The following is a 51,111-nucleotide window of genomic DNA, read 5'->3' on the forward strand; positions in this document are numbered from 1 at the left end:
TTGCAGATTTTACGAAAACGAAACGAAACGCATTTGTATTCGCCACAGAGCGACAGAGAGATATACGCCAGATATTAGCCAAGCGATTTCCTTTGTATGTGGCTCTGACTGTGAATCTGACTCTGCGTCTTGGGGTTTCATGTCTGCCAGGAGCCATAATTGAGATGCCTTTGAAGCGATAATAAATTATGAAGCGAATAAAATGAAACGAAAACGAAAACCGAAAACCGAAACCAAAAACGCGCACAAGAAAGTCAAATATAAGCGAAAAGTGGCTCCGGCGGGAGGTGACTGACTCTTTTTTATTTTATGTTTTTTATACGGTTTGCTATCGGACCATGGCACATGCAGCAGCCGCGGACGATTAGGCCAGGGATTAGGCAAAGTTTACCCAGTCATAAATTATAAGTTTTGGCCAACAAAAACCTAACGGGAATGCACACAAGCTACGGTTAGAGCTGACAACACCAGCAACAACCACACAAGCAAAAAAAAAGGGAAACTAAAATCTTTTGTTGGGTGCACTGAACCCTTTGCAGGATGTTGGCTTTAGCAAGAATCGAAAGGAATGCTAATATAAAATCCACACATTTTCAACACAGATCTAACAATGTTGTGAAGAGATTTATATGAATGCGCTCTCTTATAATAAAGCTCTTAAAAGCTTTTAGTTTGAAATTCCTTTTTTGAGCATGTCCGTTAACGTTTGTGTTGCCAGGAAATTTGAATGAGATTCATATATAGGTATTTAAAAAAAAAGGGAGCTTTTACTCCATTAAAGCTCTCAAAAGCTTTTAGTTTTTAATTACTCCTAGATTCGAGTTCAATAAAATGCCGCTAGCTTTTACTACAGTAAAGCTCTCAAAACGCTTTCAGATCCGAATTACGCTTTGTATCAAATTCTTAAACGTTTCATGATATTATTTCAGCAGAAATACAATCAAAAGTGTAGCCGAGCTACTTAAAGAGAGTTGCGCTCTGCTTGACTCCGTTGAAGCCTGCGAAAGCTTTCAGTTTCTATTTGCTCTTTGCACCACATCCGTAAAGAAATCAGTGAAACAATTTACTAGCTTAGCTTATAGTTAAACAAAATAAAAAGATTCCACTTTATCACTCCCATAAAGCTTCTAAAAGCTTTCATTTTGAAATTCCACTTCTAACCATATTCGTAAACGTTACAGTAAAACAATTCAAGTGCTTTTGACTTGAGATTATAATATTGTTCATAGTATACATTCTAATTGAAATATAGAAAGAGACTCACCTGCAGACAGAAATATAGCGCTCAATCTTTGTAAGCTTTCCTGACAGCTTTTAGTTATCAATTGCTTTTAATGTTACATTCGTAAACATTTCACTTTTAAACACACTGAAAGTATACAATAAAGCGTGCATTTGTTTGAGTTTTGATTGAGATAAATACGAATAAGATATGCTCTATGTGTAACAGTCCAGACCTAACAGCTAACTAGATGAATTTACATAGCCCAAAAGCTCCGCTAACATTTTTGCGTAGTCTCTTCAAAATGCCAAATAAATATTTTCATATTTCTCACACAATTTCGCAATGGGACAACGTATTTTGTATGAATACAAAATGCCGAAAAAAGTAATTGAGAACTGTCATGCAATCAGATATGATGCGAATAATTCAAATTGCCAACTGAAATGTTACCTTTTTCTGCCGGCCACTGTCTGCAGTTAGCCACTCAGCGGCAGTTGCATTTCAGCTGTGCATTTGTTGTAGGCCAGCGCACAAATTAGCAGCGCATTGCGTGTCCACAAGCTGTGGAGCCCAAGCAAACACACACACACACACACACAGATACACACAGAGAGAGGGACACCGTGTCTTTGCTCGTGATCTTCTGCCCTTATGGCAGTGCTATGCCTAATGGCCGACTGGGCGACCAGGGTCAGACGGCAGTTGTCTATGGATTTGAGCACATGTTTTCAGTGCTGCGGCAACTTACAATTTCCTGGTTCGTCTCGCGCTATGTCAAACTATCGATTTTAGCCAGCGGCGCTGCACGGACGCATGCCTCATAAAAACTAGCAAAAAAATAAAACACACAAAAAGCAGACACAACAAAAAAAAAATACAAAAAAATAACAGAAAAAACAGAACATCGATTTGTAGCAGCGCCTGCGCAAAGCGTGAAATTTATGCGACCCACACGCAGCGCCACTCACACGACCACGACCCAGCAGCCAGCCTGAGACAGAGACAGAGACAGAGCCGCAGTCGCAGTCGCAGCCAAGTGAAGATGCTTCTTCACCTTCACCCAGCCAAGTTGTAGTCGGAGTCGCAAGTCGCAGTCGAAGTCGAAGTTGGAGTTGGAGTTGAAGTCGTAGCCAGCAAATTTCATTTCTCGCAATAAATCCATGACTGATTTATGTACTGCACAATCGTTACAAATCACAAACGTTTACTGAATGAGCGTACGTCTCTCTGCTCCTGAGTGGGAAGGTAGGGCGGGGGGAGGGGGAAGCAAAAAAGTGACAGTGGCTGCTGTCTGTTTGTCCGCACTTTACAGTCGGCGCTCACGTGCTGGCTTTCAGCTTCAATCAGCGCGTCTTCACTCGCCGCAGCGCGGCAGCAGCTGAATTGCATTTGAATTAATTAAAATGCTGATGTTACTCATAGGATGACGTTGCTCCAACTGCTCACGAATCATATATGCATAGATATATGTATATATATATATATAGATAAATTGCTTTTTTTTTGCGCACCAAAAAATTTGTCAAATAAAGATTTGCACAATGGAAATAAAAGAAGAAACTCCTATAAGCGGCAAGCCGCAGCTTAAATACCCTTGCGGACATTTGGCTTGCAAATGCTTTTAGATGATTCTTTTAGTTCGAACAGATGGTTTATATAGCAGCCATATAATATAGTAGTCGCATTAGATATGTTAGGAGTATAGAGAATTGACGAGTTTGATGTGGATATACTGAAAAACTTCAAAGTTTTTGGTACAAAAACTTATTTCTTGAACAATTCCTTCCATAGATCTATAGGATATAGCTCTCCGATGTTAATAGGATTTTGCTTATATGTAAGCAGTATGGTTAAATTCGTAAAAGTTAAGTTTGGTTAGGAAAGAGCTGAAAGAGCACAGAAGTTGTTCATACAAGAACTTGATTTTTACCAATGGCAACTATATCATATAGTAGCTCGATCCGACCAACACACAAACTGCCTGCCTAAGAAGAAAGAGCTCAGCTTTAAAGCTGAGGGATACGTTTGCAAAGATATCTATAGACGGACCTGGCTTATCTCGGGTGGCTATGACTCGGCTGTTGGTATTGATCAAAAATATATATATCAAGACTGTTAGCCGAGCTTAAACCCAACTGGCTCGAAGCCGTTCCGTTCCGTTCTTTTTTGATTCTATGAACCTCGAACCAAACCATTTTCACAAATAATAACCGCACCTTAAACGTAACTAATCCATATTTTTGAAAACATGGTTTCGGATTAAGAAACATTAATATTTGAAAATTACGTTTCTGTTCTTCTCTTATCTGTATATTTATTTTCATATATACATATATACATACAAACATCAATACATTCGTACATACATACATACATACATACATAAATGCATGCATACATACATATATACATTCATACATGCATACATACATACAATGATTCATACATACATATATACATACATACATACATACATACATACATACACACATACATACATGCATATATATATTATACATATATACATACATACATACTTGTATATATATTCACAAAGCGAACCTTAAGAAGAAACGTTGGTAAAAACCTCGTTCCGAAGCACCAACAATTTATTTTGTTTTTGCAGCATTGCTATATAAAATTAATGGAGTCGAAGATGTCATCTTCAATGCGTTACACATTTTATGACATAATTATAATACCCTCTAAAAACGTAGCCCCAATGTCTCCATTATGTGCGCGCACACACGCACGCACATGCGCACACACATACACTAGATGTAAATCTTTTGCACACATGTACACACATGTTGATCCTTTTGTTGTGTCAAACAATTGAATGCATTGACAAAAGCAGCAGCCGCAGCCCAACCAGCTGACATGGACGAATATCGATCAACCCATAAGACAACTGCTGCAGCAATCCCAACAAGAATCGCAAACCGAGCATAAGATTTACATACTCTCGACACTCTCGAGTGGCCGCAACGAGGCGACTTTGTCCACGCCGGGCCACTTAAGTTGACGTCGTCAGCGATGCCCGACGCTCTGCGCCCAGGGCGCATGCCTGGAACGACAACAATAACAACAGCAACAGCAACAACAACAAGAACAACATCAAAAACAACGTTGACTGCGAAGCCTGTTGCCCGGGTGTTGCCAACTTGGGACAAAAAGGATGACTAAATGCATGCAAGTTATTTAAATGAGACATTTTAAGAGTCAGTTCATGGCAAGGCTGCAGAATGTGGACAGCTCTTGGTTCCGGCTCTTGCGTAGCCTTTGAAAACTGTAGAGTAGTTGGGTGTATTTACTTAGGTGCTTTGTCTGGCAGCCACAAGTTTGCACTTAAATTACACAACAAAAATTCACTAGCTTTCAAAAGAGATTATATATATGTTATTTTATCTGTCTGTTATCTGACTAGCGTCAAGTTATAGCGAGTTATTGCTAATAAATTGATTTAAATTAATCGATAAACAATATTTATTTATTTATTATTGACGATAAATGTCTACCTAAATCGATACATATCGATATTTATCAATATCTTTACTATAAATGATGAGGTATATCGAGCGAAAGGCAAAATATATACATAAATCGATATTGATCGATTTACTTGCCAGAAATATTTTAGTAACAAGTCGTTATTTATTTATCTTTTTAAGATAACTAGATACTTGAATCGAGTCACATCGATATTTATCAATAAATATACGATTCATTATTTATATCGAGTTATAGACAAAATATATACTTTAATCGATAAATATCGATATTTATCAAATAGTGAGGATCAAATAGCGATAAGCATTTGCGATAGATAAATAAGCAATAAATCGATATTTATCAAAATATGTACTATTAGCAACAAGCTTTATTGAGATATAAGCAAAACTCATAAGGGAAAATACTTTTATAAACCTTTGGAGAAATGGAGCTGCAAATTCATGGTTTGATCCAACGTCTCATCTGAAGGTTTGTTTTGAGATCAAGATTTTTCATTTCCTAGAACGTCGCCTTGGTTTTAAGCCGACTTCATCCCGCCTTAAGTTTATCAGACTATGCAAGGGCTCTTGAATCACTTAAAGCGTTTGTTTAGATTGGACTAACAGTGCACATCACTTGAAGCTATAAGAGTATATTTCCAATATTTTGTGATATATTTCCGAATGATTAGATACGATTTCCTTCTATATAAATGCTGTAAAATTGTTCTACAAAGAGTATCGCTGCATCGGCTTGCCATAGATCAACCGAATGTTTACGTTTATGTTTATCTTTCAGCTGTTGGACCGTTGCAATGCAGACTATTTATGTACATACATTTTGGTCGGATCGGCCTGCCTGGTGGTGGCTGTCAATTTTGGGTGGCGGCTTTGGTCAGTTGGCGTCTCGGCTAATTGTGTCGCAGCTGCCAGATTTATGTGGCGACCGATCGCATTCGTTAATGTATGCAGATGCGTTAGGGCATCAAATTATAATTCAATTTCTCGAATAGAAACGATCGATCGACCACCGGGAGCGGTGAAAATACATGGCCTATCGCCTAGCCGCTGCTATCTCGGCTCTGGCTGGCTCGTTGTCACTCGCAAGATTGGCTCATAAATTGTCCAAATTAATTCATTGTGGCACCAATGGCGACACCTACTCGTTGGCCGTGGATGGGAATGTCTCTCAACCACTTGATTCGTAAGTCATAAATTTATAGTCTTTATTGAAACATCAATTTGGACACCATAGCAGCGCGACAGCAGCAACACCTATGGACGCCCAGTTCAAAGTTACCCGATCCAATTGTATTTAGGCTCGAGGAGAAGCGAACAGCGAGCAGCGAGAGGCGAGGGGCGAGAGGCGTACGGCAGTCAAGGTGGTCTCCAATGATGCGACCAACAGCAGCGTTGCTTGTTGTTTATTTTTTTCTACTGTTTAGAACTGGTTTCTGGTTACCAACACCCGATGTATATTATCTGAGCATATTTTTGTTAATTTTTTTTTTCTTGTTTCGTATATCATTTCGTTTTTGGCGGATTCAGATTCAGCCAATCGCCGGCGATTGTAAATGTTTGAACACTTTTACAGCTAGTTATGCAAATGGCCGTTGTTTCTTTTTTTTCTTCTCTTTTTTTTGGGAAAGTCCGCCTAGCCCGAGGCGGTCTTTGGAGGCGACAATGGAGTCTAATTTATCGCGCGATGATCTCATGCGCGTTCACAAAGAGGCGTGACACATGTAAATTATATAGACAACAATTTTTATAATAACTTAATTTAATGGCCAGTTATTAATCATACGCCTTGTTGTGGCAATTAAATTGAAATGATTTTCTTTAAAGAAAATTGTTAGCAGTGTCCTCGCCATAGCAATCAGCTTTGTGCCGCTTGTGCGAGCATAGCAAGCAGCTTTGCCACAGCTTGGACAGCAGTGCAACGAGCAGTTGCAGGCAGTGCAGCAAGCAGTGCACGCTGTTAAAATAATGCAGCCGTTACTTTTAAATGCCGTTAGGGTTTTAATCAAAGAAACTAGATTAAATATCGAAAATACGCTAATCATTTAATTTATAAATAATATATGTTTTAAAAGCTAATCGAAAATGTTAATAAAACCGTCTTTTTAAGGCTCACAAGCCTTCTGTGCACAGCAGTGACACTTAACAGCTGACTGTTAGCCTAACATTGTGGGTGGTCCTTGGGGTGCTTTTTGTAGCTCCCCCTCAGGGATATGGCTAGAGCCTTACTATAAACGGACGAAACTCAACAGGTTTAAGTTCAGTTGCTGGCGGGCGCTTCTATTGGAGATAACACACGCGCATTCCTTACGAAAGGCCGCGAATAGAACGCGATAATAACGGTATTTCATTGCCTTTTGGCCCCAAAAACAAAATATAATTGAATTTTTGTTATGGGCAATAAAAAAAATAATAATAATATTTATTGCTCATGTGTGGGCGCAATTGATATGGAAAAACGATGTCTTCATGTCGCGTTTGCGTTTTAAATTGATAAATTTACGACTTGAATACATGAATATAAAAAGTGTTTTCCTTTTTTTAAGTGCATCTAAAGTTATGCCCGTTCAGTTTTTTAATCATATCTTTTTTTTTTTAATGTTTATTTGATATATGATAATGTGTCTATTTACGCCCACTTTGATGACAATTTGTCAGCGCAATTAAAACTTTAATCAATAAATGCGCTTGATGTGTGTGAAAAGTAAACATCCAGAGCAACAGGCAGTAATAAGGATGTGTGTGTGTGCGGTGTGTGTGGGGTGTGTGTGGTGCGGATGTGTGCTGAAGAACGTTGTGGAAATTGTTTGCCCAACGCTACACTGGGGAAAAAACAGTTGTGATATACTTTGCGCTAATAATCCTTTATTTGCGCGCCGCTCATTGCGTTTTTTTTTTCGTTGTATTCTTTTTCGCGCGCCAAGGCAGCAGCTATCAAATGTGACTTCAATTAAACTGAAAGTGCGACAGGACACAAAACAATCCTTGACCATACCCACACACACAGCCAGGCCCAGACTCTGCCTGCTCATCCATCAAATTCGTTGTGCCTGACATGACGCTGACTGGCTGAGCGGGGCGTGGGGCACCCCCACCCATATGTGTTTACTTATCATTCTTCTTTCTTCCATTTTTTTTTGCAATTATTTGACGCGCCCCCAACTCATTAGTGCTGCGGCCGAAACTCTACAAGTGTGTCTGATAGAAACGGATATAGAATCGAACCGGGCCAAGCAACAATTATGTATTGCTTTTTATGCAGCCATAAACGTTTGTGTTTATGAACCGTTCCCGATGTGCTCGCATGGGCAATGAACAATATGCTAAATGGTGAAGCAGCTTGCAAATTGAATAGAGGACAACAACAACAACAACAGCGACAACAACAACCACAACAAGAAGCACAACAACGACGACGACAACCACAATACGTTATGCAGAGAACAACAGAGAAAACGGCTGCGGATGCAACAGCCACGGCCTCGGCTTCGGCCTCAGCCGCAGCATCCACGTGCATTAAGATTAACATTAGCAACTGCAAATCGAATCATCCCGCAGCTCGAAGCGGCGGCGGTGGAGGCGGCGGAGGAGGTGGTGCTGGCGGCGGCGGTTTGCTGATGTTACCCACACAGACACATCACAATCTGCAGCTAGATAAAATTTCCGTGCGCTCGATTAGTTCCGAGGATATATCCAATGGCGGCAGCGGCAGATGCTGCAGTGCCGCAGCACGAAATCCGGCCATAAAAACGGGACGACGCCTGCAGCTGATGCAGGTGAGTGGGAAGGGGGGGGGCCCAGAGGGGCGGGCGGGCAGCGAGCGAGGCTAGCCAGCATTAATTAGCAGAGCGTATGCATCTTAATTAGCCCACAAGCTGCGCGAACAGCGGGATGCGGGGCACCAGAGGCATTGGGGCGGTCACGTGCGTTGACCAAATGAAGTGTCGCGATTAGCGACGGTGCACGATAAAGACTAATCACACTTCAAAACACACACACACACACACACACACACACACACACAGACACACACACTTACGCACACACAAATGAGAATAGATAGTCCTGACTGGAAGCAACTCTTCGGGTTTCAAGTGAAACTGTGTACAGTAAAAGCTCTCTAAGGCGGACACAGCGCCAGAGTCTTCTTTTTTCTTTGAGCTGAAAGAGCTTCAGAAAAAATGCAACAAATATTGTGTTTTTATAATTTGCTTAAATTAATGATTCATTTGCATTTATAGCAGCGCAAATCCAACAAAAATTAAGCCTGATTCGGTAGACGGTTCGAACCAATGCCTCAGGTTCGATTCCATGATCTTAGTTTTGCACAGAAAACTAATATACGCATGCATTTTGTTTAACTTATAGTTAATAATTCTCAATTTGGTTTTATTATAGTACAAATACAACATAAATTAAACCTGATTCGGTTCGTGGTTCACCAGATTCTTACCAGGTAAATCGATCAGGTTGATTCAAACCTGGTTTTCCACGTCAACGAATCCAGATTTCAGTTCGCAACGAACCACAAATTCATCAGAACTATGCAGTTTATTATAAATACAATATATTATATTGATTTTGTCGCAATTATATTATAAATTGTATTTATTTTCATAGATATTGAAAGATTTTCATACATAGAGTTCTGAAAATATTCCAAAGTCAAAAACTCTATTATTTTTAAATACTTTGAAATATATAAAAGTTGTTCTGAACCAGGCCTTGTGCTTAAATAAAACTTTTCAGTTCAGTTTCAGTTTCAATTTGAGTTTCAATTGTTTTTTATCCAACTATCAGGAACATAAAAAGGTTGAATGTCAGACTAAAAACGTTTCCTTTCCACAAACGTGAATACATATTCGTATTCTACAAAATTTACAGTACAATTTTTTGACTTTTTGCTTGTTAAAATAATTAATAATAGTTCAAGCCGAGCAAAACTGAGGACAAGATTGGGAAAAAAGAAAAAAACCAGTTGTAGTCAGCTGTACATTCTTCGAGGTTTCACTGTATAGATACATACTTATATAGATATATAAATATATTTCTAGATGATAATTCTGCCATTTATACCAATATTGGCATTGATTGTGCAAACATCGCTAACACTGCAGGAGATATTGGAGTACCGGGCCGATGTTGCAGACATTGAGACGCAGGTAAGTGCCAAGGTAAGGCGAGCAAACAGAATGTGTGCGAGGGAGAGAGAGAGAGCAAAGAATGGGGCGTAATTAAAATTTATTGCTGAAATTCAATCATACGCCCAAGTAGAGAAGCACAACGAGCACGAAGGTTCATGTCCTACACTCAATGCTCACTTGACCAGCAAACAGATGTAGGAGAGTTTACAAGTGTCCTGCGGCCATGGTGATGGCCATTCTAGGCGGGCGGCTCTTGCTAGTGGGTTGTCTGGCTGGGTTGGTTGTCCCCAATCGGCAATATTTGTTTGCTCAGGTAAGTGCCTCATGCCACAAGTGCGCACCGAGCAGCCGCTCGACCGTGCACTCAAGCAGCTTGAATAAGGGACTCGCCCCAAGGCAACCCACAGGCCAGTGCCACATCCTGTTCCTGTACACTTTTTATGCAAATGCGTGTGCAAAATATGAGAGAGAAATAATAAATATATTGCTTGATGCTAAAGTGAATTGATAGGCGAAATATGCATTGGCACACTTACAAACCAAGTGTGTGTGTGTGTGTGTGTGTCGCGTGGGCGTGGCAAAAAAGCAGCGGAAATGCGAAGAACGGAAGGCAAACTGAAAAGTCCTTGAATTGGGTCACGTACTTGGTAATGCAAAAAATGCAAAGCAAATAATCGCGGACTACCACGAAAAGTGCATACTCTAGCCTTGAGCTGCTAAACGGGATGTGTAACTAAAGTGCATAATCCAGCTTAAGTCAAATTGGCGATTAGATAGAAAACACTTTGCAGGCTAACGAGTTTCGGAGAAATTTTCAGAGTTAAGCCTGTAGCTGAGGTTCGCCTAATTGCCTTAAGTCAATTCTGTGAAAGCTTCAACTGTGCCCCGCCAGAGTGCACTCAAGTGTATTCAGACAAGTACCACAATCAATACAAATTAAATGTTAATCCAAATAGATGGAATTATTAACATAATGAAGTCCTTAAGGCATTCTATTGAACATTGCAGAGCCGGCAATCTGATTTCCCCAGACACAAGGCCAAACTAAACGCAGTCATAACGCGCAAACAGCAAAAGAAAATAGTTGTCTTTACAATAACAGAAAAGAAAATCTTGTATTGAGCTAAAATAAATAGGCAGCTGAGTAAATAAGGCTTTGGGTTTGTTCAAATAGCTATCCGCGGGAATCATGCACAGCGCATATTCCAGAGTTTGAACCAGTTCACCCAGTTGGGTGGAATTTCCGAAATGGGTGAAACACTTCCATTTGAACTTCTAAATAAAGCTGAAGCCCAAATATGCATAAAACTATTTTCTGTGACTCTCCACGAACGGATTGAGGGATTTCAAGATTTATGTACATGCATATAAATCGATATATTTATCGATTTTTAGAATTCAATTCAAACAAACAAGGTTTACAAGTGAAGTAGAAAAACCTTAAGTAGTTTTATAAACAACTTCTGAGTCGTTTATAAAGAGCAAGAAATTTTAATAGGGTATTCGATTTTAAAAGGAAAACTTTAGAATATGAGGGATATTGGATATGCACCTCTAAGTAATTAATAAGTATATGCAAAAGTGAGAGAACATGATGAATTATTCAATGAGTTACCAAGTCAACGACTAACTAATCAAAACCACGCCCAGCACAGGATAAAACTGCGCAAATAAGCACACACACACAGACAAAGACACCTACACACACACACACACACACACACACACACACACGCTCACACGCCTAAGATAATCTCATTTTGTGTGCTCACACGCCCACGCCAGGTGACAATTGCAACGGACTTGGGTAAAGTTGTCACACGACTGCAGCTGGAACGTTCCGAGGTGGCCTTCTATATCTTCACCAACGGCAGCAAGCAGCGGTGAGTTGAGATTGAGATTGACTTTTCCTTTGTCAGCGCACTGACAATAACCCACAACGCACTTTATATAAATAAATACATATAAAATATGTGTCTTTAGGGCGAATCTGACACAACGCTTTGCCAACACGGATCACGCGCTGAACAACATGACCACATGGAGCGAGATAAGTGTGCCAACGGCGCCGGATGAGGACGAGGACGACCGGGAGGTCATGTTGAATCGCAACGAGTTTCAGAGTCGCCTCAATGAGTTCAGAGAACGTGTGCGCCTGGAGCCGGAGGATAGCTCCATTACCGAAGTGATGAACTGGTATACATCCATCAATCGCGGCCTGCTCCACCATCTGAACGAACAAATCAAGGAGACGGACAGCAGCGGTGTCTGGCGGTGTGTTTTCCCCTCCCTTTTTCACGTGACTTGTCAGAATTTGCCTGAAATTCCCCACACTTGCAGTTATCTGGTGGGTTTCAAGAATCTGCTAAAGAGCATCGAGTGCCAGAATATAGCCACCTCCTTTGGCATACGCTACTACGGACGCGGACCGCTCACCGCCGATAATTTTGTGTCCTATGTCCGTTACGAGTTTATGGCCCGCGAGCTGATCAACTCCACGCTTAACTACGCGCCCATGCTGAAGGCCATGTACACAGACATAACCAATACCAAGAAATTTCATCGCGTTAAGCTCATGTGAGTGCTAGGGACTTAAATTTATTTGCTAATGTTCTTAACAAGTTCCGTTTACAGGAGCAATCTGGTGCTAAAGAATAAGCCGAATATATCTGACGAGCGCAGCGCAATTGAATATAATGAATTCATGCACAACTACACGGACGATCTGCGCATACTGCAAAAGGCGCTTCGACGTCTAATTAAGTAAGTGACCAGCCCCCCCATATCAAAAGCAATTAAAGGTATATTAAAGACGCGATATAATATAAAAAAATACCTTGACACTCACTTATTATACTTATATTCACTTTTTAATATAAAACTTGCACATTTTCACCAACTCGATCATAACGCGGTAAAAACACTGCTGATTGGCATAAATATCGATGCTAACAGAACAATAGTATCGATATCGCTGGCATTGCGTATATCGATATTGTCATGCTTCTGCTTACTATGGTAAACGCAATGAACTGCGTACTAAGCTGATCTTGTGAGCTAGCTTATGTGTGCATGCCGGTATCGATATCGGTATGCTGATACGCCATTTTGCTTAAGCGCCATTTTGCAATCTAAAATGAAGAACGTATACTCATTTATATTTAAATGTTATAAAACGAAAGCACAGCTGTTAGCAGAAAAATTGAGCAGGTTTTGCTGGCACAGACTGATCTTTTATAAATTGTATATTGCACTTGCAGGGAATATGTGGACAAAACTCTGATGGAGGCGGATCACAAGGAGGCCATCGGCATAGCCATACTAGTTGTTGTGCTGCTAGTATCGCCAATTATTATTATACTAGTCAGGAATGCGGCAGCAACTATACAGGTAGGAAGCGATCTTTAATTTAATTTAAAAATATTATATATATAACAAGTCCCTCCGCCACTTGGCAGCTTTATGCCATGAATCTATCCCAAAAAGCCAAGGAGCTGAAGCGCGAGAAACGCAAAAGTGATTCGCTGCTTTTTCAAATGCTGCCGCCCAGTGTGGCCATGCAGCTGAAACAGACGCAACAGGTGAGTCTGTGTGTGTGTGTGCGTGTGTGCTTGCATTTAAATGTTAACTGTCTCTTTTTCTTTTGGCGACAGGTGCCCGCTGAGCTGTACGAGGCTGTAACCATTTACTTTAGCGATATTGTGGGCTTCACCGAAATTGCGGCCGAGTGCACGCCGCTGGAGGTAAGATTGGCAGCTAGATTTAATCGACAATTTAGTTAAATCAAAGTCTAACTGTAATTGTGGCAACAGGTCGTGACCTTTCTCAATTCAATCTATCGCGTATTTGACGAACGCATCGAATGCTATGATGTCTACAAAGTGGAAACCATTGGCGACTCCTATATGGTTGCCTCGGGCCTGCCCGTGAAAAACGGTAATTTATGTAAATTTCCCTGTCAATCCAACAGGCTTTTTTTCACCCAGCTCACTGCACGTGTCCCCTACGTCTGCCCAATCCCCCTTCCAGCACGCGCTAATTTGGGTTTTGTGTGCCCATGCGCCTTAATTTATGCTGCGATATGTTTGTACAGCCAAAAATTAAACATATGTTTGTCTGCTCTCCGCTCTCCGCTGACCTCCGCAGGCAACCAGCACATCAGCGAGATTGCAACAATGGCACTTGATTTGCTGGACGCCTCGTCTGTGTTCAGAATTCCACGCGCCGGCGACGAGTTTGTGCAAATACGCTGCGGCGTTCACACCGGACCCGTGGTGGCTGGCATTGTGGGCACCAAAATGCCACGATATTGTCTATTCGGTGACACTGTGAACACCGCATCGCGCATGGAGAGCACCGGCGAGGCGCAGAAGATACATATCACCGAGGAGATGCACGAGGCGCTGGAGCAGGTCGGCGGTTTCAAGACCGAGCATCGCGGTCTCATCGATGTCAAGGTATTGGCCGCTGGACCAAGCTCTTGGAATAGCTAACTAACTAATGTGTTTATTTGGGGGTGGGGCAGGGCAAGGGACTGATGAGCACCTATTGGCTAACCTGCAAGGATGGGCCGGTGCGTGCGCGTGAGGAGATATCCTGGTGTGCCGATATGCAGCCCGTTTTCCTGGATCATCTAAAGCTGCATCCGCCGTCAGACTACAAGCTGCCCAAACGTAAATGAGCGACAGACAAGCGACAGGCGACAAGCGACAATTTCCAAATCAGCAAAATTACTACTGTTATCCACCCCTCTATATATATATATACTTGTGTGTGGCTTTGTGTGCGCGTGCATGTGTCCTAGATATTCCGTAACGCCCAGTGGGCGTAATTAGCCCATCCATGTAATCTGCAGCGTGGCTAAAAATACGCTGCATAATTAGGTACAAGCTATAATAGTCACAACTGTTTGTCTGTTAGTTTTAACTAAAGCCCAAAACTCTCAATTAGCTCTCATATATAATCACTTACTATATAATCTTATATATATATGTATATCTCTCTATATATGGCAAATCCAGCTGATTTGATAACTCATATTATTTACTTTACTTCCTATTTATATCGAATAAGTCTATATACCTATGTTAAAGATATTTGGCTAACGATAGATATTATAGCAATATTATAGCATGCGTGCTATATATGCTACTTAAATGTGTAGTTTGAGCCAGTTGCTCGAATAAATGTTATACTCATTCAAACATAGTCGAAGCAAGCCAAGTATGAATACCTGCCAGCTGCTCGAAGTCTGGCTGCTGTTGCCGCTGGGTCTGGTCTGTGCCGGTCGGGGGACCTTCAACCGGAATAGCGATGATCAGTTTCAGTTGCTAATTGCCGGCGGCATAATACCGGACAACAGTAAATATACCAGGAGTATTGTGTCCATACGTACAATGAAATACATTAAATATTTTGGCGATAATCATTTTTGCACCGGCGTTATTATCAGCAGCCGGGCCATTTTAACGGCGGCTCACTGTGTCACAGAGTAAGTCAAATGGTTACGTTTGCTGATTTTGGATTTTTGGATTTTTGGTTTATTATTTGCAGCCGGCACAAGGCCATTGTGAATCCGCACGGCATACTGGTCGTGTTTGGTACATTGAATCGACTAGACGCTCACACTGAGGAATATAAACGGTTTGTGGATCGCGTTGTGATGCATCCAAAATATCGTCGTTATGTCAACTACGATGTGGCTATATTGTATTTAAGGGAACGCATGCCCGAAAATATCAGGTTTGCAAAGCCGATACCGAAACGAAGGCGCCTCCGAATAGTTGAGGGCATGAGCTGCATCACCTTGGGCTGGGGTCAGGTCTATCCGGTAGTTGTTTTCAATAAGCTGTTCGATTACTCTAATCCACTATATTTACCATATAGCATGGTCCGTATGCTAATCAATTGATGTATTTGGATGTTACCGTTCGGAATCATGAATTTTGCCATGATATGGAAAACTTTGTATCCGAGGGCAATATCTGTGTGGAGCCGTTTGCAGAGGGACAAATTTGTCCCGGCGATATGGGCTCTCCAATATTATGCCAGGGCTATTTGGCGGGCATTGCGGGTGGTGCACAGAAATGCGAGGGCATTAGGTCGATCAAGTTTGTCAATTACACTCATGTGGAGAAATGGATCGATAAAACTGTTCGGGAGCTCTCTGGCAGCAGCAATTGCATATTGTCTCCATTTCTTTATGCATTATATATTATAATAGTTGCTTAAGCCCGTCAACTGCCTTTGGCAGTGTCAGTGTTGCGAAACGTTACACTTTTGTATAGTGTGTGCACAAAAATGATGTATACTAATTAAATTTTGTTCATCTGGTATCACTAAATTTAAGGTCTTAAATAAATAAATGCACCGAGCTGGCAACACTGTCACGTATTTTACAGCTAGTTTTGGCTTGTCAAGTATATTTATGCTTTCGCTCTCTCTCTCTCTCTGTCTGCGCAAACAGCTGATCGGCTGTGAATATGTAATAGTCGGCTAACAAACAATTTAAAAAAACCTTCAACAGCTAAAAACAATGCTTAAAATTAGCCGAAATACAGCAAATGCTGCACTGCAGCGTTGGCGGCAACGGAAAATGCTGTCCACGTGGTCGCCGTTGGCCACCGCATTTAATGCGCCGCCGGCGAAGCGCATCAACTTTACGCGCGACGATGTGGTAAGTGCTCCTCCAAATTAGAGAAAGTTGCCCAATTGTGACTCCTACCATTTGTCAGGGTCTATTTCGCATGACGGAGCTGCGCAACGCCGACGGCTTCTATTTGCTGCGGGAAAATGTCGAGCGTTCCACGCAGGACCTAATTGCGGAAGCCATCTCCAGTCAGCGACAGCGGAAAATGGTGGACATTTTTGATGAGCTCTCCGACTCGTTGTGCAAGGTCGCCGATCTGGCCGAGTTTATACGCATTGCCCACCCGAAGAACAAATATATGCAGGCAGCGGAACAGGCCTGCATTAGCATCTGCGGCGTCGTGGAGAGCCTGAACACACACAAGCCGCTGTACCAGGCGCTGAGCAAGGTGGTGCACGAAGGTGACTTTCTGCCCACCACCGAAGTGGATCGTCATGTGGCCAAATTGTTTCTGTTCGACTTTGAGCAATGCGGCATACATCTGCCGGAAGAGGAGCGCCTGCGCGTGGTCCGTCTCAATGACTACATCCTGCAGCTGGGCCAGAAGTTCATGAATGGCGCCGTGCAGCCCACGGTGATGTCGCGCAGCTATGTACCGGAGGATATACGAGACTAGTGAGTGCATTAAGCTGCCAGTTTGCCCATCTTTATTAATTAACTTTCGGTTAAACAGCTTTCCCACTGCGGGCGAGAACATCATCATCACGGGCCTGTGCACCAATGCGGCAAATGTGCAGATGCGCGAGGCCGCCTACCGTTTATATCTACAGCCCTCCGAAAGCCAGGAGGAGCTGCTCAAGGATCTGCTGCTCTGTCGCTATGAGCTCGCCCGCAGCTGCGGCTTCGAAACTTATGCCCATCGTGCTCTCAATGGCAGCACCATAGAGCGACCCGAACTTGTCAGCGAATTTATCGATGAGCTCTCGGAGCAGCTGCGCCCGCGCGCCGATGCCGACTTCGCGCTAATGACACAAATGAAACGCAAGGAGAGCGGCCTGGCCAATTCGCTGGTCGAGATCTGGGACACGCCGTACTTTACCGCACAGCTCAAGCGTCAGTCTCTGGAGGAGCAGGCCAATGAGTTTCTGCCCTACTTCTCGCTGGGCGGCTGCATGGAGGGTCTGGACAACTTGCTGCACGCGCTGTATGGCGTGCGTTTGCAAAATACCGAAATGGAGCCCGGCGAGAGCTGGCACAGCGACATCTACAAGCTGGCCGTGATGCACGAGACCGAGGGACTGCTGGGCTACATCTATTGCGATTTCTTTGAGCGCAGCGGCAAGCCAAACCAGGATTGCCATTTCACCATACAGGGCGGCAAGCGGCTGCCCGACGGCACCTATCAGTTGCCCATTGTTGTGGTCATGCTGGGCTTGGCGCAGCCGCGCTGGACGGGACCGACGCTCCTGACACCGGCGCGGCTGGACAATCTGTTCCATGAGATGGGTCATGCCATGCACTCAATGCTGGCGCGCACCGAACATCAGCATGTGACCGGCACACGTTGCGCCACGGACTTTGCGGAGGTGCCCAGCGTGCTCATGGAATACTTTGCCAGTGATCCGCGCGTGCTGCGCACATTTGCGCGTCACTTTCAGACACACAAGCCCATCTCGGAGGATATGCTGCAGCGTTTGTGCGCTTCCAAGCATTTGTTTGCGGCCAGCGAGACGCAGCTGCAGGTCTTTTACTCGGCTCTGGATCAGGTCTATCATGGCGACACCGCACAGCAGGGCGCCAATACGACGGAAACGCTGCGCGACGTCCAGAATCGCTACTACGGACTGCCCTATGTGGAGAATACGGCCTGGCAGCTGCGCTTCTCCCACTTGGTGGGCTACGGTGCCAAGTATTACGCTTATCTCATATCGAAGACCATTGCCTCATGGATTTGGCAGACGTACTTTGAGGCGAATCCCTTCAATCGGCAGGCGGGTGAGAAGTATCGTGCTGAGATCCTGGCACATGGTGGCGCCGTGCCCAGCCGCAAGCTGGTGGCCAACTTCTTGCAGCGCGAGATGACGCCCAGAATACTCGCCGATAGCCTTATACATGAGATTGACATGGACGAGTCCAAGATAAAACAGTTAATTGTTAGCAGAAATTAACAGAAACAATGTCCAGAGTATACGCTTGTAAATAATTTTTGTTTTTAATTATAATTAGTTAACTGCCCTATTGTTTTTATACATAGCGAATTTGGTTTTTTTTACACTAGGCCGGCAACACAGTAGGCATCAATTCGACGCCCACGAATTCCTTAGCAATTCGCACTCCTAGAAAAAACATACCGAAGCTCTTCACCAACATCCTACAGAATGGAGAATGGGGGGAAAGTGTGGTTATGTAAACAAATGCGGCAATGAAATACGTTCCATGTTCAATGAACGGCTTGCCACTTACCACTGGAACTCATTGTGGTAGATGTTGCGCAGAATGTTAAATGGATTCCCAGCTTTCGCCATTTGGATTAGAAAATTTTTTATTTTACTTATTTAACGTATGACTTCTGTTATGCTTTTATGCTCTCGCAAGATTGAACAAATACTACTCAAAATTGAACGCACACTACGCTATAAAGTTTTCTGGTATTTTTATAGTATTCCGCAGTCAATTGGACTCCAGTTCCAGTTGTGTTGCCCAAACGAGTGCACTAGTTCGTTCTTTATTGAACATATGAGCACACTACTTCTAAGTAGAATTGCGCCTTTTCAAAATTTGTAGTACTGGTCACACTGTTGCCTGCCCCAATTGTACACGTGCAGCGCCAAAACAATAAATTTAGGTATTTCGATTGGAAGTGATTTAATAGCCATGGACAATACCAACGATGAAATTGAAATGGAGGTTGTCGAGCCAGAGGACGCCGAGAGCGACATGGAACCCGATAGCGACAACGACGAGGATGCGGATGGCGAGCCGGGCACCACAAAAACGCCCAAACAGGTCTACTTGCCGGGCAAAACGCTGGCCGAGGACGAAGAGCTGGTCTGCGATGAGAGCGCCTATGTGATGCTGCATCAGGCTTCAACGGGCGCGCCCTGCCTCAGTTTCGACATTGTTCCCGATGAGCTGGGCACGGGCAGGGAGAGTTTTCCCATGACGGCCTACATAGTAGCCGGCACACAGGCTGCGCGCACCCATGTCAACAATTTGATTGTGATGAAGATGAGCAATCTGCACAAGACACAGGACGGCGACGATGACGAGATCGAGGATGAGGAGTTGGAGGATGATCAGGACGATGTGGCCGACAAGAGTGAGCTGAAGAAGCCGCAAATGACATGCGCCCTAATAAAGCATCAGGGCTGTGTGAATCGTGTGCGTGCCCGCCGCATGGGTAATAATGTGTTTGCGGCCTCCTGGAGCGAGCTGGGCAGAGTGAACATCTGGAATCTGTCACAGCAGCTGCAGGCTGTCGAGGATGCCCAGCTGCTCAAGCAATACGAGCAGCAGAGCGCCAGCAATGAGACCCGGCCCGTCTACACGTTCAGCGGCCATCAGCAGGAGGGATTCGCCATCGACTGGAGTCCCAGTGCTGAGGGTGTGCTGGCCACGGGCGATTGTCGACGCGATATTCACATATGGAGTCCCCTGGAGGATGGCACCTGGAAGGTTGATCAGCGTCCGTTGGTGGGCCACACAGCCTCTGTCGAGGATCTGCAATGGAGTCCCAATGAGCGCAGCGTGCTGGCCTCCTGCTCCGTGGACAAAACTATACGCATTTGGGATTGCCGTGCAGCACCCCAGAAAGCCTGCATGCTCACCTGCGAGAATGCGCACGAGAGCGACATCAATGTTATCTCGTGGAATCACACGGAGCCCTTCATTGCCAGCGGCGGCGACGATGGCTTCCTGCACATTTGGGACTTGCGTCAGTTCAAGACGCAAAAGCCCATCGCCACATTTAAGCATCATACGGATCATATAACGACCGTCGAATGGAATCCCAGTGAGGCAACGGTACTGGCCTCAGGCGGCGATGATGATCAGATTGCCCTGTGGGATCTGGCCGTAGAGCAGGATGCCGATCAGGCGCCGGCTCAAAACGACGAAGAGCTCAACAAGCTGCCGCCGCAGCTGCTGTTCATCCATCAGGGCCAGAAGGAGATCAAGGAACTGCACTGGCATGCCCAGCTGCCCGGCGTGCTGCTCTCCACGGCGCACAGCGGCTTCAACATATTTCGCACGATCAGCGTGTGAGCATGATAAAGCTCCGGATCTATCAGATAACCAACCATTAGCTACTAAACAATAAAATATAATAAACATATTGTTGACAATTGTTTGGCACGTTTTATTGCGGCGGCTGTTTTAGTGCTAGGCGTCATTGGCATCGTTGCTGTCCTCCTCCTCATCCATCAGCATCGTGACATTGATTAGATGACGCATGGTGGGGCGGCCGTGCGGGCAATTCTGCAGTGAAAATAAAGAAATACTCTTAAAACTGTTGGTTGTTAAACCTTTCGCTATCTGAAGCATCGTAAACGTGCCCTTATCTGCAGTGTGCGCGGCTTGCCCCGAATGAAATACAACCCGCCAGTGGCCAATGTAGCAGTGCCCCAGCGCGTTACGAGATGCTCGCACACGCCACTCGCAACATGGAACAGCCAAAAGACGGCGACGCATTTGGCGCCAACTCATTGAGGTTTCTGGAGGCACCGCTAATGGCAGGCGACAGCGCTAAGTGTTTGGTAAGATCGGAACGTGGCTTTAACTCGTACAACACATGCCCAACTCTCGCCCAGCAGGATGAGCAGCCCAAATGGAGCTGGACCTTGAAGTTGGCCATGTATGGCGCCACACTGGGCGCCGCTGTGCCCGTGGGCTATTGTACGGGCGTGGTCAACAGTCCCGCTGTGGTAAGTAGCTATCCCATTGGGCAACTGTTATAATCCGTACTATGTCATCTGTTATACATTTGCTTTCATTCAGTTAAAACCTTTTATTTAACTTCTTTTGTAAGCCTCCAAGCTATAATCCTTGTTTCTTTTTTTTTTAATCTCACTTGGCAACTGTTATATTCATTGTTATAATCCGTCATCTGTTATACATTTGCTTTCATTCAGTTAAAACCTTTCAAGAATCTTCTTTTGTTATCCTTCAAGTTATATTCCTTATCCTTTTGCTCTCATTGGGCAACTGTTATAATCATTGCTATAATCCGTATGATATCATCTATTATACATTTGCTTTTATTCTCTATTCTGTTAACATTTCATTTAGCTTTGTTTGTAATCCTCCGAGTTATAATCCTTGTTTCTTATCCTTTTATTCTCACTGGGCATAATTTTTGCTTTAATAATTTCTTTGTTATCTGTTATACATCTCCATATACAACATATTATCCATATCTCCCTGTTATATCCTTCCTCTCCTTATTCCATGCAGTTATAACTTATTGTTTATCTATGCTAATGCTTTTAATAATCTGTGTTATACTACTCTCTGTTATATTAATGATAATAGAACAGTTTATATTATAGAGTATGGGGTATGAATAGAAGGTTTAATCGAGTATATTAATCGTTCAAACTTCCTGTTTAACTTTCTACCATCCTTCTAATGCAGTCTGTTATACATGCCAATTTATTACCTGTTATACATCCAATTAGGCTCCCTGGCATACTTTTTGTTATACAACTTGTCATAATTTATTTTGTACTACCTCTTATAAATCCTTGTACTTTCTGTCATACATTTATTGGCATCTGATAAGCTATAAATCTCTCTCTTTCCATTGATCTGCAGCACATGCGCGCCTGGTGCCAGGAGACGCTCCTCTCGCGCTATGACCTGCAGCTGAGCGAAGGCGCCTTGGAGCTGCTTTGGTCAGCAGTTGTGTCCATCTTTCTGGTGGGCGGCGCTGTGGGTTCGTTGACGGGCGCCTCCATAGCCAACCGATTTGGACGCCGTCCCGCCATTTATATATGCGGCGCGCTGCTGGCGCTGGGCGCCATTTGTTTCTACATCTGTCGCCCGCTTGGCTCCGTGGAGCTGCTGCTGCTGGGCCGCCTGCTGGTCGGCCTGGCGGCCGGTCTGCTCACCGCCTGCATGCCCATGTATCACAGCGAGCTGGCCGCGCTGCAGCAGCGCAGCAAGTTGGCCCCGCTCTGCCCCTTGGGTCTGACAGTGGGCGTGGTCGTCTCCCAGATATTTAGCCTGCAATCGATGCTCGGCGGGCAGGAGCATTGGCACATTGCGCTCGCCTTTTACGGCATCTTTGTGGTGCTCTGCTATGCGCCCTTCAGGTGGTATCCGGAGAGTCCCAAATGGCTGTACATAGTCAAGGGACGCAAGCAGCAGGCGGCGCAGCAGTTGCAGCTGCTGCGCGGCTATGCGGCAGATAGTCCAGCGCTGCGCGCGGAACTGAACGACATGGAGCAGGAGGCGAGGGTGAAGAGCACGCCGTGCAGCTACCTTCAAGTGCTGGCCAATCCGCAGCTGCGTCTGCCGCTGATCATTGTCTGCGCCTATCTGGGCGGCCAGCAGCTGTCGGGCATAAATGCGGTGCGTTTGGATGCACTTGCTCCGTGTCGTAGGTAGGAAGGTAACCTTTTCGTCTTGCAGATCTTCTACTACTCGGTGTCCATATTCCGGAAGGCGGGCCTCAGTCCGCAGGCGGCCGAGCTGGCCAATCTGGGCGCTGGCTCCACAAATCTGGCCTCCGCGCTGCTGGGTCCCATGCTGATGGAGCGCTTTAATCGCCGTCCCCTGATGCTCTTCTCCAGCTTCTTCTGCTGCCTTTTTCTGTTCCTCTTCGCCATGTTGCTGCAGTTTATTGTGAGTTGCGATCTGGCTTCCGGCTGGGATCATTCTATACTTTAACTTCTTGTTTCATTTTCAAGGAGAGCTTCAGCTGGTTTGCCATGGGCTGCATTGTCTGCATCTTCATGTACATTATTGTCTTCCAGTTCGGCCTGGGCCCATTGCCCTTCTTTATAGGCGCAGGTGCGTGGATATTTAACCAATTCCCGCTCTGGAATCCTCTCTAAGCTTCTCCTTCTCCCTCAGAGCTCTTCGAGGTGGCGCCCCGTTCCGCGGCCATGTCGCTGGGCAGCGTCGTCTACTGGCTGTGCAATCTGATCATTGGCATGGCCTTTCCCAGCCTGCAGAACGCCTGGGGCGCCCTGGTCTTTCTGCCGTGCTCCATCACCTGCCTGCTGGTGTTTGTGCTGACCAAATGCTACCTGCCGGAGACGCGCGGTCGTGATCCATCCGAGGTGGCACCGCTCGTTGCCGACGGCTTTAAATCAAAGCGCCTCAGACAGTGATAAGAATAAGAGAACAATTATCTACGGCTTGCCGAAGTTTGTATACCCTATGAACATAATATATGCTATATGATATAATAGGCTTATAATCATGGGATTTTTCTGATATGTTAGCATGGGAAATATTGGAATAGCTGAGTTCGATCAAGATTGCATGAGAAAAAAAAGTTTTTCATACAAAAACTTGTATTTAAACTGATTTCTTTTGATATCTCTGGGCTGCTAGAAGTATACGAAATTTTGTAATTCCCAAATTTAATCGAGAAATCTTAAAAAGCAAGCATGAAGTCCATATAAAATAAAAAAATATAGTATTTAGTATATATGATATAGTATTACGATATTAGTAAGATTTAGCTCACATGTGAAGACCATAGAAAAATCGTAAAAAAAAATTGTTTCATAAAAGAAGAATTTTTCAGCAATAGATTATATGGCAGCTATAGGATATAATAGTTCGATGTTGATCAAATTTAAAGCATATATAAAGAGCAAAGTAAAACAAGTAAATGTCAATTTTGGTCAAGATATTTTGAAGAACAAGAAGATTTTCTATCGTTATATGATATAGTGATCCGATATTATGAAGAGCAAAGCAAATCTGAGCTCGTCATGCCCATGTTCAGATATCTTAGGATATCTTGGCAAACAAAAACTATATTTTTGACCGATAGTTCCTATGACAGACCCATATGATAAAGCTGCTCGATCCGATACCTATTGGCAAAACTATGCCTAGTTTTTCAGACAGACAGCTTTAAGATTGAGCGGCGATAACTGCTCAGCTCGAACTGCCGATCAGGCATATATATGCATATATATATACTCTCTCTGTATACGGCGACGACTTCTCTAATGCGTAGCACATTTCGTGTCGAAATTTTAGTGCCCTCCGCAAGGGCACTGAAAGCCACGCCAAAGTTAATAACATTTGGCTGTAGCTTCGCCCATAAATTCTCGAGGGATTAGCGGCAACAAAAACTGATTAAAAAGCCAGTCAGATTTACGCTGCCAGGACAGTTGCGCATGGAGAGCGCCATACAGCTGATGGAGCTGCAGCATGAAACGAAGCAGAGCCCGAAGTGGACACGTTTGCTCGTGTGGAGCACGCTTGGCAGCACCATTGGCGCCGCTGTGCCCGGCGGCTATTGCATGGGCATCATCAACAATCCCGCCGTGGTGAGAGAGAGAGAGAAGTATATCACCCAAGCCCAATCCTAATCCCAATCTGCACTTTTGCAGCACATGCGCTCCTGGTGCGCGGCCACCTTGCTGCAGAACTATGGCATGCAGCTGACGCCCGCTGGCCTGGACACGCTCTGGGCCTCGATTGTGTCCATCTATTTGATTGGCGGCGTGCTGGGCTCCGCCTGCGCCGGCTGGGCAGCCAATCGTTTCGGTCGTCGCGGCTGTTTTCTGCTCAGCGGCTCGCTGCTGCTCCTGGCCGCGATGGGTTTCTTCAGCTGCCGCTGGCTGCAGTCTGTGGAGCTGCTGCTGCTGTGTCGCCTGGTGGTCGGCCTGGGCGCCGGATTGATTACCACCGGCCTGCCCATGTACCACAGCGAAATTGCGGCGCTGCCACAGCGCGGCACACTGGGCGCCAGCTGCGCCGTTGGCTTCTCCGTGGGCATTGTGCTGGCCCAGATCTGCAGCATGGAAGCGCTGCTCGGCGGCGAGCAGCATTGGCATTTGGCGCTCGGCTTTTATGTGGTCTTCATGGCCATTTGTTATGCTCCCTATCGCTGCTATGCGGAGAGTCCCAAATGGCTGTATATAGTGAAGCAGCAACGGGAACAGGCGCTCCATATGCTCGTCCGTTTGCGCGGCGGCAATATTGGTCTGCAGTCAGAGATTCAGGCCATGGAACAGGAGGCAGCCGGCAAGTGCAGCAGTCGCAGCCTAGGTGAGGTCCTGAAGGATCCCAAAATGTTGCTGCCGCTGGTGCTGATCTGCGCCTACCAAGGTGGCCAGCAGCTGACGGGCTGCTCCTCGGTTCGTTGGGAACACTCGCTGCCATTTGCGACAAAAGCTAACTAGTTTCTCCGACTCCGACAGATCTTCTACTATTCCGTGTCCATCTTTCGCAGCAGCGGCCTGTCGCCACGCACCGCCGAGCTGCTGAGCCTGTGCGCCGGCAATGTCAATTTGGCCACATCGCTGCTGAATCCTTGGCTCATGGCCCAATTTAACAGACGCACCCTGATGCTCCTGTCCAGCTTCTTTTGTGCTCTGCTCATGTTCGCCTTCGGCCTGCTGGTCGAATATAGCGTAAGTTGGGCGCACACCAAGCCAATCCAAACTCTTTTAACTGAACTCCTTTTGGCAGGCGATGATACCCTGGTTGATCTATGGCACCATTGCCAGCATTTTCCTGTATCTCATTGCCTTTCAGCTGGCGCTGGGTGCCATGCCCTCCTTCATAGGCACAGGTCTGTTTCTTTCTGGAATTAATGGTTTTTGTATTTAAAAGAGATTCTTTTCAGAGCTCTTCGAGGTGCCTTCACGCTCGGTGGCCAACTCCTTGGGCAATCAAACGGGCTGGAGCTGCAATTTTCTGGTCGGCTTCCTATTTCCCACCATGCACTCATTGATGGGTTCTTGGGTGTTTCTGCTCTTCTCCATGTTCAGCGCGCTGCTCTTTCTGCTCACCAAATTCTATTTGCCGGAGACGCGCGGTCGCGAGGTCTCTGAGGTAGCTGAGCTGGTTTCACATGGTTTCAGGAGCAAAGTGCTTTGATACATATTCTTACTTTAAGCGTTATTTGATCAGGTTTAAGTTATATTTTATACGCAATCATTAAAAGGTGACCCAGGTCATATTATATAACCTCCAAGTGCCATTCTACGGGCGCTTGAGCTCGCCAGAATATGTCCTGGCGCCTCGTCGTCCTCGAGGCAGAGTCTGCAGAGTGCATTTTCCACAATCTTGAGCTTGTGGAGATGCCTGCAGAGTCTGTAAATGCCCTGTACGAAAGCCTGCTCAGGCACTCGGCTGTTCTTTTCTTAACATAGCTACCTAGATTAATTTATATGCGCTTTAATATGTGCAAGGTTCTGTCTTCCACTTACCCAGGGCTGTTCAATTTCGCCCATTTGTGTGATGAGCCTGCGCATGGTGGTTGTCCTGTGGAGCGCCTTGCCAATCATCACGGACTTGCGGCAGGCACGGGAGGCGAACATGGCGCGTATGCGCGAGGGTCGGCAAATTGTGCCCTCGGGCGCATCCTGCAGCATGAAAATAAGCTCATCAATGTCCTCCTTGCCAAACTCCCAGTTCTTGCTAAAGGGTTTGCCCAGCAGACGCACCTTCTTCGTAGCGGGCGCTATAAGCAAGACAAGATTTAGCTCAAGATTACAAACAAATTGAACTCAACCGACCATCCGCATTGATCTCAAACTTGAAACCATTCTTTTCAAAGACCGGCAAATGATCCTGCAGTATCATCTCATTGACAGCCGTCAGCTCCAGCGTTTGGGGCACCGTCAGACGCTGGTGCTCCAGCTGCGTGTTGCGCTGCAGCGTCTCGAAATTGTATTTCTCGTCGGCTGCATGCTGATCCACTATGAACAGATCATCATCCAGCTTGACTATGATGAAGCCCAAATTGAATTGTCCAATGATTTGCATACGCTCAAAGTCCGCTTTCGTTATTTCCTTTTGCAGCTCCGCTTCGGCATTTTGATTCTGATTCGGATTGATTTCGCTCTTGAAACGCAATCGCTGCAGCTTGACGCTACGTGTACGCTCCTCTCTTTGTTGCTCCTGCGCCAGCAAACTGGCCGCGATCTGGTCGAGCGTGGTGCACAGCTCGCCTCTGGCTACGTTGGCCGGTGCCGTTTCTGTATCGCTGTTGCCATCCAGCTCGATGCGCGTGGGCATTTCAATTTCATCGTCGCTGTACTCGGTGGTTGTCTGCGAGGAGGTGGACGCAGCATCCGGCTGGGCTTCAACCAGAGCAGCCGGCGCGTGTTCTTCAACTGGAGCAGCCAATGTTTTTAGCTCCACAATGCTCGGACGCGTTTTCAGTGGCGTCAACGTTTTGCAATCAATGCGCGGCACCTTCGCCGGCTGCAGCAGCTCATCGTAGGCTGCAAGTGGGAGAAGGTTTAATATATGGACATGCCAATAGCTGCTGCACTTACCCTGGGACTCCTTTTTGAGCTGCTTTATGCTCAAAAAGCTGCTGTTGGGGCTCGTCTGCTTGCCAGCCACTTCCTCGTCCTCGTCCGAATCCGAATCATTTTTGTAGCTTCTTGCCTGGGGCGACTCTTGTGTAAGGAAAGTCTGTATCTTTTGCATTTTCATGGCGCGCGCGGCAATCTCTTCCGTTTCGTCACAACGTCGTTTAGCGGGCGCAGGCGGCGCCACGCCCTTTGTATCGCCCGTGCGACGCCATTGGGTCAACACATCCATGAAGCGCTGCGAGGAGCTAAGGGGCACATCCGTCTCGGATGCATCTTCAGCAGCGCCTTGCTCATCTGTGACGTCTTCTGTTTTTACTTTGGGTTCCAACATGCTGGCTATGGATACGTTTTGCATTTGAAATGTGGAGGGCAAGCTGCCAAAGGTGTCCAGCAGAGACTTCTTCAATGCCAGCAGCAGAATCCGCTCGTTGTTGAGCAGCAGCTGACGCTTGTCAGGCGTCAAATTGACATCCACCTCGGCACGAGACGTCACAATGTTGAGATATATGAAAGGCTGCTGCTGCACATTATACCGATGGTAGACATCATTCATTACCTTGGCTATCTGGAAAAGTAAGCTGTCTATTATATATTCTACGCATTTTCAAGCTTTCTTTGACACGCACATTTTTTGGCTCACAGGGCCGCGCATTGACGAAGAAGAACTGACGATCTCTGGTAGATCGGCCAGCACCATGACGGCAGCTGGATATGTAGCCTTCCAGCTGAAAGCCAGCTTGATTCAGTCGCTCCACATCCTCGGCACTAAACGCTATGCAGGTGGTTTCCGCCGTGTCGCTCGCGGATTGCAGCTCTGCACGCAAACGCTCCTCACTGATTTGGCCCGCCTCAAAGGGCGACTTGAGCGGCACTAAGTCGGCCACTTGGCGCGCCCCAAATATAGCCGAAATGTTGGCCAGCACATCCTGAGCGCCATGCGTCTGCAGCAGCACGGACTTGACGCCCTTGGGTGTCTGATTGCTGCAGATAATACGCACGCCTCGCGTAACCAGACAATAGGCCTGCAGTATTTGGCACATCTTGGTGAATTCCTTTTTGATGTTACGCGTAAAGTCACGTCGACGCACGGGCAGCGTGGCAAACAGATTGCTCAGGGTCACCGTGGTGCCCACGCCGCGAGCACAGGGCGAACGTTTCTTGATTTTGCCCTCGTGATCGAGTTCGATTTTCAGAGCTGCAAAGGACGACGGGGCTTAGTAGTGTAAGGGTTATTGTAAAAAGCCACGACTCACCAACATCCGTGGACTTGTGGCGCGTCTGTATGGCCATGTCCGAGAGGGCACAGAGCGAGCTGAGCGCTTCGCCGCGAAAGCCAAACGTCTCCACGCCCAACAGATCGACGAATTCGCGTATTTTGGAGGTGTGATACTTGGCCGCTGCCAAAGGCAACAAAAAACATTATTAGTGCCGGAATAATGGCGAACTCTTGGCGTTACCTACTCATGCCCGCCAGATTGGCCTCCTCCACGCCGCTGCCATTGTCGCAGACTTCGACGCCCTGCAGACCTTGATCTTTGAGCTTAACTTCGATCAGTGTGGCGCCCGCATCTATGGAATTCTCCACCAGCTCCTTGATGGCCACAGCCAAGCTGAGCACCACCTGCACCACAAAAACAAAAATCCTTTAATCTTGCTGTTGGCTTTGTTTTGATAAAAGCTCACCTGGCCCGAGCAGATTTTGTGTACTGTATCCTTTGCTATGGCCTTAATTTGACCCGATTCTGCACTTGTCGGCTTTGGAATTTCCGCATCTGCCTCATTATCATGCATTGTAAAAATAAGTCGTGAAAATAATCCATAAAATCGCACAGCAAATGCGAAGCGCGCGCATTTACCAACAGTGTTACCACACACGCACACGCACAAAAATAAACGAGAGCAGTGTTGCCCTAAGACTCAAGCAAAAAATGTACTAGATTACGCCTAAAATTTAAATGTCAGCGGCTTGCGGTATATTTCAGTCTGCAGAATGCAGATGTATTTTCAAAATAACAAATAACTTTTCAGAAAAAACATTTATTTAATCAACGTGATACATGACAATGAGTCTTAATATATAAGTTGTATCTACTAAAAAAATTGATGAAGCGTAAAAAGTTTGAGTTACACAAAATAATTGAGTAGATGACAATAAGTTGGATGAAATGTGTTTTGTTTGTTTATAATAGGTCAAATATATAGATAATAATTATGTCAATGGTATGAATAACAAGATAATTTCCTAGTTTAATTGAGCCTAGGTAAGTGTTTACTTAAATATACATATAGCTGGATATAGTCCACAGGGTCTAGGATTTGCATATATATTGCGTTATCTGAATCTTCAGTTATTTGCTCTTCTCATTCGCAATTTCCTCCAGTTTCTCAATGATCTTATTCATGTCCAGATCCTTGGCGATCTTCAGATACATAGTCTTACGCACTTCATGAAATGATGCCCAGGCCGGCAGCTCCTTGACCAGCAGTTTCAGATGCGATTCAATCTCCTGCGGCGTCAGATTAGCCCGGAAACTGTTTTGTATTTTCTTGATGATAATCTCGAGGGTAAGCACGCTCTTGCGTTCCGTAACGAATACGTTGCGCAGATGACGCGCCAAATCCGGTAGACGCGAATAATTGGTAGCCTCCTGATCCTGCGATGGTCGACGCGTCATCGCGTCCAATGCTTTGGCTGCCTGTTTGGCCCGTATTCTGTCAATTAACGATTTGGGCAAACCCTTCAGCAGATTGGACGTGGCATCATTATTTGTCGTGGCCGTACACTCTTTGACCGTGGGCGTGGCAGTGGAAGTTTCTGTTGTGGCTTTGGTGGCGTCTATTGCAGTTGATTTTGTTGGCGTCGTCTCGCTGGGTGCGATTTGCTGAGTGAGATCTGCAGCTGCAGCATTTGCTTGGCTCCTATCCGCCTCCAGCTTGGCCTCATAGCGGTCCATTACGCGCTCCATGGGCGTGGCGCAATTGAAGAGATTGCGTGCCGTCGAAAGTATATCCTTGGCTGATGAATATTTCTCCACGTTCGGCGGTTGCGGCAGCACACCGAGCTCCACCTCGCTGCAGCTTTCCAAATCGAATTGCGGATGCCAACGTGTGAGCGCCCGGGTAATGATAATCGGTGGATCCAGTGAGCGTACAAACTTGTCATGCTCCTCCATGACACGCTGCAGCAACAGTCTCTGGAATTTCTGCATGCGCGCGGTCATGACGTGTGGATTCATGGACGTCGACAGTGCCGACGCGAGCACATCGTCTTCATTGATTTTGTTGAGGCGCTGCTGTTCCGGCAACTGCTCCACATTGGGACTGATGACCAGCTGAAAGTAATCAGCCTTGGAGATTGAGCCAAAATTGCGTGTTTTCATCTGTGAGTAGATGAAAGCATCCGGATAGACGTGCTTGATCTGCGCCAGATGCATTTCCGTAAAGTTCTTGCGCAGCATACGCTGCACCGCCGGCTTCAGCTTCTTGAAGGTAATGCATTCCTTGCGATTGTGGAACATGGCCACCACCGAGTCCACAGCCTTGAAAACCTCCAGCAAATGACGATACTTGTACGGCAAGGGCAGCTGACCGGCTTTGCTCGTCTCGGCGAGGCTGGCAAAGCGCTTATATGCTGGCGGCTCCAGCAGCTTGCCTGGCGAACCATTCTTGGCCGGACTAAAGAGCAGACGCTTCGAGACGTCCGTGTGCCGCGGTGACATCAACTCATGCTTGTCCGGTGTGGGTGGCTGCAGCTTCGTCGGCGTCTTGAATGTCTTCAAGGGGCTGTAATGGTCAAAGGAATGGCAAAAATTAGTTTGTTTTCTTTAGCTATTGAAAATAAAGTTTAAAGAGGTTCCATTAATGCTACGAATTGTGCCTGCCATTTATGAATTCTTTTATATTGATTTTATAATATAGAAAACAGTCCTTGTACTTTTAATTTTGGTCGATGACATGATATTAGGTATATGATAAGTAGTTAGAGGAATGAAGAAATATGTAAACTGTACTATAAAATATTAAAGATAGCTTGTGGTGGTAGCAATAACAAGTTTCATACGGATCTCCTTAGTTATAATCTTAACACACATTCTGATCAGAGAAAACTTTTGTCAAAAGGTATTTGTGTAGCCAAATGCCGCTACAGTTAGACCTATGCCCCGTAAGGATATTAACAACCCTCTAAAAACATGGAAATGAAAAGCCGTTACAATATTTCAGAGCTACCTGAGTCCGAGAGTCAAACACATTCCCATGCAGGCGAAGCCGGGCAACGTTAGTGTACAGAGAAACAACCCCCGAAATGATGGGAAGGTCAGGCAAGAAAGTAACGTCTGTTGGCGAAGGGTAAACATAGCGCTGCGCACATGCAGCTACACACGCATGTGTGTGTGTGTATTGTGTGTGTGTGGATTGCTGTAAGCAAATGCAGCATAAATTCAAGTACACATGCATATGGACTGATGTTTCATAGATCACAACGTCACGCTGCGACAACAACAACAACAACAAGCTTGGCCAAAGAAATGCAACTTCAGCAATTGGACGCTTGAATAATAGCCCAAGCAGATTGCACTTATCGCTGCGGCTGGTTCTTCGCCACAGCAACAGACATGCCCAGCCCCAGTGCGACCTCGATAGCAATTGCTTTACATACGTATATATATATAAATAATACAAAAAAATGGAAAAAGTAAATTTTGTTAATGATGTTACCCGGATTTTTGCTGCATATGTTTTTGTTTACGTTCGTTTCTAGGCCATAGCCACAAGCGAATATTAAATTATTGTGGCAGGCGCAATACTGTATGTACATGAGGAACGCATCTCACCTGGTCAGCACCTCCAGTTCGATGGTATCGAACTCCTTGAGCTGCACTGTCTTGGCGGGCTTGGCTGGTGATGGTCCCGCCTCGCGCAGCCTGCGATTGCGTTCCTCCTGCGCCTTGCGCTGCTGCTCCAGCTGTGCCTTGCGCGCCAGCACGGCCTTCAGCTCCTGCATTTTGGCGCTGCGCGATACTTTGGTCTTGATCTCGTCGAAGGTCAGGCCACGCTTGGCCAGATCTATGTGCTTTATGGGCGAGGCATCCTTGATGATCTGTTTGGTGGGCGTGCGCATGCCACGCTGCGCATTCTCCGCATTTTGCTTGGCGGCAAACGTCAGATTCAACTTGGGCGTCTGCTCGTTGATGATCTGTGCCACATCGCTCGCCTTGCTGGGTGGTTGCTTGCGCGGTGAAAGGTTACCCTTGCGTATGAACTGTACAAGTTTTGGCTGCTTGATGTTTGCCTCAACCTTGGCTGACTTCTTTCTGGTCTCCTGAGACGGTGTGCTTGGCTGTACGCCAATAAGTTTGATGGTGCGGCCCGATCGTGTGCGTATGCCACTTTTAAGTGCATCCATGTCCACATCCTGATTTGTGGAAGCGCTCGGAAGCGCTATATTTTGTGGGGCAGCAACTTCGACTGGCTCTGCGAGACGCTGCAACGAGTAAGTAAAGGCAACTGGATTTGAGTCTCAGTTTTGCAAATAGAAAATGGCCGCAGGACGCTGCATGCCACATTTTACACACACACACACACACAGTCACAAGGCAGCAGCAGATACAGAAGTATCTACAGGAATGCTTGCTGCACTTTTATTTTCTCTTGCACTTGGGCCACGTTTTTATGATTAACCACATGGTTCACCCACTTACCCTGGTCTTAATTGTGGTCGCATCATCCACGGCGGCACGTTTGCGATTGCTAAAAAATGCAGCTACCGATGGCTGGGCCATGATTGCAATTTGAATTAAATGCTATGCTTATGGGCTTGTTGTATTTGCTTGACAATTTCACTCTTGGCACGTCTGGTTGTTGGCTCTGTGGTATCTCACTATTGCTTTTTTCTTATTATATTTTCATACACGTCTTGCCACTGCCACTGCTCAAATTACAACTGGGCCACGGCGATGCAGTTTCCCTCCAAATGTTCGGCGACGCGCCAAATTATTTTCGCGCCATTTCAATCGCTCGTGTGTTGCAAAGCGCTGTTGCACAGCTGTTGGCTAAAGGTGCGTTTTACAGCACTGCACAAGAGGGTAGCATTTTGCGTAGTAGAAATTTAGCGAAATTTAGGAACCGGTTTAATAGCATATCCGGCACATATTTTGGCCTTATATTTCAATTGTTATTACTGCTCACGTTTAAATCGAGCAGCAAATCTATGTTTCTCGCACTTTGCAGCAGTCAGCTGTTCCGGGCCAACCAACGACAACTTGACAATTTAGCGATATCTCGAAAGCGTGTGCAGGCATCGATCGATATCGCTGTTGTAAATATCGATATTTTATTTCTTGTTAGTGTGCCACACCAATATCTGTCAAATCCCTTATGAATTTCCTTATATATTTGTTCCTTTTTAAAAATTATGTGTTTTGCAATTTTTATAAAAGGTTAACTAATTTAATGTATTGCAAACTGTTCTACATAACAGCTGATTTGAAGTCTATCTGTAACGTTTACCAACTCTGAACACCAGTGTTGTATTTTGGGTAGTAGATTTTTCCACTCGCGGATTTATAGGTGCGCAGCAACGTTTTGGCTAAAAGTCCATGCGTTTCACCACAAAATGTCATTGGATTAGCATGCAGAAACGTTTAAAGTCATGTAAGTTGACATTACAAATTAAGAATACGCTAATTTGTAAAAAGGCAGCTCACCTAAACGCTAAATCAAATGTGTGCTACGGTTACTGTGCAAGCGAGCAGGCATTAGGGCTGTTTGCTTGTGTGCGTGTGTGAGTGAGCACACGCTAGAATTGACAAGGCGACAAGTGTTGCCAACTTAGCTCGTTTCTCAGTCATACTTCAGATTCGCACCATTTTTTTTCACAATTTTTTAGGAACATTTTCAGGCATTTTATTCATTGTAAACGTTATGTAGATTATTCTGTAATTTTAAAAAAAGTGACTCAAAATTACACGAGTTACTCGTGCACAGTGCGCAGTGCAGGCAGAACGTTTCAAGTTGGCAGGGCCACTTTGGCATAATTTCGCTCTCCAAGCATTGTTTGACTTTATTTTTCTTTCTGCGAATGCAAGACGATAGATACGCTGCGATAAGTTGCCGACCAAATTGCACGCACGTTTTCTTTCTTTTCGCATTGCTGAAATCATAACACTAAAATCAAACAAAGTGGCAGTAGCAGCTGCAGTGACAAATTAGAACAAGTGGGAGCCCGAGGCAAGTAGACGATTGGCTGAGCTTGACGAAGCCCAAGCATAGACAAGGCGTGCGCACGCCAACAACAACAACAACAACAACAGCAACCACAGCAACAATAATACGTACAATACAAATGTAAAATTTTTGCATTGCCTTATTGAGATTTGAGCACATTTTTGTTGTTATTTCTTCAACAGCTGTTACACTTGGTGAAAATTAGCGGAGGCGAGCGAACGACACAGCGATAAATAAAAAGCGAATAACAAAAAGCGATTAGCAATAACAACAACAACAACAACAACAACATGAATTCAAAAGCTGACGTCAACCGCCGCGTTTTGGCTATACAAGCGAAGAAGAAGCGGCATAGGAACAACAAGAAACGCGGCAAGCAAAATGCAGCAAATGGAGCTTCCGTCCAAGAAAACCAACAACAACCGCAACAACAGCAGCAACAACAACAAAACAGAAGCGGCGACAACTGCGCTATGCCCGCGACATCAGCAGCAGCAGCGGCAGCGGCAGCACCAGAAAATGCTAATAATAGCCACACAGAGGGCGCCAGCAAGTTTGAACTGCATGTTGGCAGCGCTGGCGGCGCTGTTAACTCGAAATCTGTGGCATCCTTTAGCAATGCCACTGCGTCCACATCGAGTGGCTCGGGCAATACGCCCGACACCCAGTCGCAATCGAAGTCGAAGAACAGCATGCACAATCAGCAGCCACCGCGTAGTTCGTCCAACGAATCGGAGGAATCGGAAATGAACAGCGAGAACGAGGAGCAGGAACTTAAAGAGGATTACTGCAAGGGCGGCTATCATCCGGTTAACATTGGCGATTTGTTTCAGGGTAAGTTTCCATACGGCGATGTCACCTGTTTGCACCTCACACCCAGTCACAAATACCAGTAAAAATTAACAACAAAGAAACAATACAGTTATATAGCACGCCATTTTTATATGCCCTACCTGAAAGCGTTTACATGCTCTTATCACGATTTGTGCAACATTTTTTGCTCTATAAAATGGAAAATGCATTCCTATTGGTAATTTCACCAATTCCACCTGTTCTCGCTGCAAAATTTGTGGGTTAGAGTTGAACGGATTACAAAGTAATAACTGTTAAGTACAGGTCAAAGTTTAATATTCGTTCTATTTGCACAAATTAGCTAATTTTATTATCAACTAAAAATTCAGATATATGTTCCATTGACACGCTTCCTGTGTTTCGACTCCTTTTGTCGTTTTATCAGAATTTGACTAATTCGATTATTCCTCTTAGTTTTTATTTTTATTTTACAGTTCACAGTTGATTGCTTTAATTGATATATTGATTTTGTTAGGGTATTTAAGCTTCGTTGCGTGGCAGACAACAACCTTGTTGTTTATTTAGTTGAATTTGAATAATTCCTGTTTAGGCCACGGCACAAGACTCATTTCTGGTCTGGCTGCATAGAACATGACCCAAAACGCAGTCGTTTTCCTGTTGTTTTAGGGGCAACCGTCCTCCAAACTGATTGTGTTGGGTAGCTGTTATTGTTGTTGCTGTTGTTGTTGTTATTGCCTCACACAACAACAGGTTGTTAATCTGGAACGCCCCTTTATATAAACAGACACATCTGCTTTTGTGTGTGTGTGTGTCTGTTCGCGCTCAAGGGTTGTTTATGGGGTGGGGCAGTTCGAATTTGGCTGGCTTTGCGGTTGCTGCTGGCGACATGACTGCCACGTTTTGATACTGTGGCTGCCACCAGCAGCAGCTGCCCCACCCGCTGCCTCACCCAGCCACAGTTTAAGCCTTCACATATTGTTGGGGGATGGGCGGGCGTGCGTTTGTTTCCGGCAAATGCTTTTGTTATGTCAAATGATGTGCATAAAGCACATTTTGGGGGATTTATAATCAAAGAAAATACCGCTAACCTTTTGCCTGCGATAAGGCACAGTTCCGTCCAACGATAAGAGACCACAGACATTGCGAATATTCTACTTGCTTATTAACTAATCAGACTCTATATACGCATATGTATCTATATACATTATATACAATGAGCACAATGCCAATTTGCGCTATGAGAATGGCCCAGCTGACAGTCCTCAATGCGCTCTGAGGGCGCATTTAATTGAATGTGCCCCCAAGAGCAGCTCATCGTGTCCATTTAGTTGTCCGGCTGTGTGCGGTGCGACGAGTTATTGCAATGGATTTATTGCCATCAAAGGCAAACATTTGTGATTTCATTTTTTTGATTGGTGCACTTTAAAAACCTTTTAACGCATGCTGGTGAAATGCCCGACCGACTCTAATCGAATTTTCATTCACAGGTCGCTATCATGTCATTCGCAAATTGGGCTGGGGACATTTTTCCACTGTTTGGCTCTGCTGGGATCTGCAGGAGAAACGTTATGTGGCCATTAAGATTGTCAAATCGGCGCAACATTTCGCCGAAACGGCCAAGGATGAAATCAAGATACTCAGAACGGTGCGCGAGACGGATCCATTGAATCCACGTCGACAGAAGACAGTTCAAATGTTTGATGATTTCAAAATCACCGGCGTTAACGGCACGCACATCTGCATGGTCTTCGAGGTGCTGGGCGACAATCTATTGAAGCTCATACGCAAGTCCAATTATCGTGGCATTCCCCTGGAGAATGTCAAGAGTATAACACGCCAGATCCTAGAGGGTCTAGACTATTTGCATGACTGCTGTAAGATCATACACACAGACATTAAGCCGGAGAATGTCCTGTTGTGTGTCGATGAGCCGCATGTGCGTTCGCTGGCCGTTGAGGCGACGCAATTGTATTGCATGAACTCCAAGATGTATCCATCGTTGGTCAGTCGTGCGCCCAAGGAGTATCGCGAGCCGCCCATCACCGGTAAGATGAGCAAGAACAAGAAGAAGAAGCTAAAGAAGAAGGCCAAGAAGCGCATGGAACTGTTCAAGAAGCAGCGCGACTACTTGGAGCAAGCTGGCGGCGAGGAGCAGCATCAGCAGCAGCCCGATAAGCATGCCCAAAATGGAGATGCAGGCGGCTCGGATATCGAGCATGATGTGGACGGCGACGATGTGGAGCCAATGCAGCTGACCAAACCGGATCCCGATGAGGATGATGGCGATGATGAGGAGGCTGTAGAACAGCCTGTGCTGTCCAAGCTGGCTAACGAGGCGAGCGCCGGTGATGCTGGCCAGAATTCATTAGAGGAAGGTGCTGAGAAGGCCAAAAAGAAGAAGAAAAAGAAGAACAAGAGTAAGTGGCAAATCACTGAGTATTAAGCTTTATACTAATTGGTATTCATTTGCCTATTTTCCATTAATCAGATAAAACGAGTCAGCAGCAATCTCAGCCGCAGGAGAACTCCACCAGCAGCGGCGACAGCAGCAGCGCCAGCGCCTTGAAGAGCTCGAACACGAACGGCAGCAACAGCAGCCACTCAACCAGCACGCTTAAGGGACAATCAAATGGTGCCGCCGGCGGCAATAAGAAATTGTCACGGCCCAAACAGGAGCAGCAGCAGCAGTTGAACAACAACCATTCAAATTCGAAACAAAACTCGAATAGCAATTCGAAAATCTCAAATATCTCCATTGAGCGCTCCTCGTCGGCCAACGGTGGCCCGTACTCGGAGCCGCTATTGCCGCCACCACCACCGCCGCCTCCGTTGTCCAAGCATCGGCTCAATAAGCGTGATCCCGCGCTGGAGGCCTGCAATGTGCATGTGAAGATTGCCGATTTGGGCAACGCTTGCTGGGTGGACAGACATTTCACCGAGGATATACAGACGCGACAATATCGCTCGCTGGAGGTCATACTGGGCGCTGGCTATGATACCTCGGCGGACATCTGGAGCACCGCCTGCATGGTATTTGAGCTGGCCACCGGTGATTATCTGTTTGAGCCGCATTCCGGCGATACATATACACGCGATGAGGATCATATAGCACACATTATCGAGCTGCTTGGTCCCATACCACGACAAATTGTGTTCCGGGGCACGTATGCACAGCAGACGTTCAATCGAAACGGCGAGCTGCGCAACATAACCGGGCTAAAGCCCTGGGGCCTCATGGATGTGCTGGTGGAGAAGTATGAATGGGCCAAGCGTGATGCGGAGGCGTTTGCGGCGTTTTTAAAACCGATGCTGGAATTCGATCCGGAAAAGCGTGCCACAGCTGCAGAGTGTTTGCAGCATCCGTGGCTTAGATAAGATACGATGCAGCCTGGTTGTTGGCTGCGAGCCAGCCAGCCAGCAGGAGCAGCAGTAGCAGTAGCAATAGGAGCAGCAGCAGCAGCATCATCCGAGCATATGCAGTCAACGGCATCTGTGGCCACACTGGCCTCCATCTCATCCATTGCATCCACTTCGGCTTCGGCCATGGCGGCATTGCGCGCACGTCCCTATCTGATCGCCCCATACGTGGCCACCGCCTCCGCACCGCCCACACCACAGCCGCATGCTGCCCATACCTTGTCCAGTGCACGCACAGCGCCCGCAACGCCAACACGTCAGCGCTTCGGAGATAGTGAGCAATCGTCATCGCATAGCCATTATCCGCACCATATCGATGTTGATAGTGTGCAGGATTTTGGACTGGCCATGGCCATGGAGGAGCTGCCGCCGCAATACAGCAAGCCCAAATCTCAGCGCTTCTTTTGGCGCAAGGCCCTCAGACGCGTCTTCCAGCGCCGCAAGTGACGTCAACTGCGCCGTCGACGGCAAGACTTGCCACGTTGGCGTCCACGTCGTTGCCGGCGGCGCACGCTGGCCGAACGTGTGCGCCGCATATGCGCCTGCTGTGCCTATGGCCAGGTGTTGTTGCGCAACGCCCGCCTCGCGCTGCTCAGCTGCATTCGTTGGCGCACACGTGGCAACATACGCAACAACAACTTTTACTTTAGCAATCACTAAAACAATAATAACAAAAGCAACTGCAAATGCTCTGCTCTGCACAGGCACACACATAAAACACAAACCACACACACACACACACTGACACCTTCCTCCCACACACACACACACACACACACACACAAATGTTAAACTAAAATGTTAATGCGAAATCTGATTTAGTTGTTAAAGCATATGCACCTAATTTATTTCCTTGTGTTTTACACCGATTAGACAATTTTTCCTTTGATACAATTATGAAATTATAAGCATTACATTTTCCTAACTTTATTCTCTACATAATTATTATTTTATTTTCTTTATTGATTGCTTTTTTATTTATTTCTGACTCTGTAAATAGGGCAAAAGCTTGGCACAGCTCATTTTTTTTATTATTATTATTCTCTTTTGTTTTAAACGATCTCCAAGTTTTTATTTTTATTTTTTTTGTTTAATCAACAAAGAAAACGAAAGAATGAAACAGGTTTTTAATAACAGCCAATCCATCAATCAATATATATATATATATATATATATTTAATATATAAAAACATATATCTATCTATATAGATTGCTAAAATCCGAACAGCCAGTTCATACATATATAGAAATTTGTTACTGTACATTTAATGCCAGCGAGGCGAGGCAGAGGAGTTGACACGCGCATACATAAACATATTTAGCATATATCGTATATAGTTAAATGTAACTGAAGCGTACTGTTGCGACCCAAGGGTTTTTAGCATACACACACACACACACACACACACACACGCATATACACACATACATATGTACATGGTTATGCATATAAGTATTCTTGAGCTGAACATTACAATAATGAGCGTAGTTAATTAGTTTATCCCGCAATTTAGTACCAAGCAAAATAATAACAATAACGACAATTAACACGAGGTTTACAATTCATGGAGCTAAAGCAAATGCACTACCAAGCAAAGGAAAAATGCAAATAATTAACAATAAATGAAATCCTTAAAAATGTAAGCAGCGAAACAAACAGAAATTAAATTGTAGCAGCTAAAAAAAAAAAGAGTTAAGCGAATATTGTCTAGCAAATCAAATGTTCAATAGAAAACAAAATGCTAAAAAGCAGGCGAAATTAATGCTATTAAATAACAAACAATTCGATTAGCAATATTTATAATTCGAAATGTAGCGAACAACAATAACAACCACACGGATTTCTAGGCACACACTCACAGACACACAAAATATACCCTAGAAAGGCCACTTAAGTTAAGGCTAGTTAGGCGGCGCTGTTAACAGACTTCTTTTTTTTTTGTTTTTTGCAACAGAAGCAGCAATTGAAACGCTTAAAATAAATTGATAATTGGCATGGAAGATATATACATGTATGAAAGTGTACTATATATATATATATATATATACATGCTTACATACTCGTAGTTGTGTGTATGTGTGCATTATACTCTGACTATTTACTATGATAAGTGGCCTTATATTAATTCGATTCTCTGCACAATCCACACACACACACGCACTGCACAGCAACAATAGCAATTTAAACCTTAACACACACACACACACACACACACATGATATATGAGTATGTACCATTTAATCTATACTTAATTGGAAATGTATGTGTAGCCAGGCAACACGCGTTAGCTTAAAAACAGAAAAGAATATATCAAGCATAGACATTTGCAATTAATACTTTATAAAGAACACACACAATCCTAAGGCAAAAAGTGAAAGTTAATGAGGGCAACCTTTTAGTACCCTACGAACTAAACAAAAAAAAGTGAAAAATTTAATACCTTATCTTAAACCATATAATGAGTAAACACATGTACTCTAGTCTTCGGCTGGCCGGAGTTTAAAAAAAAAAACATACAAAAAAGAAAACAAATCAAGATACTCTTTGAAGCAACTATCAATGGACTATGTAGTAATCAGCTTGGGAGCTATTAAATGCATACAACATACTTAACTTATAGCTTTACGAGAAACCAGAAACCTAGAAAAGTTAACTTGTGCTTAGACGTTTCAAGTATTGTTCCCAAATGATTCCAAAAATAAATAAAAAATAACAAAAAAAAAACAATCTTTAAAATCGAAATTCTTTATCGAGCAAATAGCAGGCAATTCCATAATATCAAATTTCCTTTCAAAGAGTATGAAAAGTATGAACTATACGATACATAATTTATTGATATAGTTATAAACAAATAAACAACAACAACAACAACAAATCGAAACAGAAAAATTACACAAATTGGAAAACGATAAATGTATCTTTTATTGCTGCACTCAGCGGCTTCATGTTAAGAAATGTCTTATTCAACGGACAGAACATCAATTCTCCAGCTGCACTTCCACTTCAAAGGAAGGGAGACACGATGGAGCGGGGGAAGGAGGCAAAAACACATTGGCATTCATTTATAACCCATTCTCGTGGCGCATTGCATGCAATTACATATTTGCCCGGAAGCTGCTTGTTGCTGCAGATGAGATGAGACCTGGGCCTGAGCTGAGCTCGTGCTGAGAATTTATGGCCACATAAAAATCACAAGCAGCCAAGTTGAAGACATTGCAGTTGCCTTCAAATTGAAAATGGGTGCAGGACGCAGAACACAGGACACTTGCGGTACGCTGGACACCAACACGCAAGCACACACACACACACACACACACACACACACACACGCACACACATTTGTCCGGGCGCACCTTCGACGTGCACCGGATGTGTGTACAAAGAGACCTTTGGGATACATCACGTCTGTTTGTCTATGCCTAAACTTGAAATTGAATTTGATGTGCCGTAGCCAAATATAAATGTTTGCTTCGTTAAATACGAGGGCAGTTTGAGCAGTAAATATAAGGTAAATACATATTTCAATGAATTTATTATTGCAGTATTATAATTTATATTATTATTTATAGACCTAAACACTGCACATTTAATTGCATCACACGCCCACACACACACACACACACACGCTCATACTCAGTTGCCTGGATTTATTCCTTCATATGGTAAGTATTTAAGAGATTCATTTAGTACTTTTTTGAGTCATATGCAGTAGTCATTCATATTCATAGTCAATTCATAGGAATTGACCTTTGTCTATATAGGATATTTGAGGGTACCATTTTCACATGAATTTCGACCAAAAATAATGTTGTCAGATTTAAATGCCAAATTGTTTTAAAGGCCAAACTATGAGTAAAAACCCAAACCTCCTGAAAATCGGATGAGATTTGGTCGAGTTATAGGGGTTGGAAATTTCGACCTATGTCTATATAGGATATTTGAGGGTACCATTTTCACATGAATTTCGACCGAAAATAATGTTGTCAGATTTAGATGACAAATTAATCTAGAGCCCAAACTATGAACAAAGAGCCAAACCTCGTGCAAATTGGATGAGATTTGATCGAGTTGTGGAGGTGCGAAATTTCGACTCATGTCTATATAGGATATATGACGGTACAATTTTCACATGAATTTCGACCAAAAATAATGTTGTCAGATTAAGATGCCAAATTGATCTAGAGGCCAAACTACGTGTAAAAAGCCAAACCTCCTGAAAATCGGATGGGATTTGACTGAGTTATGGGGTGGGGAAGTTTTAACCCAAGTCTATATAGGATATTTGAGGGTACCATTTTCACATGCAATTCGACCAAAAATAATATTGTCAGATTAAGATGCCAAATTGATCTAGAGGTCAAATCATGAACAAAGAGCCAAACCTCGTGCAAATCGGATGAGATTTGACTGAGTTATAGGGGTGGGAAATGTTGACTATATAGGATATCTCTATATCTCTATATCTATATAGAATATTTGAGGGTACCATTTTCACATGAATTTCGACCAAAAATAATGTTGTCAGATTAAGACGCCAAATTGATCTAGAGGCCAAACTATGAGTAAAAACCCAAACCTCCTGAAAATCGGATGAGATTTGGTCGAGTTATAGGGGTTGGAAATTTCGACCTATGTCTATATAGGATATTTGAGGGTACCATTTTCACATGAATTTCGACCGAAAATAATGTTGCCAGATTTAAATGACAAATTGATCTAGAGGTCAAACTATGAACAAAGAGCCAAACCTCGTGCAAATCGGATGAGATTTGAGCAAGTTATGGAGGTGGGAAATTTCGACTCATGTCTATATAGGATATTTGACGGTACAATTTTCACATGAATTTCGACCAAAAATAATGTTGTCAGATTAAGACGCCAAACTGATCTAGAAGTCAAACCATGAACAAAGAGCCAAATCTCGTGCAAATCGGATGAGATTTGACTGAGTTATAGGGGTGGGAAATGTTGACCTATGTATGTCTATATAGGATATTTGAGGTTACCATTTTCACATGAATTTCGACCAAAAATAATGTTGTCAGATTTAAATGCCAAATTGTTTTAAAGGCCAAACTTTGAGTAAAAACCCAAACCTCCTGAAAATCGGATGAGATTTGGTCGAGTTATAGGGGTTGGAAATTTCGACCTATGTCTATATAGGATATTTGAGGGTACCATTTTCACATGAATTTCGACCGAAAATAATGTTGCCAGATTTAAATGACAAATTGATCTAGAGGTCAAACCATGAACAAAGAGCCAAATCTCGTGCAAATCGGATGAGATTTGACTGAGTTATAGGGGTGGGAAATGTTGACCTATGTATGTCTATATAGGATATTTGAGGTTACCATTTTCACATGAATTTCGACCAAAAATAATGTTGTCAGATTTAAATGCCAAATTGTTTTAAAGGCCAAACTTTGAGTAAAAACCCAAACCTCCTGAAAATCGGATGAGATTTGGTCGAGTTATAGGGGTTGGAAATTTCGACCTATGTCTATATAGGATATTTGAGGGTACCATTTTCACATGAATTTCGACCAAAAATAATGTTGTCAGATTTAAATGCCAAATTGTTTTAAAGGCCAAACTGTGAGTAAAAAGCCAAACTTCCTGAAAATCGGATGAGATTTGATCGAGTTATGGAGGTTGGAAATTTCGACCTATGTCTATATTGGATATTTGAGGGTACCATTTTCACATGAATTTCGACCAAAAATAATGTTGTCAGATTTAAATGCCAAATTGATCTAGAGGCCAAAACATGGGTAAAAAGCCAAACATTATGAAAATCCGATGGGATTTGACTGAGTTATGGGGTGAGGAAATTTCGACCTATGTCTATATAGGATATTTGAGGGTATATTCATCTATTGTTATATTGTGTATGTATAGATGTATTTATAATCATATTCATATTCATATTCAAGGTTTTATTCATATTTATATTCCAATTTTCAGAAACACTCGTATTATATAGTTTGAAATGGAACAATTTATACAAATTATTCAGAATGTAAGTACTTTTATTTTTTATCTCAACTCATTCATTTATATTGTTCCTTACCTTAAAATATCATTGATATCCCTTTGAAAACTCAAAAATCTTATGAAAAGCGAACAGAAAACCCAAATAAACAATTAGAGATCTCTTAATAAGAAGTCTAGGGTATTTTACGGTCTGGTGCTTGTTTATGTTGTATACCCTTGCAGAGGGTATTCGAATTTTGTCACGAGATGTGTAAAGCATAGAAAGAGACGCCTCCGAAGCAAATATATACATTCTTGATCAACATTAACATCCGACTCGATATAGGCGTGTTCGTCTGTCTGTTTCTATGAAAAGCCACATATCTAAAAGGGTATGCAAGCTTCGGCGTGCCAGAACCGTTAACTCTTGATTGTATTCTTATAACTCACTGAACCACCCTCGCTGGCTGCATAAAATGACATGAATATATTTGTAGCTTATGTGTATTTGCTGTGAGAGGATGTTCCGAGCTTAATTCGTGCTGGTTTTTGTGTGCCACAAGTTGGGCTCTGCAAACCTGCTGGCCAACAACAGGATAAAATCTATCGTATCCGAAATACCGAACGGGCATCGAACAAAAGTTAAATAAACGTGTCTGCTGCCTTGTCACTTGAGCGGGGAGGCGCAATGTCAATAGAACCGGCTGAGGATTGGGCCCCCGCCAATGTGGGTTGGCTAAGACAAACGGAAAGAAAGCGACGCGTGGCTCACACTTGGCCAAATGTCAGGCACTCGAAATGTAAGCAAAGCGTAGAAGTTTTCGTAGTTCGTTTGAATACGTTTTCGGTATTATTTAACAAGTGTAAGCTGCTGAGTTGTCGAATTCGAATCTAAGACACATAATTCCTGGCAAATGCCAATCAAGGTCAAGTTGTTGCATTCTTCTTTTACTTTGCGCACAATATCTGCTTGCTTTGCATTAAATAGTGTTCCGTCAAGCGTTTACATTATCTTTTATTTCGATCGCCCTTAAACTGTAATATGCTTATTTCACTCGAGCTACCTGTATCTAAGTTGAAAGTTCAGGTGTGCTGCAAACGCTTCGGCAAATTCGGTAGTTAAATCAATTTGCTGGCATTTTCATAAAATTTATGAACTTGTTAATACTTTGAAAGCTTTTTCAGTTGAATTCAAGTCAGGTTTGGGTAGTGGGTCATTCAGTTTGATTTGACTAAAAGTTTAGCAACAAACACACAAAACAGCTTGAAATGTACGTTAACAAGACCCGGATTTACTTATAAATGTCTAACAAATGACAAAAAAAGGAAAACTTCAAATGCAAAAGCGACAACAACAATAACAATGACAACAAAAGGACCAAGTTTTGCATGCTCGACTGTCAGCTAAGAGCTCAAAAATAAAAACAAACCCGCTTTGATGTGCACAACGGCGAAATACTCTGTAATTAGATGTGGGATGGTATTGAAAATGGGGCAAAAATCAAGAAAGTACCATAAAGGAAATGTATATTGATGTTTATCGATTTTTGAGTTAATTGTAAAAAGTCTAAGCTAAGATATAAGTATGTAGGGTATACGAGTATCTGCATACCAAATTTTAAACAAATTTTACCAAAGCAAAAGACACTTTCTATGGGTTAAAAAATCAAGAAAATACCCTAGAATGTATGAAGTTGATTAATTGATTTCGGGCTAAACAGAGCTTTTGATATAAAATTGCAGCTTAAATATAAGTATGTAAGGTATACAAGTATCTTCATATCAAAATTGATAGCTCTATCTTCGATAGCATCTGAGTTCTCAGAGGTCACACAGATGAATATGGGTAGATAATGCGGCCTGTTGACACAATTTTAAGATGTCACAAAAGCCTGCTCCACTTCAGCATAACCACTTCTTTGGAGTGCAGGGTATAAACGCATGGTAAAAAAAAAGTTTCTAGCAGTAGAGAATAAACCCAAGAAATGGTGTCCTGCATTTGTGAGTGTGTGTGTGTGTGCGTGTCCAGCATCTACGGGTTGATCGATATTTGCCACATTTGTGTATTTTGTGTGTGTGTGTGCGTGTGTAGTCCGCACACGAAACAAACACACAATAAAACTTTTAAAAGGTCCTTTTAAATGCGACCAAGCGCAAACGATTATTCAATTTAACAGTCTGAGCTCTGGCAGGACCCCATAGGCTAGGATCATGACTGCCTGCCTGCCGCCCGCCCACCAATCACCCGGCCCGGCCCGGCCCGGCAAGCCCTTCAACGTTGCGCACTTTAAAGCTCGTCCTCGTCCTCGTCGTCTTTGTCATCCTCTCCATCGTCGTCGTCGTCGTCGTCGTCAGCGGCATTGTCCTTGTCGCCGCTCAAAATGCCAGCGAGTGGCACTGATGACATTAAGTAGCTGTCGGGTTGGTCAGGATTAGATAGCAAAAGTGCCTGATGTTAGTTTAAAGTAGATAAACAAAAGCGGATTCAGCCTCCGTCTTCGCTCTCCACTCTCCTTGTGTGTGTGTGCGTGTGTGTGTGTGTCTATTTGAAGCATTTGTCAACCGCACATCCGTTTTTTGAGCTGAAGCTTTTTAATCATTCAGCTCGAATCTGTTCGCGTGCCGCCCACTTTCGCAATTTACCTTACGCAAAATTGCGCTCATTTTGAGTCTTAATGCACAAGTTTATAAAACTTGGCAAGTTTTTTTTTTTGGACTCATTAAAAGCACATTGAAATTTCAAATTAATTAAGGATTGCTTTTGGTTGCAGTAAATATACAAATAAAGAGCGAACGAATTTATTACACTTTTCTTCGCTCTTCTGCTTCTTAGCAAGCGCGGCGTTTGACCTTTTACCCCTTTTTTTTTTTTGTTTTTAGTTGCGCGGAGTTTTACAACTTTGTATTTCAATAGAAGCGCGTCTGGAGAAGCAAAAAAGTTTTGGTCTAATTGGTCTTGTCTAGGCATGAGCTCCATATTGAATTACTTTTCCAAATAAAAGCATTGAAGTTTCATTTCATTAAAGATAAACAGAAAAAAAGAAAACTTTCAGCTCTGCAGGAATTTCTATAACAACTTTTTGCACTTCAAGGTCTGCAGAATATACAAAAGTTAACAAATGTATATACAAAATTATAATATATACATTTATATATATTGTTATTTTAATTTTGCAAATATCTCAGAGCTATACATTTATAATTTTTTCAAACACTTAAGATTGCTTTGACATTATATTACATGATATAATACATATATTATTATTTATTTTATTTATTGTTTTAGTGTGTTTGTATTTACAAATTTTTTTAAATCGTCCAAGCATATATATAATTGCAATTTAAAGCAATATATATATATGTAATTATAAAACGCAAATGTTTTCGTTAAAAAAACTTAAAGAACTGAAAGAATCTCTAGTTGAGAGTGCCCGACTGGAGAATACCGTGAACTATCTTTTACCAACAACAAACGCATCACGAGTTTTGGCGGTTGCTACAAAATGAAAGATAGTTGATCTATATTATTTCTAGAAATTATATGTTAATTTTGGTGATGGTAGCTCCTAAAACTTAAGAGATTTGCTCAAAAACGGGATTTCGATAGCGATTTTTATCGATTTCTTGTTAAACAGGGCAAATGATCGATAATCGGAAACAAACTCGTACTGTGCGGGCACTAGAAGAACTACGTTAAAGTCTTTAGCTCTTAAAGTTCCTAAGATTGACGTGTTCATACATACAGACAGACGGACAGATAGACAATCGGAGGGAGAGGCGGAGAAACGGACGGACAGACAGAGCGACATATGGAGGGACAGACGGATAGACAGACCAACGAACAGACGTACATGGCTAGATCGACTTGGCTATTGCTGCTGATCAAAAATATATATACTTTATAGAGTCCGAGATACGTTCTTCTGCCTGTTACATACATTCGCACAAATACATTATACCCCTTTTAGCCATTTTCAATAGGTGCAGGGTATGTAAATGCACTTTTGCCAATTACTTATCTTGATAACCGTACAGGGTATTAATTAGTCAAGTTCTGTGCTTACCATTAAATTCTATCATGCGAATTGGTTAAAATGCTTTTAGGCGCTGCTTTAATTATGGCGTCTGTGTGCGTGTGCCTGTGTGTGTGTGCGTGTGTCTGTGTGTCTGTGTCTGTGTAGCCCTTTGTAGCTGGCACTCGAAATTAGCTTAAATAATTGTACAGGTATATTTTTTTTGTTATAATTGAAAAGCTCGCTGGCGCCCATGAATTATTTGTGTACACACGCACAGAAAGCAGCCTAGTAGCATTTATATTGTGTGGAATACATTGCGTATACGCAACATTATTTTAGGATGGCTTCGCTGGCTCTTATTAAAATCTGTGGCAAACTGCAGTGGCATGAATATCTCTCATCTGCCGCAGTCACAGTCCCAGCTACCCACCTGGCAACCACTTGTGTGCTAACTGGGTTTCAGGCGCGCTTTCGGACTCAGCTGGGCTCACTCCGAAAACGCGAGCAAAGAGAGCGTCAGGCACAATTGAAGAGAAATGCGGCGCTCTCTTAAGTGCTGCGAATGTGTTTGCATTGCAAAAATTAGGCCCAAAAGTTGTTGCCACTTTGGTTTGTTTTAATGCCGCGCCAAGTAGCCTGATGGCTGTGTGGGTAACGGGGGCAAGGGGGCAAAGATCGGGAGCAGGACCGTAAAAAGTAAAAGCAAGGCAAAGCAAACAACTTTCAAGTTGCTGAAACTTTGTGGCGCTACTTTAAATTGAAGTGTAGGCAAACTTTTGTTTTGTTGTCTAACACCAGCTATGTAAATATTAAATAAGAAAAACCAACTTAATTAAAATGTATGTGCCATGTTCTATATTTTTTTTTTTGTTGTTGTCCCTTTTTTACCCAAAGACACGCCCACTGCGTGGCAAGGGCGGCCTGCCATTTTCCCAAGCGTGTTCTAATAAACTGGAAACTTAAATAAACCTCATCGGTTTGAACGTAAAATGAAACTGAGGTCAGGCCAAACACAATGAAATGCCATAAAAATTCCATTTTGGCAAAGACAAAAGCTGATAAAAAGGTATGCCAGCTATGCGAGAAAATATGAAAGACTTTTCTATATTTGCAATACTCATGCAGCAGGCAAGCCACAGCGAGAGAGAGAGAGAGTGATGGTGGTGGGGGGGGGGGGGGGGGGTGAGAGGAGAGCAGGAAGGATAACTGTGGCACATACAAACGGTTGGACATATTTATTACTTTTCTGACAATCCCTTAGGAAATGTGCGGCATCATAAATTCTTCCAAGGCGTACGCAATAATTGCAGCTCCATCTCGACATATAACAAATTCGAACAGTCGCCAGATAATAAAATTTGCTCTCAATTGAATTGCCAGCTATGGGCAAAAAAAAAAAACAGAAAGTAAATATATATGGCATATAAATGTGCTATATTTGACCAGCTACCACTTGATTAGATTTGAGATTTCTGTCTTTCTCTCTCTCTGTCTATCGATATTGACCAAGAGCCACTCAAAAGTGACACAAACATTGCACTTGACTGCTTTCTGTGTGCACAAATTGAAGCGTTCAACTGGCTTCAATTTACAGCTGGAAACCCAAAAATCTGCCCCCCCCCCCCCCCCCCCCTCTAAAAGTAAAAAGCGAAAACCCATAACCGAACCAAAAACTCAA

The 51,111-nt window shown here is 43.9% G+C and overlaps 10 protein-coding genes across 11 annotated transcripts; 7 read left to right on the plus strand and 3 right to left on the minus strand.

Moving 5' to 3' along the window:
• The first annotated feature begins 8,168 nt into the window (after positions 1–8,168).
• LOC135431230 (uncharacterized) lies at positions 8,169–16,271 on the plus strand. The gene is made up of 14 exons (XM_064686209.1): positions 8,169–8,510; positions 9,789–9,896; positions 11,664–11,761; positions 11,862–12,152; positions 12,219–12,455; positions 12,513–12,641; positions 13,139–13,268; positions 13,337–13,459; positions 13,532–13,621; positions 13,691–13,814; positions 14,025–14,335; positions 14,404–15,369; positions 15,432–15,708; positions 15,765–16,271. The coding sequence occupies exons 1-12, from the start codon at positions 8,169–8,171 to the stop codon at positions 14,557–14,559; spliced, it is 2,139 nt and encodes a 712-aa protein (XP_064542279.1). The 3' UTR covers positions 14,560–15,369; positions 15,432–15,708; positions 15,765–16,271.
• On the plus strand, positions 15,104–15,789 carry LOC135431231 (granzyme M). Its single transcript, XM_064686211.1, has 2 exons — positions 15,104–15,369; positions 15,432–15,789. Exons 1-2 carry the CDS (start codon positions 15,104–15,106, stop codon positions 15,787–15,789), a joined length of 624 nt encoding a protein of 207 aa, XP_064542281.1.
• A 44-nt stretch (positions 16,272–16,315) lies between the features above and the next one.
• Positions 16,316–18,716, plus strand: LOC135432328 (mitochondrial intermediate peptidase). Its single transcript, XM_064687981.1, has 3 exons — positions 16,316–16,554; positions 16,613–17,142; positions 17,201–18,716. Exons 1-3 carry the CDS (start codon positions 16,414–16,416, stop codon positions 18,633–18,635), a joined length of 2,106 nt encoding a protein of 701 aa, XP_064544051.1. The 5' UTR covers positions 16,316–16,413; the 3' UTR covers positions 18,636–18,716.
• Positions 18,656–19,091, minus strand: LOC135432332 (uncharacterized). The gene is made up of 2 exons (XM_064687986.1): positions 18,931–19,091; positions 18,656–18,838 (listed from the first exon to the last, which is right to left on the minus strand). Exons 1-2 carry the CDS (start codon positions 18,990–18,992, stop codon positions 18,742–18,744), a joined length of 159 nt encoding a protein of 52 aa, XP_064544056.1. The 5' UTR covers positions 18,993–19,091; the 3' UTR covers positions 18,656–18,741.
• A 65-nt stretch (positions 19,092–19,156) lies between these two features.
• Positions 19,157–20,810, plus strand: l(2)09851 (WD repeat-containing protein 1 l(2)09851). The gene has a single exon (XM_064687985.1). The coding sequence runs from the start codon at positions 19,342–19,344 to the stop codon at positions 20,728–20,730; it is 1,389 nt and encodes a 462-aa protein (XP_064544055.1). The 5' UTR covers positions 19,157–19,341; the 3' UTR covers positions 20,731–20,810.
• Pms2 (mismatch repair endonuclease PMS2) lies at positions 20,799–29,870 on the minus strand. The gene is made up of 8 exons (XM_064687979.1): positions 29,670–29,870; positions 29,448–29,607; positions 29,240–29,383; positions 28,613–29,181; positions 27,945–28,551; positions 27,180–27,890; positions 26,871–27,124; positions 20,799–20,943 (listed from the first exon to the last, which is right to left on the minus strand). Exons 1-8 carry the CDS (start codon positions 29,775–29,777, stop codon positions 20,848–20,850), a joined length of 2,649 nt encoding a protein of 882 aa, XP_064544049.1. The 5' UTR covers positions 29,778–29,870; the 3' UTR covers positions 20,799–20,847.
• On the plus strand, positions 21,069–23,890 carry LOC135432329 (solute carrier family 2, facilitated glucose transporter member 1-like). The gene is made up of 6 exons (XM_064687983.1): positions 21,069–21,221; positions 21,279–21,389; positions 22,279–23,037; positions 23,098–23,310; positions 23,376–23,478; positions 23,542–23,890. The coding sequence occupies exons 1-6, from the start codon at positions 21,105–21,107 to the stop codon at positions 23,799–23,801; spliced, it is 1,563 nt and encodes a 520-aa protein (XP_064544053.1). The 5' UTR covers positions 21,069–21,104; the 3' UTR covers positions 23,802–23,890.
• Positions 24,685–26,628, plus strand: LOC135432330 (solute carrier family 2, facilitated glucose transporter member 1-like). 2 transcript variants are annotated; one of them, XM_064687984.1, is made up of 5 exons: positions 24,695–24,980; positions 25,044–25,793; positions 25,857–26,069; positions 26,128–26,230; positions 26,285–26,628. In XM_064687984.1, exons 1-5 carry the CDS (start codon positions 24,828–24,830, stop codon positions 26,536–26,538), a joined length of 1,473 nt encoding a protein of 490 aa, XP_064544054.1. In that variant the 5' UTR covers positions 24,695–24,827; the 3' UTR covers positions 26,539–26,628. The 2 variants fall into 2 exon arrangements, 1 of the variants encoding a protein (XP_064544054.1); XR_010436900.1 differs by lacking the exon at positions 26,285–26,628 and having other exon boundaries at positions 24,685–24,980; positions 25,044–25,704.
• A 272-nt stretch (positions 29,871–30,142) lies between the features above and the next one.
• Positions 30,143–34,140, minus strand: dup (double parked). Its single transcript, XM_064687980.1, has 3 exons — positions 33,686–34,140; positions 32,819–33,468; positions 30,143–31,769 (listed from the first exon to the last, which is right to left on the minus strand). The coding sequence occupies exons 1-3, from the start codon at positions 33,764–33,766 to the stop codon at positions 30,335–30,337; spliced, it is 2,166 nt and encodes a 721-aa protein (XP_064544050.1). The 5' UTR covers positions 33,767–34,140; the 3' UTR covers positions 30,143–30,334.
• A 335-nt stretch (positions 34,141–34,475) lies between these two features.
• SRPK (SR splicing factor protein kinase) lies at positions 34,476–40,370 on the plus strand. The gene is given in 4 exon segments (XM_064687978.1): positions 34,476–34,637; positions 35,393–36,044; positions 37,511–38,440; positions 38,512–40,370. Coding segments are annotated over 3 exon segments (3,063 nt in total). The 5' UTR covers positions 34,476–34,637; positions 35,393–35,500; the 3' UTR covers positions 40,101–40,370.
• The last annotated feature ends 10,741 nt before the right edge of the window (positions 40,371–51,111 follow it).

The sequence above is a fragment of the Drosophila montana genome, unplaced genomic scaffold (genome assembly GCF_035044405.1).
Source record: "Drosophila montana isolate Dmon_TW-CO22-7 unplaced genomic scaffold, ASM3504440v1 contig_3200_1, whole genome shotgun sequence".
Classification (NCBI taxonomy): domain Eukaryota; kingdom Metazoa; phylum Arthropoda; class Insecta; order Diptera; family Drosophilidae; genus Drosophila; species Drosophila montana.

Excerpts from the sequence above, each read along its gene's own strand:
- LOC135431230 (XM_064686209.1), top strand. The coding sequence starts at position 8,169 with ATGCAGAGAACAACAGAGAAAACGGCTGCGGATGCAACAGCCACGGCC. Across the intron at positions 12,456-12,512 it reads TTTCATCGCGTTAAGCTCAT|GAGCAATCTGGTGCTAAAGA; the intron begins GTGAGTGCTAGG and ends TTCCGTTTACAG. Across the intron at positions 13,460-13,531 it reads AGCTGAAACAGACGCAACAG|GTGCCCGCTGAGCTGTACGA; the intron begins GTGAGTCTGTGT and ends TTTTGGCGACAG.
- LOC135431231 (XM_064686211.1), top strand. The coding sequence starts at position 15,104 with ATGAATACCTGCCAGCTGCTCGAAGTCTGGCTGCTGTTGCCGCTGGGT. Across the intron at positions 15,370-15,431 it reads GCGGCTCACTGTGTCACAGA|CCGGCACAAGGCCATTGTGA; the intron begins GTAAGTCAAATG and ends TATTATTTGCAG.
- LOC135432328 (XM_064687981.1), top strand. The coding sequence starts at position 16,414 with ATGCTTAAAATTAGCCGAAATACAGCAAATGCTGCACTGCAGCGTTGG. Across the intron at positions 16,555-16,612 it reads ACTTTACGCGCGACGATGTG|GGTCTATTTCGCATGACGGA; the intron begins GTAAGTGCTCCT and ends ACCATTTGTCAG. Across the intron at positions 17,143-17,200 it reads CCGGAGGATATACGAGACTA|CTTTCCCACTGCGGGCGAGA; the intron begins GTGAGTGCATTA and ends TCGGTTAAACAG.
- LOC135432332 (XM_064687986.1), bottom strand. The coding sequence starts at position 18,992 with ATGGCGAAAGCTGGGAATCCATTTAACATTCTGCGCAACATCTACCAC. Across the intron at positions 18,839-18,930 it reads TACCACAATGAGTTCCAGTG|GATGTTGGTGAAGAGCTTCG; the intron begins GTAAGTGGCAAG and ends TCCATTCTGTAG.
- LOC135432329 (XM_064687983.1), top strand. The coding sequence starts at position 21,105 with ATGCTCGCACACGCCACTCGCAACATGGAACAGCCAAAAGACGGCGAC. Across the intron at positions 23,038-23,097 it reads AGCTGTCGGGCATAAATGCG|ATCTTCTACTACTCGGTGTC; the intron begins GTGCGTTTGGAT and ends TTCGTCTTGCAG. Across the intron at positions 23,479-23,541 it reads GCCCTTCTTTATAGGCGCAG|AGCTCTTCGAGGTGGCGCCC; the intron begins GTGCGTGGATAT and ends CTTCTCCCTCAG.
- LOC135432330 (XM_064687984.1), top strand. The coding sequence starts at position 24,828 with ATGGAGAGCGCCATACAGCTGATGGAGCTGCAGCATGAAACGAAGCAG. Across the intron at positions 24,981-25,043 it reads TCATCAACAATCCCGCCGTG|CACATGCGCTCCTGGTGCGC; the intron begins GTGAGAGAGAGA and ends GCACTTTTGCAG. Across the intron at positions 25,794-25,856 it reads AGCTGACGGGCTGCTCCTCG|ATCTTCTACTATTCCGTGTC; the intron begins GTTCGTTGGGAA and ends CGACTCCGACAG.
- Pms2 (XM_064687979.1), bottom strand. The coding sequence starts at position 29,777 with ATGCATGATAATGAGGCAGATGCGGAAATTCCAAAGCCGACAAGTGCA. Across the intron at positions 29,384-29,447 it reads GGCCAATCTGGCGGGCATGA|CGGCCAAGTATCACACCTCC; the intron begins GTAGGTAACGCC and ends TGCCTTTGGCAG. Across the intron at positions 27,125-27,179 it reads GTTTGAGATCAATGCGGATG|CGCCCGCTACGAAGAAGGTG; the intron begins GTCGGTTGAGTT and ends TCTTGCTTATAG.
- dup (XM_064687980.1), bottom strand. The coding sequence starts at position 33,766 with ATGGCCCAGCCATCGGTAGCTGCATTTTTTAGCAATCGCAAACGTGCC. Across the intron at positions 33,469-33,685 it reads CGACCACAATTAAGACCAGG|CGTCTCGCAGAGCCAGTCGA; the intron begins GTAAGTGGGTGA and ends TACTCGTTGCAG. Across the intron at positions 31,770-32,818 it reads GAACTGGAGGTGCTGACCAG|CCCCTTGAAGACATTCAAGA; the intron begins GTGAGATGCGTT and ends TGACCATTACAG.